Source organism: Hyperoodon ampullatus (assembly GCF_949752795.1).
Source record: "Hyperoodon ampullatus genome assembly, chromosome: X".
Classification (NCBI taxonomy): domain Eukaryota; kingdom Metazoa; phylum Chordata; class Mammalia; order Artiodactyla; family Ziphiidae; genus Hyperoodon; species Hyperoodon ampullatus.
The window spans coordinates 87,275,432-87,329,657 of NC_136913.1; the positions used below are offsets into that span (position 1 = coordinate 87,275,432).

The 54,226-nt window shown below is 40.7% G+C and overlaps 1 protein-coding gene across 1 annotated transcript; it reads right to left on the reverse strand.

Moving 5' to 3' along the window:
• Positions 1-10,516: 10,516 nt before the first annotated feature.
• On the reverse strand, positions 10,517-21,963 carry XKRX (XK related X-linked; the record flags this gene model as incomplete). The annotated part of the gene is made up of 3 exons (XM_079728203.1): positions 10,517-11,262; positions 17,129-17,397; positions 21,629-21,963. The coding sequence occupies 3 exons, from the start codon at positions 21,961-21,963 to the stop codon at positions 10,517-10,519; spliced, it is 1,350 nt and encodes a 449-aa protein (XP_079584329.1).
• Between the last annotated feature and the right edge of the window lie 32,263 nt (positions 21,964-54,226).

Here is a 54,226-nt window from a genome sequence, read left to right on the forward strand (position 1 = left end):
GTATATATGTCCATGCCACTCTCTCACTTCGTCACATCTTACCTTTCCCCCTCCTCGTGTCCTCAAGTCCATTCTCTAAGAGGTCTGCGTCTTTATTCCAGTCCTACTCCTAGGTTCTTCATGACCATTTTATTTTATTATTTTTAGATTCCATATATATGTGTTAGCATATGGTATTTGTTTTTCTCTTTCTGACTTGCTTCACTCTGTATGACAGACTCTAGGTCCATCCACCTCACTACAAAAAACTCAATTTCATTTCTTTTTATGGCTGAGTAATATTCCATTGTATATATACATGCCACATCTTCTTTATCCATTCATCTGTTGATGGACACTTAGGTTGCTTCCACGTCCTGGCTATTGTAAATAGAGCTGCAATGAACATTTTGGTGCATGACTCTTTTTGAATTATGGTTTTCTCAGGGTATATACCCAGGAGTGGGATTGCTGGATCATATGGTAGTCCTATTTTTAGTTTTTTAAGGAGCCTCTATACAGTTCTCCATAGTGGCTGTATCAATTTACATTCCCACCAACAGTGCAAGAGGGTTCCCTTTTCTCCAAACCCTCTCCAGCATTCATTGTTTGTAGATTCTTTGAGGATAGCCATTCTGACTGGTGTGAGGTGACATCTCAATGTAGTCTTGATTGGCATGTCTGTAATGATAAGTGATGTTGAGCATTCTTTCATGTCTTTGTTGGCAACCTGTATATCTTCTTTGGAGAAATGTCTGTTTAGGTCTTCTGCCCATTTTTGGATTGGGTTGTTTCTTTTTTTGATATTGAGCTGCATGAGCTGCTTGTAAATTTGGAGATTAATCCTTTGTCAGTTGCTTCATTTGCAAATATTTTCTCCCATTCTGAGGGCTGTCTGTCTTGTTTATGGTTTCCTTTGCTGTGCAAAAGCTTTTAAGTTTCATCAGGTCCCATTTGTTTATTTTTGTTTTTATTTCCATTTCTCTAGGAGGTGGGTCAAGGGTGATCTTGCTGTGATTTATGTCATAGAGTGTTCTGTCTATGGTTTCCTCTAAGAGTTTTATAGTGTCTGGCCTTACATTTAGGTCTTTAATCCATTTTGAGTTTATTTTTGTGTATGGTGTTAGGGAGTGTTCTAATTTCATTCTTTTACATTTAGCTGTCCAGTTTTCCCAGCATCACTAATTGAAGAGGCTGTCTTTTCTCCACTGTATATTCTTGCCTCCTTTATCAAAAATAAGGTGACCATATGTGCGTGGGTTTATCTCTGGGCTTTCTACCCTGTTCCATTGATCTATATTTCTGTTTTTGTGCCAGTACCATACTGTCTTGATTACTATAGCTTTGTAGTATAGTCTGCAATCAGGGAGCCTGATTCTTCCTGCTCCATTTTTCTTTCTCAGGATTGCTTTGGCTGTTCGGGGTCTTCTGTGCCTCCACACAAACTGTGAATTTTTTTGTTCTAGCTCTGTGAAAAATGCCAGTGGTAGTTGGATAGAGATTGCATTGAATCTGTAGATTGCTTTGGGTAGTATAGTCATTTTCACAAGGTTGATTCTTCCAATACAAAAACATGGTATATCTCTCCATCTGTATCATCTTTAATTTCTTTCATCAGTGTCTTATACTTTTCTGCATACAGGTCTTTTGTCTCCCTAGGTAGGTTTATTCCTAGGTATTTTATTCTTTTTGCTGTAATGGTAAATGGGAGTGTTTCCTTAATTTCTCTTTCAGGTTTTTCATCATTAGTGTATAGGAATGCAAGAGATTTCCTTTTTTTTAAAACATCTTTATTGGAGTATAATTGCTTTACAGTGGTGTGTTAGTTTCTGCTTTATAACAAAGTGAATCAGTTATACATATACGTATGTTCCCATAACTCTTCCCTCTTGCGTCTCCCTCCTTCCCACTCTCCCTATCCCACCCCTCTAGGTGGTCACAAACCACCGAGCTGATCTCTCTGTGCTATGCAGCTGCTTCCCACTAGCTATCTATTTTACGTGTGGTAGTGTATGTATGTCCATGCCACTCTCTCACTTTGTCACAGCTTACCATTCCCCCTCCCCATATCCTCAAGTCCATTCTCTAGTAGGTCTGGTTCTTTATTCCCATCTTACCCCTAGGTTCTTCATGACCTTTTTTTTTTTTATCTTAGATTCCATATATATGTGTTAGCATACTGTATTTGTTTTTCTCTTTCGGACTTACTTCACTTTGTATGACAGACTCTAGGTCCATCCACCTCAGTACAAATAACTCAATTTTGTTTCTTTTTATGGCTGAGTAATATTCTATTGTATATATGTGCCACATCTTCTTTATCTATTCATCTGTCGATGGACACTTAGGTTGCTTTCATGTGCTGGCTCTTGTAAATAGAGCTGCAATGAATATTTTGGTACATGACTCTTTTTGAATTATGGTTTTCTCAGGGTTTAGGCCCAGTACTGGGATTGCTGGGTCATATGAAATTCTATTTTTAGTTTTTTAAGGAACCTCCATACAGTTCTCCATAGTGGCTCTATCAGTTTGCATTCCCACAGTACAAGAGTGTTCCCTTTTTTACACACCCACTCCAGCATTTACTGTTTCTAGACTTTAAAAAAATTTTTTTATTAGTTTCTGCTTTATAACAAAGTGAATCAGTCATACATATACATCCGTTCCCACATCCCTTCCCTCATGCATCTCCCTCCCTCCCACCCTCCCCATCCCACCCCTCCAGGCGGTCACAAAGCACCGAGCTGATCTCCCTGTGCTCTGCGGCTGCTTCCCGCTATCTGTCTACCTCACGTTTGGTAGTGTATACATGTCCATGCCTCTCTTTCACTTTGTCACAGCTTACACTTCCCCCTCCCCATATCCTCAAGTCCATTCCCAAGTAGGTCTGTGTCTTTATTCCCGTTTTACCCCTAGGTTCTTCATGACATTTTTTTTTAATTCCATATATATGTGTTAGCATACGGTATTTGTCTTTCTCTTTCTGACTTACTTCACTCTGTATGACAGACTCTAGGTCTATCCACCTCATTACAAATAGCTCAGTTTCCTTTCTCTTTATGGCTGAGTAATATTCCATTGTATATATGTGCCACATCTTCTTTATCCATTCATCCGATGATGGACACTTAGGTTGTTTCCAGCTCCGGGCTATTGTGAATAGAGCTGCAATGAACATTTTGGTACATGTCTCTTTTTGAATTATGGTTTTCTCAGGGTATATGCCTAGTAGTGGGATTGCTGGGCCATATGGTAGTTCTATTTGTAGTTTTTTAAGGAACCTCCATACTGTTCTCCATAGTGGCTGTACCAATTCACATTCCCACCAGCAGTGCAAGAGTGTTCCCTTTTCTCCACACCCTCTCCAGCATTTATTGTTTCTAGATTTCTTGATGATGGCCATTCTGACTGGTGTGAGATGATATCTCATTGTAGTTTTGATTTGCATTTCTCTAATGATTAATGATGTTGAGCATTCTTTCATGTCTTTGTTGGCAACCTGTATATCTTCTTTGGAGAAATGTCTGTTTAGGTCTTCTGCCCATTTTTGGATTGGGTTGTTTCTTTTTTTGATATTGAGCTGCATGAGCTGCTTGTAAATTTGGAGATTAATCCTTTGTCAGTTGCTTCATTTGCAAATATTTTCTCCCATTCTGAGGGCTGTCTGTCTTGTTTATGGTTTCCTTTGCTGTGCAAAAGCTTTTAAGTTTCATTAGGTCCCATTTGTTTATTTTTGTTTTTATTTCCATTTCTCTAGGAGGTGGGTCAAGGGTGATCTTGCTGTGATTTATGTCATAGAGTGTTCTGTCTATGGTTTCCTCTAAGAGTTTTATAGTGTCTGGCCTTACATTTAGGTCTTTAATCCATTTTGAGTTTATTTTTGTGTATGGTGTTAGGGAGTGTTCTAATTTCATTCTTTTACATGTCGCTGTCCAGTTTTCCCAGCACCACTGATTGAAGAGGCTGTCTTTTCTCCACTGTATATTCTTGCCTTCTTTATCAAAGATAAGGTGTCCATATGTGCATGGGTTTATCTCTGTGCTTTCTATCTTGTTCCATTGATCTATATTTCTGCTTTTGGGCCAGTACCATACTGCCTTGATTACTGTAGCTTTGTAGTATAGTCTGAAGTCAGGGAGCCTGATTCCTCCAGCTCCATTTTTTGTTCTCAAGATTGCTTTGGCTCTTCGGGGTCTTTTGTGTTTCCAAACAAATTTTGAAATTTTTTTGTTCTAGTTTTGTGAAAAATGCCAGTGGTAGTTTGATAGGGATTGCACTGAATCTGTAGATTGCTTTGGGTAGTATAGTCATTTTCACAAGGTTGATTCTTCCAATACAAAAACATGGTATATCTCTCCATCTATTTGTATCATCTTTAATTTCTTTCATCAGTGTCTTATAATTTTCTGCATACAGGTCTTTTGTCTCCTTAGGTAGGTTTATTCCTAGATATTTTATTCTTTTTGTTGCAATGGTAAATGGGAGTGTTTTCTTGATTTCACTTTCAGATTTTTCATCATTAGTGTATAGGAATGCCAGAGATTTCTGTGCATTAATTTTGTATCCTGCTACTTTACCAAATTCATTAATTAGCTCTAATAGTTTTGTGGTAGCATCTTTAGGATCCTCTATGTATAGTACCATCTCATCTGCAAACTGTGACAGCTTTACTTCTTCTTTTCTGATTTTGATTCCTTTTATTTCTTTTCCTTCTCTGATTGCTGTGGCTAAAACTTTCAAAACAATGTTGAATAATAGTGGTGAGAGTGGGCAACCTTGTCTTGTTCCTGATCTTAGTGGAAATGCTTTCACTTTTTCACCATTGAGGATGATATTGGCTGTGGGTTTGTCATATATGGCCTTTATTATGTTGAGGTATGTTCCCTCTATGTCTACTTTCTGCAGGGTTTTTATCATAAATGGGTGTTGAATTTTGTTGAAAGCTTTCTCTGCATCAACTGAGATGATCATATGGTTTTTCTCCTTCAATTTGTTAATATGGTGTATCACATTGATTTATTTGCATATATTGAAGAATCCTTGCATTCCTGGGATAAACCCCACTTGATCATCGTGTATGATCCTTTTAATGTGCTGTTGGATTCTGTTTGTTAATATTTTGTTGAGGATTTTTGCATCTATATTCATCAGTGATATTGGCCTGTAGTTTTCTTTCTTTGTGACATCTTTGTCTGGTTTTGGTATCAGGGTGATTGTGGCCTCGTAGAATGAGTTTGGGAGTGTTCCTCCCTCTGGTATACACTTGATATTTTAGATTCACTTGTCTTTCAGCATCTATGTAGCACTTTGAGATATCTGTATAGGTTTTACAGGCACAAAATAAGAGTTTAATAATTGTTTGATGAATTGAATTGAAAGTTAGCTATTGTATTTATTTATTTATTTAATATACTCATGGCTAAATTTATTTATCCTTATTACATCATCCTTCTTGCCAGGCTTCTTTTTTTAAATTGATGTATAGTTGATTTACAACATTGTGTTAGCGTTAAGTGTACGGCAAAGTGATTCAGTTTCTTTTTCAGTTGTTTTTCAGTTTCTTTTCCAGTTGTTTTTCAGTTTCTTTTCCAGTGTAGGTTATTATAAGATATTGATTATAATTCCCTGTGCTCTACAGTAAGACCTCGTTGTTCATCTATTTTATACATAGTAGTGTGTATATGTTAATCCCATCCTCCTAATTTATCTCTCTCATTAGAACAATGCACATTCGTGTGTACAACTCAGAGGGCTTGTCCTAACCGTGACACATTGGTAAGAGAGCAATATGTGTGTGTCTTGAATATTATAAAGTGCTATTCAGATGTTAGTTATTTCTATACATGGAAATGTGTTTTCACAGGTAGTTCTCACATCTCACACAGATTGGCCTTGCTGCTTCCCAGGTTCACAAGGTATATGCTTTGTTGCCAAGGCCCATAACATACTTTCACTGTGCACCCCACAGGCTCTAAGGTCTAAAGTGTGTGACTGATGGTGCCAGTCTTTTAGGAGGAAAGGCATGATAAGATTATAGGCATATGTGTCCCCTGAAGATAGTAATTGTGTGGCTGAACCACACTGTCTCCATTTTGTCAGCTCCATCTTAGGCCCGCAGTCCTACTCCCTCACCTCTCTGCATGACTGAGCTTTAGCCTACTCACTAGGAATGCATCCAAGCCAGATAAGGTCCCTATCAACTTTTACCCTTGCCTTCATCTGATATGAAAACTAGAAGAATACCTTCTGCTGACATAGATGGGTAATGGTAATGAGACCCCTGGGGTGGGAGAGGAAAAAAGCCTGCTTCCCATAGGTGCAGCCGTGCTTCTCCCTTGGTAGCCAGATTCTATTTTTAGCTTTGGCCCCTTTAAACTCCCCCATGCCCCTTTCAGGGGCACAGAGTGAAGCTGTGAATACCTCTGGATCATTGTCCACCCGATCCTGCCTGTATGTAAGTTACCCCCAATAAACTTCATAATTGTACTTTATGGAGTTGCCTGCTTCACTTTTCTGTCTTAAAATTCCTTCTCAGGGCTTCCCTGGTGGCGCAGTGGTTGGGAGTCTGCCTGCCGATGCAGGGGACGCGGGTTCGCGCCCCGGTCCGGGAGGATTCCACATGCTGCGGAGCGGCTGGGCCCGTGAGCCGTGGCCGCTGAGCCTGCACGTCCGGAGCCTGTGCTCTGCAACGGGAGAGGCCGCAACAGTGGGAGGCCCGCGTACCGCAAAAAAAAAAAAAAAAAAAAAATTCCTTCTCGGTTCAGAGGATATTACTCAATATCCCTGCCTCCCAACAGTAATAAAGTCCAATAGCAAAAGGTTCAGAGAAGGAGCATCTCCATTCTTGGATAAATATTTTGGAGGGTCCAGAGTCAACTGATTTTGTACTAAAAGGTTTCTCAGAGACAGAGTCTCATGGATTTAGATGGAATGTCCTGGGGGAGTACCCAACCCTATAGCCGTCCACCTCGCCCTATCCCAGGAAGTAGCAATCAATTCTGTAATGCTAAGGACTATGACCTTGTGAGGTGCAGGGATGAGGGGGCTAGCTGAAAGAGCACTATAGGTTGACCTAGTCTCTCAGGACTGTGACAGCTCCCAGAGGGGCATTATTCTGTACCATCCCCATCCTCTGGCCTGCTCTGGGAGTCAGCTTCTCAGCAGGAGTAAGAGCGGTGTTGGCAAGAGAAAGTATAAGAGAATGAGCTTCAGCACTACCCTGCTCTGATTGGTTATTTCTGGAGGAAGTACTCATACCAACCTGACTGGGAATTGCTCCCTCTAGTTTTATTCCCACAACCAGGGTCTAGAAGGTGTGTGTCTAAGAATATACAGGAGACAAAATCCTGAAACTAGAAAGGAAATGATTCCCTTCACCATCCTTCCCCTCCCCCCGAACCCCACTTCCTAACTCTCCCAGTCCCCAGCCTATAAGTGCATGTGAACACATGCTCGGTTTTCATCCTAAGCTTTTTAGGACTTGACCCTTCTCTAGAGTGAACTGAGTGGTGCCCCTTGATAAGAAGTGTTTGTGAGAAAGCATGCTTGATATGAACCCAGCCATAGCCCATAAAATATTCTTGAAACCACTAACATATTAAAATAATTTCACAAAGGACTTAAGAGAACTTAGAGGTTTACATCATGATCAATAGTATAAGGTCTGGAGCCTGAGTGCCCAAGACTGAATCTGGCTCTGACACTCTGTGACCTCAGGCAGGTCACTTCACTTTTCTATGCCTTAGAATCCTCATCTGTAAAATGCGGAATAACATTACCTACCCTCATAAGAGTTGTTTTGAGGATTGAATGAAATAATGCATATAAAGGACCATGCCACATATATCGTAAGTGCTCATAAATATTAGCTAGTATTTAATTATCTGACAGTGCCTCATGGTTCTATGCCCATAGTCTTTAAGGCATTTGTGGAGCAAATGAAATTGATGACCATTAGTTTATTTAATACGTTTCCTTAATATGTCCATTTGCCCATACTTAGCCTACTGACTTTCCAATGACACGAGGATAGTTGTTGTTACAATGGCCTAGCATTTACACCCAAACTTTGTGATTCTGCACTCCTTTTCCAAGACCCATTTGCTGGCCCCATCTCTGCCTCCTCTCCCACTCCGTTAGACTTGCCCCTACAAAAGTACCCTGTGTTACTTTAAGATTTAAGGATAAAAAGAGAGTAGTCAATTAAAGAAGTGTTTGCGGGTGGAAGGGAGCACTTTCCTCTGCTCTACCCCCTGTATTCCACAATTTCTTCATCTCCTGTGTATTTATGAGATTGCTGTGGAACAGAAAGGCCACCACCTATAGGAGGTTCTGAAGGTTCATTTGTATAACGTATCACTAGTGTCTCTTCTCTGTAGGTAAGGGCAGCAGGTTTTTCAGGTGGAACTTGCTCCACACTCCTTACCCTAAACTCGCTGCATTCCTGGGATATTAAGTCACTGAGGCTGGAGAGGATACGTGGGGGAAGATATGCCTGGTCCGGCATGAGGCACATTTTTTTGCCCTGTGTATCTCCACTCCAGCTCTAATTGGCTTTCCTTGCTCACTGTGTGTCTCTGTGCTCTCATAGCATCTGACCCTTAAGTAGCTGAGTCACATGGCTTTTATGGACCAAATTATAGTTCCACACTGCTCTTGCTCTTAATGGAAGGCATATTAACCATTAGGGAGAAATTCTTGCTTGAATTCCAAAGAGGCAGTGTGTTCTTCTGGAGGTTTGGTAGATTATTTCTTTCAAATTCACCTTGAATAACAGTCAGAGGACAGCAGTGTGTGCTTTTTATGACAACAACCTACATCTCCATCATGAAAGATGAGGATGAGGAATGCGGGAGTTAGGTTGAAAGAGGAAATCTCCACTGCTCCAAAGCAAGTCACTTCACTCTCCCCCAAATTAAGTATGCAATCCTTTTAGCCCCAAACAGTGGTTGAAGATGGGAAAACCACACTAGACATATCAGCAAATAGGGCAATTCTGGCTCATAGCCCTGCTACTTAGAAGAGGGAGCTCTTCCAACACAATGTCCTGACACTGTATAAGAGGAGGGGAAATGGCTAAAGATAAATTCTTAACATGATCCCAAGAGTAAAACTGGATGAGAATGAAAAGCCTTAGGTTAGATTGTTCGCAGTTCTTCACAGCACTGTGGTGGGCACAACTGTACATGCTACTAGGAGTTCTTCTCACTTTCCTGGTCTATGAGGGGCAAGCATTAGTTAGGTAAATGCTGGGATACTCGATCCCAATAAGCAGTGGCCATAGTAACTTCAATTCTTTGGTGGCTTTAGAGGCATCCAGCTGACTTTCTCATCAAAATACCCAACTCATATAAGATATAAACATTAAGATACATAAGGAAGGGAGAACTGCATTCATCCACTGGGGGTGTGGGAGTGAGCAGATGGTTGATAAGCATATGCTCCTTATTAGAAAATAAAATCCTGTGGGCAGAAAGCAGTACCGATGATGATTTAACGTGATCTCGTTTCCCTCCTCCGCCTTCACTCTACCTTGGAGTGTTAGCCACTCTCCCAACCCCAAACAACATAAAGGCAATGTCCTAGCTATTATTACCTCTCTCTTCCCTAAGAAACAAATCAACAAAATACTCAGGATAGTAGGAAACACAAAGCAATCTTCATTTCTTCCACACATTAGAAACATTTTCAATTACAGTTCAGCTTCTCTGAGATCTACATCAATGTTGGTCAAAGAGCACAGAAAAGCCAGGTTGGAGGGAATCCCTGATAAGGAGGCATGAAGTGAGAGCTTTGATTCAACCACTCCACTCAGCACAGTGGAGGCCCATGCAGGTCCCTGAGATAGTCATTCTGCTTTATGCCTTGAAGGAAACCCACTCTGTACTCCCTCCTCAGAGTGTGCCTTTGAAGGGCCACTGAAAGGAAAGATCCTTGATGAATGATCACTAGTAAAGTCCTAACGGAGAGCTAACTCATTTAAGGAGCAGCTCTTTTAATAGTGGGGGTTTTCCTCTTAATCAGTGTTTCTCACTGGAATTAAAAGACCCCAGCCATATTCACAGTTACAGGTTTCACATAAGTCAGACTGTTTCCCGGGAGGTACCCATAGCTGATAAGCAGGCACATCCTCTGATCAGTCAGGATATATTCTGGTGGGATTTTGGGCCATTCAGTTCAGCCCACAGAAACCTCAGTAATGCTCAAGTGAATGAGCAGAGCTTAAAGGTCACAGAGAGCCTTAGGTGCATGGAGGTAAGTTATCTCATAGGACAGCCAGGCAGCTGACCTGGGTGGGAGGAATGTGAATGATATCTCTGACCCTCCCAGGTACACAGTGGTTACCTTGGTGTCCAAACATAGCAGTCAATCTTAAGGAAATAAAATCTATTTGGGGGCTGCTCTTTCTTCTGATAGGCTTACAGAAAACTCAAAACAATGTCCTGGTGGGTACTCACCCATGAGCCTCATCGTCTCCTTCAATTTCACAGTTGCTCTTGGCAACCCCAACCCATCCCAAAATACCCAAAAGACAGAATCAGACAATGCTTTGCCTTGTTTCAGCATCAACGGATGGCTCTGAGTTCTCAACCCTGCCCCGAGGGTGCTGGTAGCAGCAGACACAGTGGAGATAGTCCACTACATTGTGGGTGAAGAGTGAGCGCAACGGGTGCAAGTACTGGAAGAAAAGGAGCATGAAGCCAATGGAAATCAGATAAGCAATAATGAGCTGCAAGGCAATCAAGGAATGACAGTAATTCAGTAACACTTTCACTCCAAAGAACTTAAAAACCAAGACCATGATCACATTCTCTAACAATCTCACACTATAGTGCAGGCCCATGTGTCCCCAGTTCTGACCTTTCTCAACAAGGTCGCTGTCTGCTAACTTCAACTGCAAAGCTGACCAGCAAGAGAAGTTGATGCCAGCATAGAGGATGGTAACGGAAATCAACACCACTAAGGTGCCAAGCCGGCTGAAATTTTTCTCAATGTTATTGGGCATATGGGCACCACTCCTCCAGAACTTAACCCAAGGCTCAAAGAGGATGATCAGGAAGTTCAGCAATAAGAAGGGCACAGCCTTCAATTTCAAGGTGGCTGAAAAGAGCACGAGAATCATGAGGCGGGAGGTGATCTCCAATGTCCGCCAAATGGTGATGCACAGGACTTCTAGTGGCCCAAGGCGAATCTTGTATTCATCGTACTTGATCTGGATAGCCAACATATTGCAGAGGGTAGCCCCATAGGTGACAGATATCAGGGAAAAGACTATTAGCACAGCTGTAAGAAAAAAAAAGAAACAGAAGAAAATAGATAATCAGTCAATGTTGGTGAAGCTTGTACTCTGACCCAGAGGTCCAGAGAGATGATAGGTGAGACTCAAGGGCCCAAGTTAAGAGCAAACCTACGAATGAACAGAGCTATGTAAACAAACAGCATACACAGAAAGAAAATGGAAATAAACTAAATTTTTTTTGTGTGACAGGGATTGGGGCAGTTTTTAATTTTTTCTACATTTCTCTAGTTTCTAACTTTCCCATGAAGTAAGAAATGAACATATACTGGCAATATTTTAATAATCATATAAACATACAAAATAAACTAAAAACCATCACTGAGGGGTCACTAGCTTTAAGAGGTCACTAACACAAGAAAAGTACATATAAAGGGATGGGCAGCATCTACCTGATGAAACAAGCTTCTGAGAAAACAGTGCTGGAGGCAGAGAGAACTTGATCTGAAAAAAATCCAGTCTTAGGAGACTCAGAGAGAATGCCTTTGGTTATAGAAGTCCCTGCTTTGATGAACATCTTCTTCAAGGAACTAATTTTGTTTGTGTATGCCTCTAGAACATAAAATATATACTGGAAATTCCATGAGAGCAGAAGGGACCATGTCTATTTTGTTCACTGTTGTATCACCAGAGCCTAGCACACTGCCTGGAGCATAGTAGGTTCTCAACAAATGTTTGTGGAATTAATGAAGAATTCTGAGTTTAGAGAGGCACCATAACATACCTACAATTAGAAGTGCTTGGTTCAGCAGTGTGAGAGCTTGTGCGATTCATTGAATATCCATGTGCCTCGGTCCCCTAGGTCACTGATATACTCTAGAGTTGCTTGTATTACTCATCAGCAATACCAGTTTCCCAATGCTTTGGTATACTTTAGGAATCCCCAAACTTCTGGCAGAGTGGTTTAAAAATTTAAAAATCCCATTTCCTAGCCCCTTAACATCCATACCACTGTGCGTTAGAGTAGGGGCCCTGAAGGATCAGGATGCCCTCTAATCCTGCTATCCTAAGTCTCAACTATAGGTCACACAGTGGCTCTTTCCTTTTCTTCCTTTCTTTATATCAGAGGATACCAATCACTAAGAAAAATCTAGCGCTCTCAAGGAGAGTGAGACGCCAGAGTGTACACATCCAAAAGAAAAGCTGGAGCTTTCTGTTCCCATAAAAACACTGGACCCAGGGAACTAGAGCCATAGAAATGTCAATTTAATCTGCAAGAAAAGTAAAGACCTTCCGATAGAAAACCAAAAAGAAGCACAGCGTTGTTTCCGAGATCTTTTCTAGCTCTAAGTAGAGGGTTGCAGTCTCAAAGACTGGAAGACTCTCTTAAAGTGTCTACTCTTACCTTTATTTTTATTATTTATTATTTTTTTTCCAGCTTTATTGAGATATAATCGACATATAACATTGTATTAGTTTAAGGTGTACAGCATAATGATTTGATATACTCTTAGCTTTATAAACCACTATCAGTCCCATCCTCAAGAGTTGATGCTCCTTGTAGAGTTTGGAACATCAGGGCATATGTACAGCCAGCCAAGTGTGGTGATGCTTTCCCTTAAATTTAGAACTCGTTTATTGATAGTAGTGTAATAAAAAGAAGAAAGCCTGATGCTTCCAATAAATGTAAGAACACCTTCCATCTGTCTCCCTACAAAAAGACACATGCCATAAGAGGTCATAATGCTGCTAGTGAAATTTGCTCATCTATGCTGATCCAGATGACCTTCCAGAGAAAAAGGAATAAGAAAAGGGGTAGCAAAGAGAAGATAGGAGGGTGCGTGAAAATGAGGAAAACTAAAACCAAAAAGTAGTTCACAAAACCTTAAAAGAGAGGGTGTTGTCAGAAAGTTTTTAATAGGAGAAATCACTGAAGAATTGAAAACAAGGCCTTGTAGAAAGCTTCCCTTACATCCTTTGGAGAGTGACCTATAGTTAGAAACACGGATCCTAAAGGCAGATGTCCTGCGTTCCAATCCTCTTTGCCATCTATTACTTATGGAACCTTGTGGGGAAATTTGCTTAACCTCTCGGTGCCTCTGTTTCTCATTTGTAAGATGTGCATAATAACAAGTATCTCATAGTGTTATGGTGAAGATTTAAATGAAATAATTAGAGAAATGCCTGGAACATAGTAAATGCTATCTGTTAGCTCCTATCATCATCATCATCATCATCATCATCATCATCATCATCACCATTCTCTATTTCCAAAAGTACAGGAGATGCATTTACTTTGCTTAGGTGCTACCCTGACACTTAGGAAATCAGGTGATTTCAAAATTGATAGAACATCTAGACATAAGCCTTACAAAAATGTGAAAAACCTATAATAAGAAAATGATACAATTTTACTGACGTATATTTAAGAATATTTAATGACATGTACTTTGGTAAACTTGTATATAGTTGGCCCCCTGCATCCACAGATTCAACCAACACCATGGATAGAAAATACTCGGGAAAAAATTCCAGTAAGTTCCAAAAAGCAAAACTTGAATTTGCCATGTACTGGCAACTATTTACTTAGCATTTACCTCATATTCATAACTATTTACATAGCATTTACATTGTATTAGGTATTATAAGTAACCTAGAGATGATGTAAACTATACAGGAGGATGTACACAGGTTATACACAAATACTACACCATTTTACATAAGGGATTTGAGAATCTACGGATTTTGGTATCTGCAGGGGGTCCTGGAAACAATCCCCTGCAGATACCCAGGGTGAAGTATAGTTTTCTTGCTACAGGTCTTACATATTTATGACACAGAGTGTAGTGATGCTACACGGATGTATATTTATCTCCAAACTCCTCAAGTTGTACACATTAAATAGGTATAGGTTTTTGTTTGTCAATTGTACCTCGATGAAGTGATTTTTAAATATTTAATGAAATGGAGAGTTAAATTATCTTCTAATATGAAATTGATTGATCCTGTAAAGATGTAAACTCCCTCCAAAATAACCTAAATAATTGAATGCAATCCCAATCACAGTCTCAATAAAATGTTTTTTCTTTTGTTGTTACTGTTTTGCTTTGTTTTGTTTTCTGGTGGGTGAATTGACAAATTGATTGTGAAAATTCATTCTGTTTGGAAGATCAGGCTAAATTGCTCTACTAGATATGAGCTGTGAAATGCCTTTGAAAGGCACAAGACCTAAAAGCAATAAAGAATTTGAATACATAAAAATTTAATACTTCAAAATGCCAGAAAAGGGCTTCCCTGGTGGCGCAGTGGTTGAGAGTCCGCCTGCCGATGCAGGGGACATGGGTTCGTGCCCCGGTCCGGGAAGATCCCACATGCTGCGGAGCGGCTTGGCCTGTGAGCCATGGCCGCTGAGCCTGCACGTCCGGAGTCTGTGCTCCGCAGCGGGAGAGGCCACAACAGTGAGAGGCCCGCGTACTGCAAAAAAAAAAAAAAAAAAAAGAAAAAAAAAAAGCCAGAAAATACTCCAAGTATATTGTCTCTTATGTATAGTGTGTTGCACATCTGTTACATGTGTGACATGTATATGCACATTTAAAAAGTGTGTATGTAGACACATACAGAACATTATACAAATGTATACATACACACTTATCCACAGCAGAGAAAGGATTAATAGCCAGAATAAGTAAATAGATCCTCCAAATTAATAAGGAAAAGGTAAATAACCCACTAGAAAAAGTGAGTAACATATAAGTAAGATATTTAAAGAACAGAATGACCAAACATGAAATGATGCTCATAAAGAAAGTAAATTATTAAAATAGTTATTTTATAATTATATAAATATTTAGTTTAAGATATAAAGAAACAGGCATCTTCATACACTGCTGGTGGGAATACAAATTCATGCAACCTTTTGGCAGTACTGCTAAAATTCTAAATATGCATATCTTTTCTCCCAGCAATTCTACTGCTAAGAAGTTATTCTACAAAGTCTCATTCCAGTGCACAGATGCTTATAAGGATGTTCATAGGAGCATAGTCTGTAATCAGAGAAAAACTTTTTTGCATGGATGGAAAAATTATAAACAGACTTTAATCCTACCAACAGAAGATTAGGGAAATAAGAAGGAATGGTCCAATTCATATAAAGGAAATATATAGTATATTTATCATTATTATTATATATATAAAAAACTGTTGAAGAAATATTGGCATACTTTTGAAAAAAACATGCTGCTGAATAGAATGTTTAATTTGCCTTTTTTGGCAAATATATATATATACACATATATGTGTTATATGTATGTTTATATTTACATAATAAAAAGAAGTCTGCACTACTGTGTATAAAATAGATAACTAATGAGAACCTGCTGTATAGCACAGGAAAGAAAGAAAGAAAGAGAGAGAGAGAAAGAAAGAAAGAGAAAGAGAGAAAGAGGGGGGGGAGGGAGGGAGGGAGGGAGGAAAGAGTCTGGAAGGATATACACTAAATGGTAAACATATTACCTTTGGGAAATGAGATTAGATCTCCTATTTTATATATATTCTGTACAGTTTTGAGTCTTTACCATAACCATGTCTGATTTTTATAATTGAGAAGAATAAGGACCAAAAATAGTAATACATGATCATGGTAAAAAGAAATCCAAACCATATAAAAGGGTATAAAGTAAAAGCTAATAAAAGTCAGCTGACTTCTCATTTTCACTCGCTAGAGGTAAATGGTTCCTTGCATATCTTTCTAGAAACAGTCTGTGCATATACAATTACCTGCAGGCCATCCGGTTTGTGCATGTATTACTTTTATAATGCATACATATTTTAATTAGATAGTTTAATTACCCTCAAAATTCTCAGGAGGAAAAGCATCATCATTTCCAGATTTTTCTCCCCATACTACTGTCAATTCTAGGTATGTAAAAAGCTTCAAGACCAGTAGAACTTCATGAACAATTCTTAGTAGAGAAAAAAAGAGAGCACATTTCCTCCTTTATTTGAAACATAGGGCTTTGCCAAGCAGGGTCAGCACCTAACAATAAGGAAATGGTCCAAAGCTGTACCCACAGCTGTACCAGCTCCAGCCCAAGCTAGAGGCTTACTCATCTTGGGATCCCTCTTTTACAAGTGGGAAACTAAGACAGTGATCTCTTTGGTAACTTCCTCTAAAGATTACAGAGAAGGTCAGAACCGGGACCAGGCCTGACTCGCATCAGTATTCATTCCACACCCCTTTTTCTTTCTCCCCACTGGAGTTGGAAGGAGTGATTAAATCAGTGGTTCCCAAAAGTGGCTGATCAGAATCAACTGGGGTACATTAAAAAATGCAGATTCTTGGCCTCTCCACACTCAGATTGATTCAGGTCTGAGTATGGGATGTAAGTTTTAAAGGAAGATTTCATCCAGTATGTTTTCTCATGATCCGTAATATTTGGGAACCTCTTACTTAAAGGCAGCCATCCCTAAACCAACCAACCAACCAACCAACCAACCAACCAACCAACCAAACACACTCAGTACAATTTAAACACTGTGGGTAGGGAAAATGTCCTACTGGCTGCTGGTATTACTCGCGTCTTCTGGGTCCAGAGAGGTTTTTGCTGTGGCATTGTTAATCTAAACACCTTACCCCAGTTTCAGAAATCTGGTAGGCCTGAGATGTCTGGCTCCCCAAGTTGACTCTCGGTGCTGTCCAACTAGTTCTATAATACCAATAGAGTAATCACTAGCCACACATAGCTACTGAGCACTTGAAATGTGGCTAGTATGACTGAGAAAATAAATTTTTAATTTTAAATTTTAATTTAAATAGCCACATGAAGCTGGTGGCCAGTATATTGGACAGCTCAGGTCTAGATTTCTAAGACCCTTGATTTCAGTGGAGCCCTCCCCTCTCCTGACCCCACTCACCTCTACCCAGGGGGACCTCTGCAGAGATCAGGGTCACATAGAGCTGACAGGTCAGCTGGGGCACTGAGCCCAGGAAGGCTTGGATCTGTGACATACGTTTGTAGGCACTGCGGTGCATAGCCAGGGTCCGGATGGAGTGGCCCACCTCCCATTCTATCAGCACCTCCTCGCCATTTATTAGCATCTTCTTTCGGGTGAGGCTGACATAGGGCTCCTCCTGCCCTCCTTTCTTCCACAGTGTGAGGTACTTAATCATGGCTTCCAAACATCTGCAGAAGTAAAGCATCATGAGTACTTAACTAAAGCTGTCCTAGGAAGGAAAGTTGTAGTGAGGGGGGAAAAATAACTCAGGAGGGCTGTGCTACTTTTTGCCATTCCTTCCCTCCTGTTCTACTCGTTTCTCATAAGGCAAGGAGTTGGTCATGCCTTCCACGTGTCACTTCAGTCTAAATCCTTTGTGTTGGGTTGGCAATCGACCAACCTAAGAACGCCAATTCAGAAGTGTTTGAGGACTTAAGAATAAGCCTGTGACAGAAAAACGGCTTGAACACAAAGACATTAAAAATGTGTTGAGAGAAAATGATGAAGGTTCCAAAAGGCTCTGGTTTTCATAACACCTCAGGTTCCTGAGGTAAAGCATTCCTTATTCAAAGCTTTCAGCTCCATAATCAGAGCTTTTGAGCTCTGCTTTTTCAAAACAAAGCCCACAACTATAATTGTCTCAGCCAAAAAGTCTTGGAGGGGATCTGGAAAAACCTCTCAAATACACAGGAAAGCCATTTAGCAACGAAGGTACTTAAAAGGCTTGACAACTCAGAACCGAATGTACTATATACCTAGAGAACCTCAAAAGATCTCTTTAAAGGCTGTTCTGGGTGCCTCTTGACCTGTTTGGGAACAATAGCCTTTTAAACTTCATTCTTTCTCTACAAAGAGTAAAACATCCTTATGAGATCCTATCATCCTTGAAATAATATTAAGACCACATTTCCTGCTGTAACTGTCCCATATCCCCCATATAAATCAGAAGTCTTTAGCAGTTCTGATGTGGTGAAAAGAGAAGCAACTAGAACATCTTGTTTTGGAACACCTGAGTTACCACTTCCCCCACTCACACTGAAGTAAATGGAAACTGTGAACTATTTCTTCTAAGTAAGAACAGTTGTGTCAAAAATTAAGCAGTCTTTCCTGATAGGCTGAGGGCGCGGGTTGCATTTATCTTACCCACCACCCTTATCAGATAGTGGGCATTTGATAAATATTTGCTGAGTAAATGAAAGAGTTAGAAGGAAAAAAAGAATACAGGGTGAGAAGTGATGGAAGGAGAAGATAATAATCATTAATAATGGCAATGTAATTTAACAACAACAAAAAAAAACACACCAAAGATGAGATCAGATTTATATGCTCTCTAGGCCTTTGGCTCCCAATAGAAAAGCTTGGAACAGTGCTGGCTGTCACTCTCCACAGGATCCCTTTAAAAAAAACATTTATATTGGACTATAGTTGACTTACAATGTTGTGTTAGCTTCAGGTGTACAGCAAAGTGATTCAGTTATACATATACATATATCTGTTCTTTTTCAAATTCTTTTCCCATTTAGGTAATTACAGAATATTGAGCAGAGTTCTCTGTGCTATACAGTAGGTCCTTGTTGGTTATCTATTTTAAACATAGTAGTGTGTATATGTCAATCCCAAACTCCCAATTTATCCCTCCCCCCACCATCTTTCCCCTTTGGTAACCATAAGTTTGCTTTCTAAGTCTGTGAGTCTGTTTTGTAAATAAGTTCATTTGTAACATTTTTCCACAGGATCCCTTTGAGATTGGTGCATGTGTACCGGCCTAAAGCATGTAGTTTGAAACATCCATGTTGTAGGGAAAAATCTAAAATCCAGGAGAGAAAAAGATGGAAGGAGAGAACAGAAAAGGAAAAAAAGCAACTTTCTCTTCTTATTCAGGAAAAATGCATAAGTGCATTTCCAACAAGAGAGTTTAGATTTTAACCCAAGCCCATCAATACTATTGCTGAATAAAACACTGGGGGAGGCGGTGGCATGAAGAATTCTGTTTATACTTCTATTCTTAAGGCCATTTACTGGTTTAAGTAAACGTGTTCGCCTTGCTTATAAGTGGCAGTAAATGAGAGTACATTTTCATTTTCAGAAGTATCTTTGCATTTCATATAAGGGAGCCAGGACCTCCAAACACCTTCATGTGCCTAATAGCATTCATCAAGTTCCTGCCTACCTAAAAAGTAATTTGCCTTGAAAATAAGCATTATCAAGGATATGATTTATGAGCTTTTAATTATTTTTTCCCTGCTGTGAGGTAGCTGACTGAGATTATAAATGCCTTTCAATCATTTCTAGTGGGAGCTAAATGACAAAAATGAAACATAGTACTCAACACTCCATATGGACGGTCCAAATCAAAGATGGCTTGGGAGGCCACAAAGCAAAGAGAGAAGTCGAAACAGGGAGGTGGGGCAGAACTTACTGAAATTTGCATCTTAAGAGTGATTGATCCGTTAACTCCATATATTGCATTTGAAAAGGGCAAGAAGAAAGGTTTCCTTGCTCCTCTAATGACATCTCTAAATGACATCTTGGTTCCAAGTTCGAGATGAGGTCTTCCTTTCACAGTTTAACTTCAAAGATTTAGAACTGGAAAGGCCCTTTAGATTACCTAGTCCAGAGGTTGCATAGGCCAGCTGAGTCACATCTCACGAACAGCTGTGGCGTGTTTGGCCCAGACAGTGCTTTTATTTAATTACCAAAATCAGTTGTCAACATGTTCAATCATTCTATTTCACATAAAATCCTGTCTTGGGAGCTTGTCCTGAAAAGTTGGGGCCTTGGCGATACTGGGACTGAATTCCAACAGGGAAACAATGGGCTGGAGCTGTAGAGAGGCTGGCCTCCTTTAGGCAGATCTTGCGGACTCCAGATTGCCACAGTACTCACTAACGCTCCATCATTTCTCTAACACCGAGAGTTCATTTTTACTTATCATCACACGTGAAACTACTGTTTTTTCTCATCCTTGGCTTGCTTCACTCGTTTATGATACCTGCCTGGCCCCTGTAAGTGTTTGAGTTTGAGACCCATGATCTAGCCCAACCCATTTATTTTACAGATGAAGGAACTGAGGCTCAAGGCATCTTCAGGGATTTCACCAAGGCCATGCAACTAGTCAATGACAGAGGGCAAACCAGATTCCAGGTCTCCTGAATTCCAGGCCACTGTTTCTGTTGATGTCTCATATTTTCGCTGATGGAGCATAATCAATTCCTCTCCATTTAAACATATTGATAAAATTTTCTTTTAAAGGGGGCAGTTCCATCCTTAGTTTCAGACTGTGTTTATTTCTAAGGATGAAATATCTTCCCATTGCAATTACAACATCAACACTCTGACCCATATTCCTCAGCTGACTGCAAGTTTCTGCCTCTCTTGCAATCAAGATAAATTTGGTCCATTCTTTCCTACTGACCTCAGAAGTTTTGCAACATCTCTCTACCTTGAAAATCACATAGCATCCAAATGAGACTTCTGACACAGATGCCTGTACCCCTAGGATAAGGCACATTCTTTTTTTTTAACATCTTTATTGGAGTATAGTTGCTTTACAATGGTGTGTTAGTTTCTGCTTTATAACAAAGTGAATCAGCTATACATATACATATATCCCCATATCTCCTCCCTCTTGCGTCTCCCTTCCACCCTCCCTACCCCACCCCTCTAGGTGGTCACAAAGCACCGAGCTGATCTCCCTGAAGGCACATTCTTGTCCCTTCAAAGCAATCTGAATGGGAAGACTCAATACTATTACATTGTGCTACAGCATCCAGATGGAGAGATAAGCTATCTTCCTTTGCCCCCTTCTAACCGTGTATCTTTATTGCAGAAAGATACAGAGATAAATAGGAGACCAATAAACTGACAGAGAAAAATAAACTACAATGGGTCCGGGTACCAGATGAGCACAAATGGCTTAAAATGCTTTCCAGATGTCAAATAACTCCAGAAAATTTGAAAATATCAGTAGCAGCAGCCCAAGCAACTCAGGGTAAAGAAACTGAATGTGACATGGGATGGAGGGGGTAAGAACTTCCATCCAATTTAAAGAGCATCTAAAAGGCAGAGTCAAAATAACACACTCTGAAGCTATAGCCTGTGTTTACAAGGTGACCACATCAATTGGTCTCATACCAATTTTCACAACCCGAATCCGGATAGCAAACATTGTCAAATGAAGTCTTATTAATGGTACCATACATGGCTTCGGAACACAGGTACATGCCATATGTTCATTGTGGTGGCACTTAAGACTGCAGATAAGACTTTTTGGATGGTAGGCAGGGAAACCAAGAGTGGGAGGGAATGGGAGAATCGATTCGATTCGAGGCACAGTAACAGTCTTAAAAATATTAAATTCATCTTTCTCTGCACAGTTGGGGGGTAGGGGAGGAGGGAAAAGATTTAAAAGTTGCTCACCTGATAACAGGTCCCAAGAGGATTAGATGCATAAACAATGATAGTGGCTTGTCTTTGGCCAGATCTCTGTGGACAAAAATGAGCGTCAACTGGACCATAATGGATGAAAACATAAAGAAGGAAAAGGTGTATGCCATCCAGTAGGTTTCACTATTCTTCCGATAGATTCTAACCATGTACAAGGCAGATGCTGCCTCCCCACAGTACAAAAACGTGGAGAAGAGGATGCCAAATGGAAAGGTAAATCGGGGGTTGGTCCCACGGATGACATCTTCCTCCAGAGAGGATATCGGCTCCACGTTTGGCTCCTCAGGAATTTCAAAAACTCGGTCCATTGTCGAGGTTCTGAGTGTTGTGGTCTGGTCTTCAGAGCAATCCCATCCCCAACTCCCAAGAGAACCCTGTAGCCACTGCAGTGCAAGTATTGGTGAGGAGAGCTGTCAAGTCCAATTCCAGAACGGAGATCTACTAGTTAGAGCAGGAGACCGCTCTCTCCTCGTCTCAAATTAGACTTGTTGGAGTCTGGGATGAAGAGCCCAGGAATATATTCCACTTTGAAATTAGACTCTTGATTGGCCCAGGATTCCAATCGTCAACTACGTGCTGTGGCAGTTGGACAAGGCAAAAGCAAGCATCTTAGCGCCCAGTCCGGAGTCCAATTCCAGGCGCGTCAAGAGCCATGGGAACAGCTGTTTCCGTGGCGGCTCCGCCTTTCGCAGCCCCCCAGGCAGGGCGGGTAGCCACTCTCTCGGGGGCACCGACACTCAGCAGCTCCTCTTGAGGAGCCCTGACCAGTGTGCTCTCTCAAATCAGCCGAGAACTGAGCCAGGGCAGAAGAGGGGTCGCAGCCTGAGCGTCCCTTCGGGGATCCAGTTCACTGCCCAGGTACCTTAGCTAATGCTAGGCTGCGGCTACTAGCTCGCCTGCTCGCCGGCGGTCTCTCCGCACCCGCGCTCAGTCAGGCGTTCTCACGGCGGCTCCTCCAATTCCCCAAGCTCCGCCCCCAAGGCAGCCAGGCCAGGGGCAGGAGCAAAGCCACAACCCCGGCCCCAAGCGCAGTCAGCGGGGAGAGAAGCAGAGCGCGCGCCAGCTACAGGATCAAGAGAAAGCTGGAGGGGCTTCTTTTCCACAGAGAAACTTTGCTAGCGAAAAACACGACGTGCGGGGCGCCAAGCCGGCCCGACGGATGTCGGCAAACTCTTGGGCGCCGTCTGCTGCCGGGGTCCTGCCTGGCTCGCAGTTCCAGCTGTGAGAGGTCGGTGGCTTCAGGAACAAAGGCACCGATGGCGGGGCTGCACGAAATGGGAGAGACAGCTGGGGCCAAACAAAACCAGCCTGCGAGTTCCAGGGCGGGCAGATAAGGATGCTCGGTGCACAGAGGCGCGACAAAAAGGGGCTTGGGCCAACCTTCAGAAGCACTTCTCATCACGACCTCTGGACTCTGGAGGGAGCCACAGCTTTCCTCTTCGCCAACAGCAGCAGACCCCCAGTTCTACCCCGCCCTCCCTAACTAGCTCGCTCCCACACTCGCTCTAGCCAGGCGGTTAAGCAGGAGTGTCTCTCTCAGCCTCAGGGTTGAATTTCCCTGGGTCCTATTGCCCTACAGATTTTATCACGGTGGGGCTGGGGAGAGACCTGGGGGGCAATTGGGCTGTAGAGTTTCCTTTCCAAGCGAGAGTGTATGTAGCAGAAGGAAGAAAGAGAAAGAGGGAATGTCAAAGAGAGACTCAAGGTCAGCCCACAGACCCATATTATATGCCTTGATTTCTCCACTTGCAAAGTGAGGCCAGGATGGGAACTTTAGAATGAACTTTCAGGTCTTTGGCTGTAAGGTTCTGAAGAGGTGCCAAATTCTAAATAGACTGGAGAGGAGCCAGGAGAGCTGTTAATAAAAACTGAGAGGGGTGTCTTAAAGAGCTCTGAAAATTGCCTAGATTCTTAAGAGCAATCTTCCCCCACCTCGCTGAGCTTTTGTTTTTGTGCCTTCATTTGCATAATTCTAAACCCCAGGGGAAAAGAGAAAACATCTGCCTCCTGGTAATAATATAAATATAGCAGAGCCTGTGCCAATCTCCTTTTGCTGCAGGAAGTCAGTAAAAAGGAGCTATGTGAGGAGTGGCCAAGTAGCAGCCACCAAAATGATGGTTTCAAGAAAGGCTTAGTCTTGCTGTTGTATTGGTTTTTAGGATTCCTGCAATTGCTGTCTCCTTTCCCCAGGGCTGATTCAAGAACAGATCAGCTTCAAAAGGTTGTTGCTTTTGAAGCAGATGTCCCATCTTGGTCTGTACCTGTGTTAGCTGCTGGGTTAGGAGGCTGACGCTTCCTCCTTTCTGTTTCACAAGGCGGGGCAATGCTATCTGAGAACACTTCATAGTGTTGATGGCTTGGGCCTTTCCAAAAGGCACAAAGTTTTCTGCCAACAGTATACAGTGCAGAACTTCTTGTGGGCTTCTTCAGGACCTATTCCCAAGATGGATCACAAGTAGGGTGAGAAACTCATCTGTTTGCTGAGTTGGGATGAGTTGGCCACCCTGACATGGGAGACTGAAACTAGGAAGACTGTAGAATCTCCATGTTTTTCTTTTAGCCTCTCCTCCTTCTTCCTTGTGCCCTTGTCATTCCCCAAATACACAAATCTACACTGCCTTCCTACTTTGTTCCAATATGATTCCTTCTGTCTGACATTTAAGGCTCTCTGTAATCATCAGACTATTTTCCTCTCCAACTTCATCGCCCACGCTACCCTGCCACACCCTTTGCTCCAGTCCAGCAGGTTTTCTCACTTAATCACACTTGCCTTGCTCTCTCAGCGCCTTGTTGAGGCCGTTTACAACCCCCTTCACTCTTTTCTGCATTAGCCCCAAACCTAAGCTTCTTTCAAGGGTCAGTTCAAGTATTACCTCCTCCAGGAAGCCTTCCCTCACCTCCCCAGCTCTCACTTTTCCCTCTTTGTGCTACTGGCATGTACTCTCTTGCTCTAGTCCTTCGACTCTTTCTGTTTGCCCTGCCTCCTAAACAGAAGTGTAGACTCAGGGAGGGATGCTCAAGTAATGTTTAATGTGGTTCTTGTTGATGATAGTGATTAACAAATAGTGATGATGATGAAGCTTCCTCCCCTGTGTTTCCTCCAGGAAAACATACAAGACTCAGGCACACTCATCTCTAAAAGCTGTAGCCACTGTAGCTGGAGCATAAAGTCCTGCGGGGCACCTACTGCCTCAGTCAGCCATTCAGCTCACAGAGGATGTCAGCCCACATGATCTCTCCCTTCTCAGAGCTCCTACAGCACTTTTTTGGGTCAATCCCACAGTTTAGCACCAGATTACAAACTATTTCAAGTATATTAATCTTTATTTCACCACTAAATTACCATAAGCTCCTTGGAGGCAGAGACCCTACTGTTACATTTGTTTTGGATTCCCCCAAGGTTGACATATACGCGTAAATCTCCTGCCATTTGATCCCCCCTCACCCGCTAGCTTCTCTGTTTTCAGCCCTAGGACTCTCCGGCGCTTTAGGTCACTAAATCCTCTGGTCTCTTATTTCCTTGTTCCTTTTGCCCTGCTGGGAGAAACTGACTGAGAATTTGCCCTGTTTCTGTCCAACTCTCCTTCCTCTTTTAGACAATCTCTAGACTCCAGCCCTTTACTCTTCTTAAGACTACAGACCTGGAAATGTTGATACTCATGAGACTGCTGAGGACCTGGGAACCCCTTCCCCATTAAGAGCACTGTTCTCCCAAGGACTGATCATCTGAGGTGATAACCCCATGCTTCCCCTTGAATGCTAGGCCGTGTTCAGGGGTTTGGTTCTGCAAGAAAGGGAGACCCAAGATTTGACTCCCCCTACCTCCAGCCCCCGACTCAGCAGGAACAGAGAACGGGTCTAAAAGCAGTTTGATCGAAAAGCTCTTGGCGTATTTATCAGCTTTCAGAACCCCTCTGAACTACATAAGCTTCAGAGATAGGTCTGAGCTTACAAAGCCCCTGCAGCCAGAGCTGATTCATAAGAGGTAGCTGGCTGGCATCCGTGAGGGAAGAGGAGAAGAAGGAGAGAGATGTGCTGCAAGTGGCTGATAGTCCAGTCACAGAACACTATCTGGTGAAAGGTGATGGACAAGGCCTGGAGAATCAGTAGTTAGGATGGAAGAATGGCTTCCGTCTGCAGAATGCTCGGTTTGGACTGTTAGAAACCTTAAAAGATATGTAATGCAAAATCAGTCAGGTATCCTCTGGGCCTTCTCTTTTTGCTCTAAGCTCCCTGAGGACAAAGACTTTTGATTATCCTTTTCCAAGCCACTCCCTCACCATCCATTTTCCAAAGTGGCTGCACCATTTTACATTGCTATCAGCACTGTGTTTCTCCACATCCTCAACAGCACTTATCTTTTTTCATTATAACCATCCTAGTGGTTTTTGATTTGCATTTCCCTGATGGCTAAATTGATTGATTGATTGATTGTGTGTGTGTGTGTGTGTGTACAAGGTCGTTTGAACACTAGCTGGCCACACTCATTCAGTTATTTCAATAAACATTTATTTGTAATAGCAGTAAGACAAAGATCTCTGCTCTCAAGGGGTTCACAGAGTGTAATGGTATAATAGACATTTGTCCTTTTAGGGGTGTCGCTGTACAGCATTTGAACCCCTTTATCTGGGGGAGAGGACACAGGACTCTTGCTAAGAAGCAGGGCCCCCTTGTAGTTGGGGCACAGGCATGTGACTTAGGCTCCCTCAATCCAAGGGTCCATCCCTTGAATTGGGAGCCAGTGACCCAAAGAAGTGGACAATCTTCTCCAATTCAGACAGTCATGAAAATGTGCCTCTTGGTTCTTCCAATGTGGGAAGTGTCGTTGACCTTTGCCCCAGCTGCTGTGCTTTAAATTCACCCCAATATTTGCTGCTTTGTTCTGAAGCCACACTGCTCCCAGCCAGTTACTGAGCACAGCAGGGATACTAAGTCAGGTCCATTTCTGGGAGACACAGGACTATGTGGCCTGTGACTGTGGCAACAGAACTCCCCATCAGCCTGGTCGAACTTTATTAGCACTGCACTTCAGTCTACGACACTTCCTACCTAACCTTCTTCTTTCCTTCTCTCATCCATAAAGGTCAGATTTACACTGCAGTTTAACACCTCTCCCAGCTTCCTCTGGCTCCCTCCCTGTGTTCTCTCACTGACATTTTCCCCAATAAATCTCCTGCATATCTAACCCCAGCTTGGTTTCTGCATCTCTGAGGACCTAAGCCAACCCACTAATGGTGCTAGCATGGTGGTAGTAATGGTGACAGCTGTGATGTTGGCTGTGTAGCCCTGAGTCTGGTTCTCCAGTCCAACCTGTGATTCTGGGAGCTATTCAATATGCTTTTAAGACAAGCATTTCCTGCTTAAATTAGCCAATCAATCTCTGTTGCTCACAACTAAGAACCCTCTGGATTATAGGGGAAGGGACAAAAACATTCAACTACAATACAGTGTGACAAGGGTTATGACAGAAGCACAGAATCTGTGGAAGCACATAGGAGGCACCTAACCCAGTCTTTATATCCTCTCAAATGAAATATCCATATGCCACCTGGAATTGCTGCTCAGTTCTTCTCACTAATTTTACAGGCCACTCCAAATTCAAAGGCTCACAACCACCTTCTCAATTTACCATTCCTTAGGAAGTAGTTCTCATAGTTACATTCACATAAGAATTATTTAGGAAAGAAGACTACTTGCAGATTCCAGGGCCCCATCCTTCGAGTAATGCAAGTGCTCAGAGGATCATAACTTGAGAAAAACTGTCCCAGGGATAGCTCTACAATCTGTTCCTAAAACAATTTTATCCATCATCATAGTGTGCATTTCATAAATACTGGCAGCAGTTGACCCCTCTGTGGCCTGAGCCAAAGTGAAGATAGACTTAAGAGTCAGTCCACACACGGGTCCTTGATTTCCTTGGGCTGCCCATGAAGAATATCACCTGTAGTTTGCTCCCTAGCACAATTCAGTAAGAATTAAACTATCCGCATACACTTTCATTATCTTTCCTATTGGGCACATTATATGCTTGTTGGACCTTAAGGTGTTCGACCTTATGGCCAAGGAAAGGAGATATTCCAGCCGTGCCAAGAGGTGAAAGGGACTCCCCTACACTATAGGATGACTCAATGGATGAACTAAGAGTAGAAAGCTTGTATAAGATCATAAATTTTATGCCATTACCAGACATCCTTCCCAGTACTCCTGCCTCTCCTACTTGGCTTTACTACTAAAGGGTCCCCCAACGGTCAAGGACTTCAGTTCTAACTTTTAAAAAAGATGCAGGGGGCTTCCCTGGTGGCGCAGTGGTTGAGAGTCCGCCTGCCGATGCAGGGGTCGTGGGTTCGTGCCCCGGTCCAGGAAGATCCCACATGCCGTGGAGCGGCTGGGCCCATGAGCCATGGCCACTGAGCCTGCGCGTCCAGAGCCTGTGCTCCGCAACGGGAGAAGCCACAACAGTGAGAGGCCCGCGTACTGCAAAAAAAAAAAAAAGATGGAGTTGTTATTATTAGTGGGAGAAGTCAGAGCAGCAGGGAAAAGTAGGATAAATTAGGTTGGCAAAGTCAGATCCCGGGAAGAGAAATCATGTAAACACAGGGTAGTGAGATCACAGTGGGCCAGATAATGCACAGTCCTGCCTGGCAGGACAGAAATCAGGCCACACCAAATCTCTCTGATCCACAGCAGTGTGGTGTAGTAAAAAGACCTACATTATAGACTGGAGTAAAACACTGTGGGTTTTAATCCTGGATCTGCTTCTAAATCTTTGTGTGATCTTGGTCCTCTCTGGGATCTCCAAGATTCTGTCTAGCTTAACATTCCATGACATCTGTGTAGTTAGGCATGGCTAGGCCTCCTAGAACCTTTGATTCCACACGTAGTACTGTGGTTTTATCGCCACCAAGCAACTGAACAAGCCAATGACCCAAGTGTCCTAATCAATTTCTCCTAGAGATATACTCTCACATGTGAAATATAATATGTATAAGCATGTTTATAATAGCCAAAGGTTGGACACTACCTAAACATCCACCAACAAAGAACTGCTTAAATAAATTCTGGTATATCTATAATAATTATGGAACGCTGTGCAGCCATGTAGCTATAAAGAAGCTCTTTATGTACTGATATGAAACAGCCTTCTATGTAAAAAGTGAAAAAAAGTAGGGTGCAGAATAGCATTTATGGTATGCTACAATTGTATAAAAATTAGGGGTGTACATATACAAATATGCATAGAATATCTCAGGAAGGATACACGAGAAACTGGTAACAGTGTCTGACTCCAGCGAAGGGAAATGGACAATGAGGGAGATGGTAGTAGGGAAAATAAATATTCATCTGTTCAAAACATAAAAAAAGAACCTTAACCAGCCATGTCACAAACCCATCTTTTTCAACCATCTAGCAGAACGTAAGTGAACAAAGTTGGGAGAGACTTTGTTTCTGAAAGCAGAAAGAAGAGTCTAAGGCAATTTCTTGGCTCAGCCTGTCTCAGAAGTGTGTAGGTAGCTATGATGGGTCTTCAGCTGTTTCCTTCCCTCTCTGCCTTCAAGCCTGAAGGTGCATCTTGAGAGTTGCTTCAGGCAGCTGACTGTCAACAGAAACTGGAGAGACTAGGAGAAGCTTCTATTCGGGTGAGGCCTGGAAGAAAAGTGAAGCAGAAGCCAAAAGTTCACAAACTACCCAGTAGGCATCTAAAGAGAATTTCTCATTCCTTGAAAAAGCTGCCACTGCACCCAGAGTACATCGTGAGCTCACTGACACCAGATGAGATATATATCTTTGCATTATCAGTCCCCTACAAGAACAAAAAAGAGTTCACTCTTTTTTTCTGAAATGAATATCATAAAGAGCATTCACTGAAAGCTAGTAGCAATATAAAAAGTACAAAGTTTTAAAAGATATATAATTCATAGCCAAGAACTAACCATAGATTAAAACATTCAGTGGCAAGAACAATTTGTCCTCTATTTAGACTTATTTTATGAAGGATAATCATATGTTAAATTTAGTGAAGAATTATGCTTTGAAATACAACTCATTAAGCAAAAAGTCTAGGGCTTGGGTTTAATATTCTGGATGGGCAAATTTACACTTTGTTGGTGAAGATTAGCTTTAACTGTTATATAACTTGGAATAAATGAAAGAGCTCTTAGTTTTATTATTATTAATTTTCTTTATTTTTTTTTTGGCTGCGTCGGGTCTTAGTTGTGGCACGTGGGATCTTTTGTTGTGGTGCGCGGGCTTCTCTCTAGTTGTGGTGTGCGGGTTTTCTCTCTCTAGTTGTGGTGCATGGGCTCCAGAGTGCGTGGGCTCTGTAATTTGTGGCACGCGGGCTCTCTCGTTGAGACATACGAGCTCAGTGGTTGTGGCACATGGGCTTAGTTGCCCCACGGCATGTGGGATCTTAGTTCCCCGACCAGGGATCGAACCCACGTCCCCTGAATTGGAAGGCAGATTCTTTACCACTGGACCACCAGGGAAGTCCCAAGAGCTCTTTAGTTTAAATAATATTAATACCAGCATTAATTGAGTGCTTATTATGTGGCAGGTACTGTTGTAAGTCGTTTATGATATCATTTAATACTCACAATGCCCTTATGGGATGGGGCTATGATCATTTCCAGCTGACAGATAAGGACATTGAAGCGCAGAAAAGTTAAGTGGTTTGTCTGAGCTAAAACAGCTTAGATAGTACAGCTGGGATTTGAGCCTAGGCAGTCAGGCTGAGGTGCCTGGGCCCTAGTCATTTAAAACAACAAACAAATTGTGTGGAAAATTCAAATAGGGCCTGCAGGGAAATATTAGGAATCGACTGAACAATTCCAAGGACACCAGCCAGAAAGATCAGGATTTGTGAAGTCCATATCTGAACAGTCACCTAAATGGTTTCCTTAGCTAGTTTCTATATCCTACACCTTCTGTTCTTACCAAGCTTCCTATGATTCCTCTATTAACATGTCACTCCTTTGATCAAAAAGCTTCCAAGGGCTCCTTTCTGCCTATCTGATAGATCTCAAACTTGAATGTGCATCATACATACCTGTGGAGCTTACTTATAATACTGATTTCCTAAGCTGTGACCCAGAAAAGTTGATTTAGTAGGTTAGGGTGGGGCCTAGGAATCTGTGTTTTAAACAAGCTTTGCAAAACACTGGCCTATGTGGACAAAGCCCAAATGCTTTGTTCTAGCATTCAAGGCTGTCCATGACCTGGCCCCAACCCATCTAACTCCTGATATGAATACTCTATTCTAGAAAGGCCATTGTCCTCTAACTTCTCATATAGGAAGCATTTCTAACTCTAAACCTTTGCCCACACCCTCCTACCCATCTGGAATGACCTCCTGCCTTCTTTCCTCCTATCCAAACACTATACATCCTTCAAGGTGAACCCCAAGTTTCACCTGCTCTACAAGACTTAAAATCCTTAAACTCTCCAGACCAGAAGGATTGAACAATTAAGTCTCTACTGTCTGACCTCAATCCTTTTGGTATTTAACTGGTTTCAAGAGTATATGCCTTGCTTCCCCAATTAGATTGATGGCTGCCACTACCCACATGTGGCTATTTAAATTTAAGCTAATTAAGATTAAATACAATTAAAATTTCCATTCCTCAGTCACACTAGCCACATTTCAAGTGCTTAACAGCCACATGTGTATTGGTCAGCACAGAGAGAGAACATTTCCACGTCACAGAAAGTTCTAATGGACAGCGTGGCAGGAGTCTGCTACGGCTGTCACAGCCACAGCAACCTTCTTATATACACTCCCTATAAACATTGCTTGCTGTGAAGTTAAGTAAATATGTATCCTGACCACAAAAAAGTGATGGATTTTCTTTTTAAACTCTGATTCCTATTTCCAGTAAAAATAAGGAGCTCAGATGATAAGTTTCGAATGTAAATATCACTCAGCATTTCTAATCAAGTCTCAAAACCCTTGCCTTTTCTCAGCTCTCATCCTCCTTGACCCCTCGGCTGTATGTGGCATTATGTACAGCAGATTTCCCTTGTCTACTCAAAATGCTCTCCTCCTTTGCTTCCATGACGCTGTAACAACAAGAATGATCACCATTAATATACTGAGCTCTTACTGTGTGCCAGGCACTGTTCTAAGCATTTTACATACCTCATCAACCATATTAGGTAAATACTATTATTATCACCATTTTATAAATGAGGCATCTAAAGTTCAAAGAGGTTAATTGATTTGCCCAAGGTCACAGAGCTAGTAAGTGGTGGTGCTGGGACTAGAAACCTAAACCTCTCTTAAGGTTTTTCTCAAGGGTCATTACTAGATCAAATGCCTAAAATAGGCAAGGCAGACCATCAATTACAACATCAAAGAAAGGAAACGAGCCATCGAAGGGAAGCTCTTATTTTCTTTTCTCCCCTTTTCTTTCCTGCCCTTCTAAAACTCTCTTTTATTCTATCTCACATAGCCCTCTGATAGATTTTCAAGGTCTTAACAGCCTGGGGAATTTAAACCCAATTAATAAGTACTTGAGAAAAAGTAACCATAGTAGGTCAGGGAGAGCAGGGACCATATATTGCCTTTCATTTTCAGGAATTCCGTTTTTTCCTAAATACCCTGTAGGCCCTTAACATTAAAACTTGTGTTGTTCAGGACTTGGAATTTCGATTCAAGCACTCTGCCAATAGTCCATTTTAATTACACTGGAGACTGTTTATAGCTTTTCTGTTCTCTGGGCTAGACTTTGTGTCCAGCAGCTACTACTAGAGGTAGTCAAACATAACAGAAATGCTGGAGGAGTCTGGCTTTAGGTTGGAACAGTCACCTGCTTACTAGTGTGTCACATTACCCTGTTTACTGATACCCTTAAGCAGGTCAAACTTAAGCATTCGTCGCCAGTACACCAAGGGTGAGGATATAGGAAAAAAAAGTTTATAGCAACTCTGAGCCCTGACTTCATGTAAAAGAGACAACCTGTTGATCCCCTAAACTCACCAGGCTCCCATAATGTGTTCTGAGCTACATAAGGCGTAGTTACTCGAGACAGGGAGCTACGTTAATGACTGTGCAGACCCTTTAGGGTTTGAAGCCTCCATCACTTAGGTTAAAGAAGAATAAGGAGTATGGAAAATCTCTGTACCTTCCCCTCAATTTTGCTGTGAACATTAAACTGCTCTAAAAAAGTCTCTGTGGTTGCCAAGGTCTGGGGGGAGGGACGGATTGGGAGTTTGGGATTAGCAGATGCAAACTATTATACAGAAGATGGATAAACAACAAGGTCCTACTGTATAGCACAGGGAACTATATTCAATATCCTTGATAAACCACAATGGAAAAGAATATGAAAAAGAATGTATATATTTATAACTGAGTCACTTTGCTGTACAGCAGAAATTAACACAACATTGTAAATCAACTATACGTCAATAAAATTAATTAAAACAATAAAGTCTTAATTAAAAAAAAGAAAAATAAGGAATATTGGCTTCTCTTCCTAGCTCTGCCACTAACTGGCTATGCATGTGTGTGTGTGTGTGTGTGTGTGTGTGTGTGTACAAATATTTAGTGAGAACTTTTTTCCTTTTACTATCCATTCATGTATCATAAATATTATAGGGTATTGTTTTGTGTTCTTATATTTTACATAAGCGTATACAGAATTTTATGCAAGTTTTTTCTCAACAGTATGGTTTTGTTATGGTTTTGTTACATTTTGCTCTAGTTCTATATTGCTACATGTAGTTATAACTCATTTCAAGTGCTTTATGGAATATCATCAGATGAATTCAACATACTATAATTTATGTATTCATTCTGTTGATAGTAAAAAATGGAAGACAACCTAAATGACTATCACAAACTAAATCCTTCAGTGGACATCTGTACGTGCATACGTATCCTTATTCACACGTGGGAGAGTTTCTCTTGATTAAAAATCCATGAGTGCTGTACACCTGAAACTAACACGACATTGTAAATCAACTATACTTCAGTCAATCAATCAATCAATCAATCAATCAATAAAATGTACAATTTAAAAAAATCCATGAGTGGAATTACTTGGTCATAGGGTATGCATAAGTTCAGCTTTAGTAGACCCTGGCAAATACTTTTCCAAAGTAGTTGTACCAATTTACACTACCACCAATAGTGGAAGTAAGTTCCAACTGACCCTCATTTTCATCAGTACGTGGTATTGTAGGTCTTTTTTCATTTTAACCACTCTGATGGATGTGTAGTGGGATCTCATTGTGGTTTAAGTTTAATTCCCATGATGACTAGTGAGATGGAGCACATTTCATAGGTTTATCATCTGATATGCTTTCTTAAAGGAGATATGGACAAGAAGGAGAAAGAGGTGAGAGGAAGGATATGGGGGGGGGGAGGTAGTGACTAAGGGATGGGTGTGGGATGATAACACTGTAGAAAGGGGAGCCTAAGGGCATTAAATCACACTTTCTAAGCAGACCAGTTTTTCTGAGGGCTAGCCAAGTGTACACAGATTTGGGAGTCTCTTAAATTCAGCAGTTAAAGGTGCTATAAAGGTGCATGTAAAAGTGTATGTTAAACATGTTTGAAGTAAATCATAAAAATCTGGCAGCACCCAAAGGCCAAGTTCTCTTTTCCACAAGAGCAGCAGCTCTGGCTGCTTCCTGGCACCTTTCACCAAGTCGAGTTCCGAACGGGCTCTCAACGCCCTCATCTCAAAAAATGACAGCTCTGGCTTTGTGGATTCCACTTACAAGGCCACATGATACCAATGTTAAAGAGCACAGAATGGTAAATATTCTTCCCTTCCAGCTTTACTGAAGTATGATTGACAAAATAAAATTGTAAATATTTAAGGTGTACAACATGATGTTTTGATACATTTATACATTGTGAAATGATTACTACAATCAAGCTAATTAACATAACTATCACCTCACATAGTTACCTTTTAAAAAAAATGTTCTTTTTACCTAGCACCAAACAAACAGAACTTTCTATGGTATTCAGTAATAGACTGTAAAGTAACATGGTTTAGATCACTGCATCTCAAACCTTCGTGTATGTGTGAATCCCCTGGAGATCGGTTATAATGCAGATTCTGATTCAGGAAATATGACGTGACACCTGAGATTCTGTGCTTCTAACAAGCTCCTTGATGCTGCTGATCCAGGACCACACTTTGTGCTTACAACATGAGCTATGGAGTCATACAGACCTCAGTTTAAATCCCAGCTCTGCTTTCTTAGCTGTGAAATCTCTGGTAAGCTATTTAATCTGAGCCTTAGTTTCCTCGCCTATAAAAAGATAAAAATTACCTACTCCACAGGTTTGCTGTGAAGGTTAAGTAAAATAATGCATATAAAATATGTATAGCCCAGTGCATGGAAAGAGTAAGTAACTGATAAATGCCAGCTATTGTTAATATTCCACGAACTGGCACTCCTACACATTATGATACTCTGAAGACTGCTTCAGAATGATTATCTGGAAGCACTGCAAGAGCCTAGATTAATCAGAAAGAGACAGATTGAATCATATTTAGTCATATTTTATGTTGAATCATATTTAGTCATATTTTATGTTAGGCTTACTTTATTGTATTCTAAATCTTTGAAAATTGAGACTTCATCTGTTTCAGTCAGGGTCCCAGCAGGGAACAGATGGTGCACTTGCATTAGCATAATTAGTGGGAAGTTTACGAAAAGGAGTATCCACAAAAGTGTGAGCAAAGTATAGGAAAACAAAGAGGGATAGATAGTGCAGTAACTTGGTGCTGTTACCACCCCTACACCCAAAAGTATGAGGGGAGGGAACAGACACCAGAAAAAGGAGAATGTGGTGTAGAGAGGGTCCCCTTGAAAGGTGCTCTGACCTTTAGTTAAGGGATAGAAGCCAACCAGAAGCAATCCTATAAGAAGGAAGCCAGGAATAAACAACCTGACCTCAGTTTCTTTTCTCCCTTTGATGTCCTGCCAGGGATCTCCACTGCCCAAACCCTACCAAAGGCCAAGCAGGAAAGGAAACTCACTGATGTAATCAATATAGGTTAGCCTCCTGGGGCACAGAGCAGGGTATAAAAAGGCAGAGGGTGGATCAGGAAGGGTAAGCAAAAGATATCTGGTACATCATCCATGACACATATACTCAACCAAAATTCTCTCCAAAACAGAAAACTATTCTGACCAAGCCAAAAGAAAACAGACTACTCTTTTAGACAAAGCTAAACTCAACTAGTTTATCACCAAATGAGGATCAATAACTTCCAGGGTATCCCCCCTTAAGATGTCCTATAATCATCCAAAACTCAACACAGCTACAATTGAAATCATCTTCCTCTATCACCATAACTCAACTTTCCTATTTCTATCAAAGGTGGCCTTTGATATGTTAGCCTCTCAGCCTGAAACATTCTTCCCTTTCCTCCTTGTATATTTAAATTTTACCTACTTACCTTTAAGTTCTAACTCAAACACTTCTCCCTCCTTCAAAAGGTCTTCCCCCAGCTATTTTAGCCTACAGTGATTTCCCTTTTCTCTGGACCCTCATTGCCAGTAATTTAGTCACTAGTGTCAGGTATTGTCATTTAACTAGTTTGGGGTATATATACCATTGTCCCAATTAAATAGTATACTTCTTGAAGGCAGGAACTATGTCTTAACTTTATTTTTTTCTCCTTGTCAAGACGAAGCATCTTGAGACTTACTGAATATATGTACATGATAAACACCTAAAGAATGAAGAATAGGGAAAGAATAGCAGGATTCAAATTTTTAATCTCATTTTTTCTATGAGAGCTTCTCAGAAAAAGGCTCTCTGAAGAACTGCCTGGCCTTATGTAGAAATATGCAAGCACAAAGGACAGCTCTGTTCTCATCTACCCACTTGGCATTTTTAAAACACTCTTCTAAGTAACCCTTGGGTTAAATAGAGAATCAAAACAGAAATTACAAACTTTTTAGAAATGATCAGCAAGGAAATCAAAACCCATGATATGTAGCTAAAGTGGTACTCATAACAAAGTTGTAGCATTAAATTCATTTATTTATTCCAATATATTTCAACTGATAATACATGAATTATTTTCACTGACAAAAAATGAATTAGTCAACTCAAGAATACACATAAATAACAATAAAATATACCCAAAGAAATAATTAAATATTTTTTCAAAATTAATGGCCCATTTCTCTCTAGTCTTCCTTCTTATAACAACAAAAAAAACCTGGACAAAATAACAATCAAGTGTAGGAAGACTCTGAAAAATGAAAAGAAGAAAGTGGACTGCCTGGAGACTTTACGATGTGAGGAACACTACAGTGGTGAGTTGCCTGGGATTTCTTTTTGCTTCCCATATATTGCAGATAAGGCACCGGAGAAGACTACAACCTGAAATTGCCAAAAGGCCCAGACCAAGAAAAGCCCCAAGAGAAGATTGTTCCCTTTAGTTAAATAATCAGGGAAATGGCTGCCTAGCAGAACAGAAAATATTTTTGATAATACCCAACCTACTCTAACCAAACATCAAAGGAAAAACTGTCCCTTCCCTGTGGTGTCGGTGGTGCCAAATAGAGCCACCCATGTCTGGCCCCTCATGGCAGCAGTTAGACAGGGAGAGTTGGCCCTCTGTTTCCCCCACAAGTGTGATATCAGTGGGACCAAACAGAGAACAGAACTTCCACCCCACCTCCCTGGTAGCAAAGAAGTGGAACAAGGCAATGCAAGGTGGTGCTAGCTGGCACTCCATTTGCCCACTGGAAAAATGTTAGTGGGGCCATCCCCACCTGGCAGCCATGAGGTAGTGAGAGTTAACCCTCCATTCCCCATTTTTCCATCTGGTGTTGAGGAGATCTAGCAGGGAGCTGAACTTCCACACCCTTCAGGAAGTAATTGCAAAGAAATTAACAGAGCCTCAGGGGGGCTGTGGGAAAATGAAAAAAGGACAGAATTTATATCATTGGAGTCTCAGAAAAAGAGAAAAAAGACTAGAGGGCTGAAAAAGTATTTGAAGAAATAACCGGCTGAAAGCTTCCCAAAGATGAAAATGTGGCTATTAGTAGACTGTGATAAGTTATTTATGTATAATGTAATAATTAGAGTAACCACTAAAAAATCTATTTAAAAATATGTTCAAAATGTGTATAGATAAACCAAAATGGAATTGTTTAAAAAGGTTCAAGGGACTTCCCTGGTGGTGCAATGGTTAAGAAACTGTCTGCCAATGCAGGGGACACGGGTTCGAGCCCTGGTCTGGGAAGATCCCACATGCTGCAGAGCAACTAAGTCCGTGCGCCACAACTACTGAGCTTGCACTCTAGAGCCCGTGTGCCACAACTACTGAAGCCTGCATGCCTAGAGCCCATGCTCCGCAACAAGAGAAGCCACCACAATGAGAAGCCCGCACACCGCAATGAAGAGTAGCCCCCGCTCGATGCAACTAGAGGAAGCCTGCTTGCAGCAATGAAGACCCAATGCAGCCATAAATAAATAAATAAATAAATAAATAAATATCTTTCTAGAAAAATAAAAAATTTAAAAGTTCAAGGAACACACAGCAAGGCAGAAAAAATTGAGAAGAGGAACAAAAAACAGAGGGAACAACAAGAAACAAAAATAAAGCAGCAAACATAAGCCTTAACATATCATGACCCAAACATGCTGTCTACAAGAAATCCAATTCAAACATAATGACGTAGGTAGGTTGAAAAGAAAAGGATGTAAAAAGATATACCATGCATAGTGTCAAAAGATAAAATAGACTTTGTTACAAAGAAAATTACAAGAGACAGAGAAGGATATTACATAATGATAAAAGGGTAAATTCCACAAGAAGACGTAGCAAATCTAAGTGTAGATGCACCAAACAACAGAGATGCAAAATATATAAGGCAAAAACTAATAGAAATGAAAAGACAAATACACTTAGAAAGTTCAATCCCTCTCTCAACAATTGATAGAACTATTAGAAAATCAGCAAGGATATAGAAGAACTAAACAACACCATCAGCCAACATCTGCAAAACATTCAACCCAACAGAAGAACACACATTCTGCTCAAGAGCCCATGGAACATTCACCAAGACAGACCATCTCCTAGACCATAAAATAAATTTGAACAAATTAAAAAAAAAAAAACTTTAAAAAAGTGTTCTCTGACCACTGTGAAAACAAACTAGAAATCAGTAACAGAAAAACAACAGGAAAATCTCCAAACATTTGGAAATTAAGCAACTCACATATAAACATATCATGGATCAAAGAAGAAATCTCAAGGGAAATTTTAAAAAACACACTGAACTGAATAAAAATGAAAATGCAATATAGTATCAAAATTTGCAGGATGCAGCCAAAAGCAGTGGCAAGAAGGAAATTTATATCACTAAATCCCTACATTAGAAAACAGGAAAACTCTCAAAAAAAATCTAAGCTCCCATTCTACTTTAAGAAACTATAAAAACAACAGTAAAATAAACTCAAAGCAAAGAAGGAAGGAAATCATAACGATAAGAACAGCAATCAATAAAATTGAAAACAGAAAAACCATACAGAAAATGAATGAAACAAAAAAAGCTGGTTCTTTGAAAAAAATCAACAAAACTAATAAACTTCTAGAAAGACTGACCAAAAAATAAGATGCAATTTACCAATATCAGGAATAAATGATGAAATATTGCCACAGAACTTATATACATCAACAGGATAAGGGAATACTATGAACAACTTTACACAAATAAATCTGACAACTTAGATGAAATGGATCAATTCCTTCAAAAGCATAAATTACCACAACTCACCCAATATGAAATAAATAATTTGAATAGTTCCATAACTATTAAGAAAATTAAACTCATAGTTCAAAAATTGCTGAAAGGGCTTCCCTGGTGGCGCAGTGGTTGGGAGTCTGCCTGCTGATGCAGGGGACGCGGGTTCGTGCCCCGGTCCGGGAGGATCCCACATGCCACGGAGAGGCTGGGCCCATGAGCCATGGCTGCTGAGCCTGTGCGTCCAGAGCCTGTGCTCCGCAATGGGAGAGGCCACAGCAGTGAGAGGCCCGTGTACCACAAAAAAACCCAAAAAAACAAAAAAACTGCTGAAAGAGAGATCTCCAAGCCCAAATGGTTTTACTAGAGAATTCTATCAAACCACTTAAAGAATTAACATTAATTCTACACCATCTCTTTCAGAAAAGAGGAGGGAATTCCAAGTCACTTATGAGGCCAATATTATCTTGAGATAAAAATCAGATAATGCCAATAGAAAAAAAGAAAACTATAGTCCATTATCACTCATGAACAAAGATTCAAAAATCCTCAACAAAATATGAACAAATAGAATTCAGCAACATATAAAAATAATTATGTACCACAACTACGTGAGGTTTATTCCAGGGATACAAGGCTGGCTCAATATTTGAAAATCAGTGTAATCCAACTATCAACAGGCTAAAAAAGGAAAACCATATTGTCATGTCAAACGATGTAGAAAAAGTGTTTGACTAAATTCAACACCCATTCATGATAATAGCTCTCAGCAAATAAGGAATACAAGATAACTTCATTAACCTAGTAAGGAACAACCACAAAAAACCAGAACTAGCATCTTTCTTAAGGCTGAAAGATTGAATGCTTTCGGAAACAAGGCAAGAATGTCTGTTCTCACCACTGCTATTCAACATAGTGCTAGATATTGTAATCAGCACTATAAGGTAAGAAAAATGAAATTAAAGGAAAAAAGATTAGAAAGGAAGAAATAAAACCACCCATTTATGGATGACATGATTGTCTTTGTAGAAATTCACACACACACACGTAAACACACACACATACACACACTGTTGATACTACACACAACAAACTGGATGGATCCAAAGGGAATTATGTTGAGTGAAAAATCTAATCTCAAAAGGTTACATACTATATGATTCCATTTATATAACATTCTCAATAATGAAATTATAGAGATGAAGAACAGGTAAGTGGTTGCCAAGACTCAGAGACATGAAAAGAAAGATGATTGTGACTATAAAGGGGTAGCAAGAAGGATCTTTGTGGTTAAGGAACAGTTCTATATTTTTATTATGGTGGTGGTTATAAAAATCTACTCATGTGTTAAAATTGCCCAGAATTTCAGGACAACTGGATACCCACCTGCAAAAGAATGAAGTTGGACCACTTCCTCATACCATTTATAAAAATTAACTGTAAATGGATGAAAAACATTAGTGTAAAGTGTAAAATTATACAACTCTTAGAAGAAAACAGGCATAAATCTCCATGAAATTGGATTAGGCAGTGGTTTCTTAGATATGATACCAAAAGCACAAATAATAAAAGGAATAACAGATAAATTGGACAAAATTTAAAAAATTTTGCCACAAAGGACACCATTGAGAAAGTAAAATCACGACCCACACGATGGGAGAAAAATTTGAAAATCATATATCTGATAAAGTTCTTGAATCCAGACCACATAAATAACACTTTCCACTCAACAATAAAAAGACAAACAACCAAACTTTTTAAATGGACAAAAGATTTGAAGATATTTCTCCAAAGAAGATATACAAATGGCCAATAAGCACATGAAAAGATGCCCAACATAATGAGACATCAGAAAAATGTAAATCAAAACCACAATGAGATACCATGACACACACCAGGATGGTTATAATTAGAAGGACATATAATAAAAAGTATTGTCAAAGATGTGGCAAAATTGGAACCTTCACACACTGATGGTGGAATTGTAAAATGGTGCAGCTCCTTTGAAAAACAGTCTGGCACTTCATCAAAAAGTTGTGCCCATATGACTTAGCAATTCCACTCCTAGACATATCATCAAGAGAAATGAAAAGACATGCCCATACAAAATTTTGTACACAATGCCATCACAGAATTATTCTTAAGAGCCAAAAAATAAAAACAACCCAAAATGTGCATCAACTGATGAATGGATAAACAAAATGTGGTATATCCAATATAATTGAATATTACTTAGTAATAAAAAGACATAAAGTACTGATACATGCTAAAACATGGATGAATCTTTAAAATACTATGCTAAGTGAAAGAAGCCTGTTACAAAGGATTACATATTGTATGATTCCATTTACATGAAATGTACAGAATAGGCAATCAGTAGAGACAGAAAATAAATTACTGGTTGCCTAAGGCTGGGGGTGGGAAGAAAAGGTGAGTAACTTCCAACAAGGAATACCCTACACAGCAAATTTATCATTCAGAATTGAAGGAGAGATTTAAAGATTTCCACACAAGCAAAAGATAAAGGAGCTCATCAGCACTAGATCAGCCTTATAAAAAATGTTAAAGGGACTTCTTTAAGTCAAAACAAAAGGGTGCTAATTAGTAACAAGAAATATATGAAAGTAAAATCTCACTAGTAAAGGTAAATATACAGTAAAATTCAGAAAATCTAATGTTGTAAAGGTGCTTGATTAATCACTTATAAAGCTAGTATGAAGGTTAAAAACAAAAGTAGTAAAAATAACTATAACCACAATAATTTGTTAATAGATACACAAGATACAAAGTTGTAAATTGTGACATCAAAAACATAAGTCATGGGTAGGGGAGTAAAAATACAGAGATCTGGAATGCATTCAAACTTAAATTGTTGTCACATTAAATAGACTGTTATAAGTTATTATACATAAGCCTCATGGTAACCACAAAGCAGAAACTTATACACAAAAGATAAAGGACCACAGAAAATCATCAAATCACAAAGGAAGAGAGGAAGAGAAGAAACAGAGGAACTACAAATCAGCCGAAAAACAATGAACAAAATTGCAATAAGTACACACCTATCAAAAATTACTTTAAATGTAAGTGCACTAAAGTCTCCAATCAAAAGACATAAAGTAGCTGAATTTATTTAAAAAAAAAAAGCAAGACCCATATATATGCTGCCTACAACATACTGAAAATGAAGGGATGGAAAAATATATTCCATGCAAATGAAAACCAGAAGAAAGCTGGGACAGCTATACTTACACCAGACAATATAGACTCTAAGACAAAGACTGTAACAAGAGACAACGAAGGTCATTACATAATGATAAAAGGGTCAACGCAACAAGAGGATATAACATTTGTAACTATTTATGAACCCAACATAAGAGCATCTAAGCAGATAAGCAAATATTAACAGACTGAAATTGAGAAACAGACAACAATACAACAATTGTAGGGGACTTTATTTATTATTTATTTATTTACTTATTTATTTTTTACATCTTTATTGGAGTATAATTGCTTTACAATGGTGTGTTAGTTTCTGCTTTATAACAAAGTGAATCAGTTATACATATACATATGTTCCCAAATCTCTTCCCTCTTGCATCTCCCTCCCTCCCACTCTCCCTATCCCAACCCTCTAGGTGGTCACAGAGCACCGAGCTGATCTCCCTGGGCTATGTAGCTGCTTCCCACTAGCTATCTATTTTACATTTGGTAGTGTGTATATGTCCATGCTACTCTCTCAGTTTATCACAGCTTACCCTTCCCCCTCCCCATATCCTCAAGTCCATTCTCTAGTAGGTCTGTGTCTTTATTCCTTTCTTACTCTAGGTTCTTCATGACATTTTTTTCTTAAACTCCATATATATCTGTTACCATATGGTATTTGTCTTTCTCTTTCTGACTTACTTCACTCTGTATGACAGACTCTAGGTCCATCCACCTCATTACAAATAGCTCAATTTCATTTCTTTTTATGGCTGAGTAATATTCCATTGTATATATGTGCCACATCTTCTTTATCCATTCATCTGTTGATGGACACTTAGGTTGCTTCTATCTCCTGGCTATTGTAAATAGAGCTGCAATGAACATTTTGGTACATGACTCTTTTTGAATTATGGTTTTCTCAAGGTACATGCTCAGTAGTGGGATTGCTGGGTCATATGGTAGTTCTATTTGTAGATTTTTAAGGAACCTCCATACTGTTCTCCATAGTGGCTGTACCAATTCACATTCCCACCGGCAGTGCAAGAGTGTTCCCTTTTCTCCACACCCTCTCCAGCATTTATTGTTTCTAGACATTTTGATGATGGCCATTCTGACTGGTGTGAGATGATATCTCATTGTAGTTTTGATTTGCATTTCCGTAATGATTAATGACGTTGAGCATTCTTTCATGTCTTTGTTGGCAGTCTGTGTATCTTCTTTGGAGAAATGTCTATTTAGGTCTTCTGCCCATTTTGGGATTGGGTTGTTTTTTTGTTATTGAGCTGCATGAGCTGCTTGTAAATTTCGGAGATTAATCCTTTGTCAGTTGCTTCATTTGCAAATATTTTCTCCCATTCTGAGGGTTGTCTTTTGATTTTGTTTATGGTTTCCTTTGCTGTGCAAAAGAAGTTTCATTAGGTCCCATTTGTTTACTTTTCTTTTAATTTCCATTTCTCTAGGAGGTTGGTCAAAAAGAATCTTGCTGTGATTTATGTCATAGAGTGTTCTGCCAATGTTTTCCTCTAAGAGTTTGATAGTTTCTGGCCTTACATTTAGGTCTTTAATCCATTTTGAGCTTACTTTTGTGTATGGTGTTAGGGAGTGATCTAACCTCATACTTTTACATGTACCTGTCCAGTTTTCCCAGCACCACTTATTGAAGAGGCTGTCCTTTCTCCACTGTACATTCCTGCCTCCTTTATCAAAGATAAGGTGACCATATGTGCGTGGGTTTATGTCTGGGCTTTCTATACTGTTCCCTTGATCTATATTTCTGTTTTTGTGCCAGTACCATACTGACTTGATTACTGTAGCTTTGTAGTATAGTCTGGAGACAAAGAGCATGATTCCTCAAGCTCCGTTTTTTGTTCTCAGGATTGTCTTGGCTATTGGGGGTCTTTTGTGTTTCCATACAAATTGTGAAATTTTTTGTTCTAGTTCTGTGAAAAATGCCAGTGGTAGTTTGATAGAGATTGCATTGAATCTGTAGATTGCTTTGGGTAGTAGAGTCATTCTCACAATGTTGATTCTTCAAATCCAAGAACATGGTATATCTCTCCATCTAGTTGTATCATCTTTAATTTCTTTCTTCCGTGTCTTATAATTTTCTGCATACAGGTCTTTTGTCTCCTTAGGTAGGTTTATTCCTAGATATTTTATTCATTTTGTTGCAGTGGTAAATGGGAGTGTTTTCTTGATTTCAATTTCAGATTTTTTAACATTAGTGTATAGGAATGCCAGAGATTTTTGTGCATTAATTTTGTATCCTGCTACTTTACCAAATTCATTGATTAGCTCTAGTAGTTTTCTGGTAGCATCTTTAGGATTCTCTATGTATACTATCATGTCGTCTGCAAACAGTGACAGCTTTATTTCTTCCTTTCCATTTGGATTCCTTTTGTTTCCTTTTATTCTCTGATTAATGTGGCTAAAACTTCCAAAACTATGTTGAATAAGAGTGGTGAGAGTGGGCAGCCTTTTCTTGTTCCTGATCTTAGTGGAAATGCTTTCAGTTGTTCACCACTGAGGACTATTTTGGCTGTGGGTTTGTCGTATATGGCCTTTATTATGTTGAGGAAACTTCACTCTATGCCTACTTTCTGGAGGGTTTTTATCATAAATGAGTCTTGAATTTTGTCAAAAGCTTTCTCTACATCTATTGAGATGACCATATGGTTTTTCTCCTTCAATTTGTTAATATGGTGTATCACATTGATTGATTTGCGTATATTGAAGAATCCTTGCATTCCTGGAATAAACCCCACTTCATCATGGTGTATGATCCTTTTAATGAGCTGATGGATTCTGTTGACTAGTATTTTGTTGAGGATTTTTGCATCTATGTTCATCAGTGATATTGGCCTGTAGTTTTCTTTCTTTGTGACATCTTTGTTTGGTTTTTGTATCAAGGTGATGGTGGCCTTGTAGAATGACTTTGGGAGTGTTCCTCCCTCTGCTATATCTTGCAAGAGTTTGAGAAGGATAGGTGTTAGCTCTTCTCTAAATGTTTGATAGAATTTGCCTGTGAAGCCATCTGGTCCTGGGCTTTTGTTTGTTGGAAGATGTTTAATCACAGTTTCAATTTCACTGCTTGTGATTGGTCTGTTCATATTTTCTATTTCTTCCTGATTCAGTCTTGGCAGGTTGTGCCTTTCTAAGAATTTGTCCATTTCTTCCAGGTTGTCCATTTTATTGGCATAGACTTGCTTGTAGTAATCTCTCATGATCTTTTGTATTTCTGCAGTGTCAGTTGTTACTTCTCCTTTTTCATTTCTAATTCTATTGATTTGAGTCTTCTCCCTTTTTTTCTTGAGGAGTCTGGCTAATGGTTTATCAATTTTGTTTATCTTCTCAAAGAACCAGCTTTTAGTTTTATTGATCTTTGCTATCGTTTCCTTCATTTCTTTTTCATTTATTTCTGATCTGATTTTTATGATTTCTTTCCTTCTGCTAACTTTGGGGGTTTTTTGTTCTTCTTTCTGTAATTGCTTTAGGTGCAAGGTCAGGATGTTTATTCGAGATGTTTCCTGTTTCTTAAGGTGGGATTGTATTGCTATAAACTTCCCTCTTAGAACTGGTTTTCCTGCATTCCATAGGTTTTGGGTTGTTGTGTCTCCATTGTCATTAGTTTCTAGGTATTTTTTGATTTCCCCTTTGATTTCTTCAGTGGTCACTTCGTTATTAAGTAGTGCATGGTTTAGCCTCCATGTGTTTGTATTTTTTACAGATGTTTTCCTGTAATTGATATCCAGTCTCATAGTGTTGTGGTCAGAAAAGATACTTGATACAATTTCAATTTTTGCCATTTGATATTACATGGACCAGTGTCCTGAAGTTGGCTCTCCCATCTCAGAGGTACAGCACTGAGTGCTGGCTGCAGCACCAAGAGCCTTTCATCCACACGGCTCAGAATAAAATGGAGAAAAATAAATAAAGAAAGAAAGAAAGAAAGAAAGAGAGAGAGAGAGAAAGAAAGGGAGAAAGGGAGAAAGGGAGAAAGGGAGAAAGAGGGAAAGAGAAAGAAAAAGGAAGAGAGAAAGAGAAAGAGAGAAAGGAAGGAAGGAAGGAAGGAAGGGAGGAAGGAAGGAAGGGAGGGAGGAAGGAAGGAAGAGAATAAAAGAAAAGAAAATAAAGTAAGGTAAAATAAAATCAAGTTATTAAAATAAAAAAATAAATAAATCTTGCTCTCAAAGTCCACCTCCTCAATTTGGGATGATTCGTTGTCTATTCATGTATTCCACAGATGCAGGGTACATCAAGTTGATTGTGGAGATTTAACCGCTGCTCCTGAGGCTGCTGGGAGAGATTTCCCTTTCTCTTCTTTGTTCACACAGCTCCCGGGGTTCAGATTTGGATTTGGCCCCGACTCTGCATGTAGGTCGCTGGAGGGCGTCTGTTCTTTGCTCAGACAGGACGGGGTTAAAGGAGCCGCTGATTCCGGGGCTCTGGCTCACTCAGGCCGGGGGGGGAGGGAGGGATACGGAGTGCGGGGCGAGCCTGTAGCGACAGAGGCCGGCGTGACATTGCACCAGCCCGAGGCGCGCCGTGCGTTCTCCCGGGGAAGTTGTCCCTGGATCCCGGGACCCTGGCAGTGGCGGGCTGCACAGGCTCCCCGGAAGGGAGGTGTGGAGAGTGACCTGTGCTCGCACACAGGCTTTTTGGTGGTGGCAGCAGCAGCCTTAGCGTCTCATGCCCGTCTCTGGGGTCTGCACTGTCAGCTGCGCCTTGCGCCCGTCTCTGGAGCTCCTTTAAGCAGCGTTCTTAATCCCCTCTCCTCGTGCACCAAGAAACAAAGAGAGAAGAAAAAGTCTCTTGCTTCTTTGGCAGGTCCAGACTTTTTCCCGGACTCCCTCCCGGCTAGCCATGGTGCACTAACCCCTTCAGGCTGTGTTCACACCGCCAGTCCTCTCCCTGCGCTCCGACCGAAGCCCGAGCCTCAGCTCCCAGACCCCTGTTCGCCCTGGCAGGTGAGCAGACAAGGCTCTCAGGCTGGTGAGTGCTGGTTAGCACTGATCCTCTGTGCGGAAGTCTCTCCGCCTTGTCCTGTGCACCCCTGTTGCTGCGCTCTCCTCCGAAGCCTCGAAGCTCCCCTTCTCCGCCACCCGCAGTCTCCGCCCGCGAAGGGGCTTCTAGTGTGTGGAAACCTTTCCTCCTTCACAGCTCCCTCCCACTGGTGCAGGTCCCATCCCTATTATTTTGTCTCTGTTTATTCTTTTTTCTTTTGCCCTACCCAGGTATGTGGGGGAGTTTCTTGCCTTTTGGGATGTCTGAGGTGTTCTGCCAGCGTTCAGTAGGTGTCCTGTAGGAGTTGTTCCAAGTGTAGATGTATTTCTGATGTATCTGTGGGGAGGAAGTTGATCTCAGCGTCTTACTCTTCCGCCATCTTCCCCCTCTCTCCTGTAGGGGACATTAATAATGCAGTTTCACCAATGGTTAGATCATCCAGACAGAACATCAGTAAGGAATCACTGGCCTTAAACAACACATTAGACCAGATGGGTTTAACAGACATGTATAGTACATTCCATCCAAAAGCAACAGAATAAACATTCTCCTCAAGCACACATGGAACATTCTCCAGGACAGATCATATGTTAGGCCATAAGTCTTAATAAATTTAAGAAGATTGAAATCATATCAAACATCTTTTCTAAGCACAATGACATGAAATTAGAAATCAATTACAAGAAGAAAACCAGAAAATTCACAAATAGGTGGAGGTTAAGCAAAATGCTACTGAACAACAAATGAGTCAAAGAAGAAATCAAAAAAGAAATAAAAAATATCTTGAGACAAATAAAAATGGAAATACAACATACCAAAACTTACATAATACAGCAAAAATGTTCTAATACTGATTGCAGTGATAGATGCACAACTCTTTGAATATACTAAAAACCACTGAATTGCACATTTTAAATGGAAGAATTATATGGTTTATGAAATATGTCTCAATAAAGCTGTTATATTTTAAAATGCATAGAACTATACACACACATAAATGAGTGCATGTAAAACTGGTGAAATCTGAGTAAGGTTTGTGCATTTTTATCAGTGTCAGTTTCATAGTTCTAATATTGTACTATAGTTATACAAGCTATTATCATTAATAACAGGGAAAGCCAGGTGAAATGTACATAGGACCTCCTTGTACTGTGAATCTATAGTTATTTCAAAATAAAAAGTAAAAATCCTGAACATACCATCAACAGACAAATGGATAAAGAAGTTATACACACACACACACACACACACACACACACACACACAAAATGGGATATTACTCAGCCATAAAAAAATGAATATTTGCCATTTGCAACAACATGGATGGACCTGGAGGGCATTATGCTTAGTGAAATAAATCAGACAGAGAAAGACAAATACTATATTATCACTTATATGTGGAATCTAAGAAATAAAACTAGTGAATATAACAAAAAAGAAACAGACTCACAGATATAGAGAACAAACTAGTGGTTACCAGTGGCGACGGGGAAGGGGGAAGGGCAAGATATGGGTAGGGGATTAAGAGGTACAAACTACTATGTATAAAATAAATAAGCTACAAGGATATATTGTACAGCACAGGGAAAATAGTCAATATTTTATAATAACTATAAATGGAGTATAATCTAGAAAAATTCTGAATCATTATCTTGTACACTTGAAATTAATATATTATAAATCACCTATACCTCAATTAAAAAAATATAAACATTCATCTTGTTAAAAAAAATCCTGAACATAGGGCTTCCCTTGTGGCTCAGTGGTTGAGAGTCCGCCTGCTGATGCAGGGGACACGGGTTCATGCCCCGGTCCAGGAGGATCCCACGTGCCGCAGAGCGGCTGGGCCCATGAGCCACGGCCACTGAGCCTGGGCGTCCGGAGCCTGCGCTCCGCAATGGGAGAGGCCACAACAGTGAGAGGCCCGCGTACCGCAAAAAAAAAAAAAAAAAAAATCCTGAACATGAATGTTTATTCTAGCTCCATTCAAAACTGCCAAATATTGGAAATAATCCAAATGTTCCTCAAAAGACAGAATAAAGACACTGTGGTACATCCACACAATGGAATACTATTTAGCAATAAAGAGAAGCTGACTATTTATATACACAACTATTTGGATGAATTTCAATGGCATGAGGCTGATGTAATAAAAGCCAGTTTTAATCATAAATGTATGATTCCATATATATAACATTCTCGAAATGACAAAACTATAATAATAGAGAATAGATTATTAGTTGCCAGAGGTTAGTGGGGATGGGGAGGTTGGGGAAGAGGTGAAACTATAAAGGGATAGCAACAGAGAGCTTTTTGGGGTGATGGAACTGTTCTGTATATAGATTGTGGTGGTGGATACATGAATCTATGTGTCTTAAAACTGTACAGATGTGGGTTTTTTTAAGTCTATTTTAAGGTATGATAATGTTGAAAAGAAAAGAGAAAGGAATAGAGGATAAACATGTAGATTAAATAAGATGATGGTTACTAGGGTGTTCACTTTATAGTAACTCTTTAAGCTAAGTTTTGTTTTGTGTAGTTTTCTGTATCTTTATTTTAACTAAAAAGTTGTTTAAAATAAAAATAACAGGGATGAAAGGGGAAATGGAAATAACCTGGGTCAGGGAAGGCTTCTTTTTAGGAGGTGACAGGAAGATGAGAGAACTGAGAGATGAGAACATAACATGAAAGTGAAGGGTGGGAGGAGAGTATTTGAGGCAGAGAACTGGAGGCAGGAGAGAAGGGGTAGGATAGAAGGAGGTCCTGATGCAAGAACATGTAGCTGTTCACATCCCAGCAATAGGAGGTGTGTGTGTGTGTGTGTGTGTGTGTGTGTAGATTTATTATGAGGTACTGGCTCATGCATTTATATAGTCTGGCAAGTCCCAAAATCTGCAGGGTGAATTGGCAAGCTAGCGATTCAGGAGAGCCAATTGTTTAGTTCCAGTACGAGCCCTAAGGCCTGAAAACCAGAAGAGTGGATGGTTGTAGTTCCAGTCCAAAGGCCAGTGGACTCAAGACCCAGGAAGAGCCGTTGTTCCACTTTGAGTCTGAAGGCAGGAAAGAAGTCAATGTCCCAACTCAAAGGCAGTCAGACTTCTGACTCCTTCCTCTCTTACTTGGGGGAGGGTCAGCCTTTTTGTTCTTAGTCCTGCCTCCAACTGATTGAATGAGGTCAAATTAGGGAGAGCAATTTGCTTTACTCAGTCTATTTAAATGTTAATCTCACCCATAAACACCCTCACAGAAACACCCAGAATAATGTTTGGCCAAATATCTGGGCATCCCATGGCCCAATCAAGTTGACACACAAAATTAACTTATTACAGTATGTGTATTACAAATGTATGAAACAACTTCATTGAAGGAGGCAGGGTAAGTGTGGTGACCCAACTGACTTTGGAAATAAGTGGAGTCTGTAACACTAAAGGCAAAAAAGACTGCACTAAGGAAATGTGAATGAGGTATGTACTTTAGTTAATAATAATGTATCAGTACTGGTTCTTTAATTTTAACAAATACTAGTCTGAGGTAAAATTAACAAACAGAAACCTCAAATAAAATAGTCAAGAAGCCAGAAGGGGGAGCTCTCACAACCTACAACAATAGCAGCCCCCAACAGGCAGAAGAAAAACTTAGTCTTCTTGCCTGGCAAGAGCTCAGCCAGGGGCTGCCCTGGTGGCGCAGTGGTTGGGAGTCTGCCTGCTGGTGCGGGGGACACGCGTTTGTGCCCCAGTCCGGGAGGATCCCACATGCCGCTGAGCGGTTGGGCCTGTGAGCCACGGTCGCTGGGCCTGCGCATGCGGAACCTGTGCTCCGCAGGGGGCGAGGCCACAGCAGTGAGAGGCCCGCGTACCGCCAAAAAAAAAAAAGAGCTCAGCCAATGAGAGACTGCCACAACTCAGCCAATGAAAAGCCACTATACTTCGAACCTCTCAATTCCTCCAATGGACTCTCTGCTTACTAGCCTTCCCAACATCCTCTTCGAGCTCTCGCTAAGAGTTCCCTTCACCTTATGGCGGAGGGACTTGCCTGTGGCTCACCACAGTTGCAGACGCCAAATTACAATTCTTTGCTGATTCTGAGTAAATCCACTTTTACCTGAGAAGTAACTGGCAGTTTGTTTGTTTAAGGTCAACATTTTGGGGGCCCATACAGGGATCCAGAGGAGACCCCCGACGACTCTGAGGCTGGTGTGCAGACAGGAACGGTAAGTAAAAATCCCGCTGGACGGTTTTTATTGCTGACCCCGAGGTTTAAGGGTAAACCTCGTTTAAGGGTAAGGGTTTAAGGGTAAGTTTTTCTCCTGGATCCAAGCTTCTGTCCTCTTTGTGTTTTGAAGCTCTCCAGGTTTAATTTGGGATCTATTTTAACGGTTTATTCTTGCTGATTAAGGCTTTATTCTGTCTGTGAGTACTTCTTTGGCGCTTCGGCCTGGTTTTTTTGGGGGGGGGAAATCAGGCTATTCCAACTGGAACTGTGGTAGCCTTCAGCTTGATTCTTTTGGAACAGGAGATGGTTCATTGGAACTGTGCTATTCAGCCTTCAGCCTGATTCCTTCAGGATTAGGCTGCTCCATTGGAGCTGTGCTGAGCAGCCTTTGGCCTGGCTCCTTTGAGATTAGATTGTTCCCTTAGAACTGGCTGGTAGTAGGCCTGCAGGCTGTTTGAGCCTGTTTAAGCTGTTTAGGCTGTTTGTAAACTACTATTTTACTCTAAAGAAAAACCTCTGAGAAATGGGATCCCAATTATCAAAATACTTTGAGGGCACCCTTACCTACCGGGACCCTGGCTGATTTTATGTTTAAAAACTGCAGTTCTGGGGCTTCCCTGGTGGCGTGGTGGTTGAGAGTTCGCCTGCCGATGCAGGGGACACGGGTTCGTGCCCCATTCCGGGAAGATACCACGTGCCGCGGAGCGGCTGGGCCCGTGAGCCATGGCCGCTGAGCCTGCGCGTCCGGAGCCTGTGCTCCACAACGGGAGAGGCCACAACAGTGAGAGGCCCGCGTACCGCAAAACAAACAAACAAAAAAACGCAGTCCTTCCTCATGTACATTTCTAAGTAAATGGACCAACCTAACCAAAGGCAATTTAGAACATGAATGGTCATTATGGAGAACTATTGAAATCCCAAACCTACTTTTCCTAAGGCCAAATTGACAACCACACCTGTAAAATTTCCAAAACTGAATGGAATGCCTATTTCAATTATTTTGAGGCTTCCAAACATTATCAGGAGCCTAAAATTGCATCTCTGCAAAATAAGATTTTAGGATCCTCTGAGGCAAACAAAGAAAGATAGAATGGCTGCAAAAGCCTCGTGTTCCTCTTCCCTGGCTTCTGCATCACAGATACTGCCTCCAGTGTCATCTTATTCCTTCCCCCTGGCTCTGCCTCCAGTGCCATCCTCCTTCTTCCCTTTTATGCCACCTACACCTCCTCTGTAACCCTCAGTTCCCCCGTACTAATTCTCTCACCAAACTTTCCCTTATCTCTGAAACTCTCCTCACTGCCATTTCCTCTGAACTTACCAGAACCTGTCTCTCTAAAATTAAGCCTTGTGAGGATCCAGAGACTAAACTCTTAATTTTTTTATATCCCCTGGACTAAAGTGGAACTGCAAAGCCATAGTCAAAGATTTTCCCAAAGTAACTGAAATCCTTACAGATATGCTGAGGAATTTAATATAGTCATTCAGACTTATCAACTCTGACTTAAATCAGCTAGTTCATATGCTTGTCAGTGAAGGCCAGGCCCAGCTTTGGATGAAAATCACCAACTGGGGAAATCCTGAAAGGTCTCTAGAATTACAACTGGGAGACCACGGGCCACATATAAGGTTTCCTTTTCATCTGGCATAAGCCAGATCTATTCTCCAGGAGGTCCTTATGGGAATCCAAATGATTTTCTAGGGAATAAACTATGCTCTAAGACATGCTATGAAATGTGAGTCCCTATTTGGGGAAGGCAATTCTCTAATAAAACAGTGGGTGACTCTGCAGAACCCTGCTAAGTTATTCATTGATAAGCTGGCACATACACTGTGCTCATCAGATAGCTAAGAAAAGCCCATCTGAGTATCAGCCTAAGTACTTTGTTAACCCAACCAGAGCTTCCCCCAGCTCTGGGCCCCAACGTAATTAGTCATTAGGAAAATATAAATCAAAACCACAATTAGATACCACTTCACATCCACTAGTATGGCTATAAAAAATACAACAATGAGAGTTGGCGAGGATGTGGAGAAATTCGAAGCATCCTGCCTTGCTGGTAGGAATGTAAAATGTAGAAACAATCTGACACTTCCTAAAAAGGTTAAACATAGAGTTATCATATGACCCAGCAATTACACTCCTAGGTATATACCCAAGAGAACTGAAAACATATGTCCTCACAAAACTTGTACACACATGTATATAGCAGGATTATTCATAAGAGTTAAAAAGTAAATACAATCCAAATGTCCATCAACTGATGAATGGATAAACAAAAGGTGGTATATGCATACAATGGAATATTATTCAGCCATAAATAGTAATGAAATACTAATACATGCTACAACATGGATTAACTGTGAAGTGACTATCTAAATTACCCTTTCTACTTAGGCAATCACTTCCAAATACGGCTG